At 34.8% G+C, this 72,089-nt stretch overlaps 1 protein-coding gene and 1 long non-coding RNA gene across 4 annotated transcripts; one reads left to right on the plus strand and one right to left on the minus strand.

The window, feature by feature from the left end:
- Nucleotides 1-23,281: 23,281 nt before the first annotated feature.
- LOC131644693 (uncharacterized) lies at nt 23,282-25,660 on the minus strand. 3 transcript variants are annotated; one of them, XR_009296607.1, is made up of 4 exons: nt 25,199-25,660; nt 24,094-24,564; nt 23,898-23,995; nt 23,282-23,794 (listed from the first exon to the last, which is right to left on the minus strand). It is a non-coding gene; the product is annotated as an uncharacterized LOC131644693 (long non-coding RNA). The 3 variants fall into 3 exon arrangements; XR_009296606.1 differs by having other exon boundaries at nt 24,156-24,564; nt 25,199-25,659; XR_009296605.1 differs by having other exon boundaries at nt 23,898-24,564.
- Nucleotides 25,661-41,816: 16,156 nt separating this feature from the next.
- Nucleotides 41,817-50,606, plus strand: LOC131644694 (uncharacterized). The gene is made up of 4 exons (XM_058915246.1): nt 41,817-42,260; nt 43,381-43,539; nt 43,810-44,294; nt 50,018-50,606. Exons 1-4 carry the CDS (start codon nt 42,011-42,013, stop codon nt 50,387-50,389), a joined length of 1,266 nt encoding a protein of 421 aa, XP_058771229.1. The 5' UTR covers nt 41,817-42,010; the 3' UTR covers nt 50,390-50,606.
- The last annotated feature ends 21,483 nt before the right edge of the window (nt 50,607-72,089 follow it).

Here is a 72,089-nt window from a genome sequence, read left to right on the forward strand (position 1 = left end):
AATGAATGTATGAATGCATGGATGCATGGATGCCACATATTCAAACATGGTGAAACAAACATGGTAACGCAAACAGGGTAACGCGAACATGGTAACGCATACATGGTAACACAAACATGGTAGCACAAACATGGTAACGCATAAGTTCAAAGGTCCAAAGTCACGAGCATGAGGTCAGAGAACCAAAAATGGGATAGATCTAGTTAATCACCTGCACAACATGTTCTACTGATACGTCAGAGTCTACATTTTTCTTTCGGATATTACCGGCCTTCCACAATTAAACTCATGAGCCAGTAATATTCTCAAGAAAAACTCGTCTGAGTGTGGTTCTCCGCATGACAACTAATCCAAGTCTTCACCTGAATAGTTTCTGCACCACAACCTAATAAGGCCAGGATGGGTTGGGGTTCTACGGTCTCTCAGCTTCTACAGTTCAATGAAAGTAATAATGTCTTCGCTACGAAACATGCTAAACATATATTACCAACAAGGAACCTCCACTGAGCGGAAGGATTCTCACGTGCGCCTGCACATGACTATACCCTCCACCTAATTTCTTATGTGTACTTAATCCGGGTTAGGATTTGTCCATAATGTATCACTTGTAACAGAACCACACAAGTAACAGAACAAGAACCACACATATAAAAATGAAATGAAAAAATAAAGAAAATAGAAATAACCCTTCCTTTGGAAACAATAAAAAGATGGTCCCCAGTGAAGTCGCCATTTTTCTGTCGCGGGCGAAAAACCGTTTTGTTCCTCTTTTTGGTGGGATGAGACACCTGATGCCTTCTTTGGGCTCGAGTGCTCATAAAAAATGATTTTTCTTTGTTTCGACCAAACTTTTTATTATTTCCAAAGAAGGAAAAGGAAAAAAGCTGCAATAACCTAAAAGTGGGGGAGAGATCTTGGGTAAGAGGGTTGGTTATACGAAGGGAAGGTATTAGCACCCAACGTATCTATAGTACTCTATAGGTTTCTTTGCTTTGTTTTTCATTCCATGTTGTTGAGAGGTTCTTGTGAAATAGGTGGGACCTAAGGTGTTTGTTTGATTATGCTCGCAAAGATCATCGCGATCCTCTGCATACATATCCCTTAGAGGGAATCAGAGCATCTGTAGCTCGGGGTCTACGGGTGCTAAGGTTTGAATGGTTTTTTTTGTTTTGTTTTGCTCGCCAAGGATCGACCTTGTGCCTACGTATTCTCAAAGGGATGTTGAGAAAGTCAGAGCAATCGTAGTTCCCACTTATGCTAGTGGAAGCAAAGGAAAATAGACAAATGTCGTCTAAATGCTAGATGTATCTAATCTATATCATCACATACATCTGTTTGATTTTTTGTTTGTTTAACCAGCCTTGTGGCAAAAACTTTCAATGAAGTCAGCCTTGTGACAAAAAGTTTTGATTAATCAGCCAGCCTCGTGGCAAAAGTTTCAATGAAGTCAGCCTTGTGACAAAAACTTTGATTAATCAGCCAGTATGGTGGCAAAACGGTTTGATTGATTAGCCAGCCTTGTGGCAAAAAGAAGTTTGATTGATTAGCCAGCCTTGTGGCAAAAAAAGTTTGATTTTGATTGATTGATTGTTTGTGATGATATAGAAGAGATACTCCTAGCATAGAGATGAAAAATGTCTAATCTCCTAGGGTATTTGATTTGGATATTGGGGATGCTTATAAGAAGCCCGTGGGTCCTTGTACGAAGCCCAAGAGGAGGCTATCCGAGGGTCCTTGCATTGTAAGCCCAAGAGGAGGCTATGGGAGGGACAATCCAGGGTCCTTGCATTGTAAGCCCAAGAGGAGGCTATGGGAGGGTCACTCGTTTGTACAAAGCCCAAGGGGAGGCATGGTATAGTTGGTTTGAGCTCTTAGAGCGATTTCACCGGGAAACCATACTCTATGTCCTAACCTAAACTAGTGGAGATTCTTTGCACGAAGCCCAATAGGAGGCTATGGGGAACCTAGTGTTGTACTAAGTTGAACAAGCATATAACACAATCACAAGTATGAACAAGTACGAACAAACATGAACAAGTACATGAACAAATATGAATAGTTATACATATATGACAAAGTGTGTGTATATAATGGAGTTTATGAAGGAAATATACCTGTAAGCATGATCCATTTGTATACACAGGGCTCGGGACTTATACTCGGGGAGAGGTCCACTTGAATTTATTCAAAGCTATGTAAACGGGTATTTACAAAGGGGCTTGGGACTTATACCTACATGGAGGCCCATGGTATATTTTTGGGAAGATTTAAAGAAAACCTTCATTTTTGGTTTGTTATTCAAAGTTAAAAATCAAACTGATCGAGATATGTACAAAAGGCGTACAATGAAATACCTAATTTCATGTACTTGAGTGGGTATGTACAAAAGAGGGGCTCGGGACTTATACCTACATGGAGGCCCATGGTATATTTTATAAAACATGGTTGATTGTTTTATTTACAGACGCGTTGTTTGAAAAACTGTTTGAAAGTTTTTGTTTTGAAAAAGTTTTCTGTACAAAGAAAAACTGTATAAAAGGAAAAAGGAGTGGGTCTTATACTCTCTAATATTCGAGAGGCCCCTGTTTTATTTTCATAAAACAGGGTGGATGGTTTGAAAAAGATGTGTGATTTGTTGTTAAAAAAACTGTTTGAAAGTTTTGGAAAAAAGTTTTCTGTACAAAGAAAGACGAAAGGGACTTATACTCTCTAATATTCGAGAGGCCCCACATCGTTTTGAAAATCAATTGATCAATTAAAAAGATTTAATCAAAAGTTTCCTTTGAAAATCAAAAAGAAATGGTTTATCGTTTTTGAAAAGAATCGCGATCGCTCGTCTTAAAACGATTTGAATTTGACAAAAGTCAACTTAATTAAGTTAAAACAAGTTTTAATGCTTAATTAAGACCTAAATGATTAGGGTTTGATCACAAAAAATATTTACAAGTGATTAAGTTTGAAAAATCAAATGAAAAATAATATTTAAAAGTATTAAAAATACTTAAAAACAAGTCATTTTAAACTTATTTAAAATTGTATCAAATAAATATTTTTTGATGATCTTTTTTGATATTCTTAAAATATATGTGTTAAACAAGAAGTGTGTAAAAAATGAATGAAAAATGAATTAATTTGATGTGTTAAATAATTAATTAAAGTTGTGTGAAAAAAGAAAGAAAAATAGTGTTAAAAAAAAATGGTTTGGTCCCTAGAGGACTTGAACTCGTGACCCTAAGGTCACCAACCAAAACAATAACCAGCTGAGCCACGCTTGTGGCTTGTTAGTAATACGCGCTTGGTAGAATATATTACTCAACTGAATTTCAAAACTTATGAACCAAAAAACGCGCCAAGAACACAATCCCAATTTGAATTTGAATTTTCTGAAAACTGAACCAAATTGATCAAGTGAAGGGTCTAACTCACTCGTTTTTTCATAAGGATCACGATGGTGGTCTTTAATTGCATTTATTTTCACTCTAAGGCTATCAATTTTCTGATGAACACGAAGAACCCTAATTCTATGATTCAATCTGAAATCGTGTATGTGCAAGTTATGATGCAATTGATTGAGGGTTAATGATCCTCATGTGTGCAGAAATGAGATGGTATGTTCATATTTCATTTATGATGCGTGGAGAGTAGAGTTTGAAGTTCAAGTGCACTTACCTCAAAAACGGCCAAACTGAGAATTGGATTTTGATCTGGAGGTGTTACAGATGCTTTGTATCAATCTGAATAGCTTCTATGATGATTATGGAAGGTGTCTGGATGCTTGGAACCATATGAATTCATCTGTGCTAAGCTGTGGTACCCGAACTGCATAACCTTGGAGTGTGAATCGAATCTGAAGATTATGAGGTTACAGATCATATGTAAGTGTTTGGATAGTTCATATGTGATATATGTGAGGTGTTAGAAGTGTTATTTTGGACAGAAATGATCTTGAATGGATTTTGGCATGATAAGGCTTAGATTATGCATATTTGAGAAGTGAGGTAGTGATTTTGAGTTTGAGATGTTTTTAGAGTGTGTGAGTGGATCAAACACATCCCATATGATGTTTGGGGTTTGTGGGAAGCATCACTTTGGTCAGAAATTCAAAGGTTTAGAGGTTGAGCATTTTACCTCTTTGAAACTTAAGAAACTTGCATTCTAAGAAAGAAAGAGAAAGCCTATAATTTGTGTGACTTTGGTGTGAATTTGGAAGTGATTTGAACCTCTATTTATAGGCCAAGGATTCTGAACTCAGAACTTTGCAACTTGCTTCAAGAAGTGATGATTTGGCTTAAGGGATAGAAAGGAATCTTTCACATTTAATGCAATGGTTAAAAGTAACTAAACCATGGTTATTTTGGCCAAGCTTCTTATCTCTTTCCTATCTGATCTTAAACCAGAAAATATCATTCAATCATTGCTTTGGTGTGTCATTACTTGCATTATTTGGCAAATTGGTTCATAACTTTGCAAAAATGGCTTGAAATTTCAAGTGAAATGGTCACTAATGTCAAAATTCAAAACCATAGCTACACTCCATATTTTTTCATGCTCTTGGACATTTTGGAAAGCTCATATTACATACTTCAAAACCCTAGTTGAAAGTTTCTTCAAGATCCTTAAGGAAGTGGGTGAAAAAGATCCATGAACTTTGAGAAAAATGAAGTTTTAAGTGAATTTTTCAAAAGATGCCAACTTTGAAACTCCATATCTCTTAAATGGTTGATCTTATGGAAAAAAATTATATGTGTCAAAGTTGTTTATTGGATCAAAATCTACAACTTTCATGTTGGAAGTTTTTTTCAGTTTGTAGGTGAAATTTTGAGTTATTCCCTTTCAAAGTTTGGAAAAAACCATGAAAAACACTTAGAAAAATTTTCTAAGTATGAAAGTCAAACTTTTGACTTTTTGATTCTTGATTGATTTTCTTGATTTTTCTTGATCAAATGACTTCATATATCATATATTGATGATTCAAAACTTCAAAAGTCATGGTTGACCAAAATTCCCCAAAAGTCAATGGTGATCTTGTACAGTTGACTTTTTCAGTCGAATCGCGTTTCTGGAGATTTCAAATGAAACAGGCTACCCTCACCAGATGAATGGTATGAATGGATCATATTGAAGCATTAGAGGATATTGAGCCATGGTTTGAGTTGTGGCACCATGTCCTGATTAAAAAGTCAGTTGTTCAGTGAATTAGGTCAAAAACCCTAATTGTCGACCAGATGAAATTGATGACTGTGGATCTTGAATTGAGATGTAATTTCCATTGGATGTTGTCATAGGGATTATTTGAAGATGATTGAAACCTTTGATTGACTCCCTGGGGATTTTTTGGGTTTCCCAAATGTGATCCCTGATTTTAGTCCCTGATAGTTCAAAACCCTGATCTAAGGATTTGTCTGATCAATCTTTGTGTAGGAGATGTTATGAGCCAATGGATTAGGTCAAAATGATGCACTTGAGGTCTTGATATCATGTCCCAAGCCATTAGGTCAAATTCTGAGCAAAAGTCAGGAGTGTGATGTCTTCAGTCAAAACCCTAATTCAGTCGATTCAAAGCTGTTGAGCTTGTTGAAATGAATCTCTGAGGACCAAATGTTGATTGTTGATGAAGATGGTTCTTTTGAGATGAAGGGAGAACAAAACCCTAGTTGATTGTTGCTTGTACTGATGAGTGATTTCTTGATTAAATCCTGCTGAGTCACAAGTAGCAAACACAAGCTATGCAATTTGTTAGAGATGCAAATGATGCATATGCAAATGATATGAGGTGGTATCTTAGGTCAAAAATTGGGGTATGACACTAACTTGCTAGGGAAAAGACCCAAAGGGTATGAATCTTTTGACATAAAAGAGGATGTTTATCTGCCTTGTACAAAGCCCAAGGTTGTGGCTGACTTAGTGGGGAAAAGATCCTAAAGGTTAGGAATCTTTTGACACAGGAAATGATGTTTATATGCCTTGTACAAAGCCCAAGGTTGTGGCTACTTGCTGGGGAAGGACTCACTGTGGAGACTCTATTATCTGCCTTGTACAAAGCCCAAGGTTGTGGCTGACTCTGGATAGGGGAATACCTATGAGTAGGATTTTTGACTCTAAAGGGAGTATCTGCCTTGTACAAAGCCCAAGGTTGAGGCTGACTTTTAATGGGAAAAGATCTACCAATATGGGATCTTTTGACTCTGAGGGGATCTTTGACTGTACTGATGATTACTCTATTGTTTAGAGACTAAAGGTTGACCCTTCTAGGGATTGTGCTCTTGTTAAGCAGGGATTGATGAATGAAAGACCCAGGTTTGAAGATTGACTCTACTGGGGAATTTGATTGAGTGATTGATGTTGACCCTAGAGTTGACTTTACTGAGGAGTTTTTGAAGGTTTGAAAGAAAGATGATTTGGAAGCTAACCCTTTCCAGGGAATTTGGATTTTGAAGGATTGTTTTTGGAGGTTGACCCTTTCCAGGGTTTTTGACTTAAATGAAGGTGTGTTTTTGGAGGCTAACCCTTTCCATGGGTTTTTGACTAAAATGAAGGAGTGTTTTTTGAGGCTAACCCTTTCCAGGGATTTTTGGCTTTAAAAGATTGATATGGAAGCTAACCCTTTCCAGGGAATTTGGATTTGAAGGATTGATTTTGGAGGCTGACCCTTTCCAGGGATTTTTGTGCTTAATGAATGACTGGGTAGCACTTCATTGATATGAAACGATGAAAGGATTGATTGAGACTTCTTGTTTAAAGCCCAAGATTAAGGTTGACTCTGACTGAGGAGATGTGGAACCTAGACTCTGCTAAGGAGGAAAATTATTGGAGATTGAGAATAAAGGTGACAGAGACTGTCCATGTCTCTCATTCCAAAAGGTGAAATCAATACTGAGATTGAGACATTCTTAGCTTGTTTAAAGTCTGGTTTGAAGAGTAGAAGAATCTCACCAGGGTAGGCTAAAAGGTGACTAAAGACCTGTTCCTATGTTTATAAGAAACCTGATAGGTCCTTGTATACAAGCTCAAGTGAAAGTTGTGAGTATGCTTTTAAGAAGCATGTGGGTTCTTGTATTGTAAGCCCAAGAGGAGGCTAATTGAGGGTCATCGAGGGTCCTTGTTATAGCACAAGAGAAAGCTATGTGGTTTTGAACTTAGTTTGGCTCTAAGCAGATGGGTAAGAGGTTTCACCGAGAATAATTCCTCTTGGGTGGATGTGCCCTATTTTTGTTCTAAGGCGTTTTTCAAGATGTTTCACCGGGAATAATTCATCTTGAGGTTTGAAATAAGGAAATCTAATTAGGAAAGATCCTTCACCGGGAAGACATTCTCAATCCTAGGCCATTGTCCTATAATATATATATAGTTTATTTGTCCTAAGGTTGTTCTCAGACGGAGTTCTAAACAATGTATATACAGTTTATTTTTGACAGAAATTTAAATGAAAGCTTGTAAATTGAAAGCTATAAAGCCTAACCTGGATGAAGAGGAGGCCTTTGAAAGATGTATGTTCAAAGCCTTACCATTAGCTTGGTTGTTTATTGGTAACAGTTTGAGAGTTTGATTGTGAACAGTTGAATGTTCATTGAAAACAGTTGAATATTTTATTGAAAACAGTTGAATATTTTTGTTTTGAAAATAGAAGAAGTGAATATGGACACTAGGTCACATAGGTATCTGAAGAGTTTCACCGGGAATAATGCCCTTCAAATACCAGATGAATGTTTTGAAAACAGGTGAGAAGTTTTCTGTTAAAGATGAGTTTGAAAACAAACTATGAAAAGAAAAAGGTGTTGGGTCTTACACTCTATTAGAGGCCCATTGAAAATGATTTACTGTTTATGAAAAACAGTTGAATTGTTTTGCAATTGAATTGATTACTGTTGAAAGATTTTGAAAGATACAAGGTTTTGTTGTTTGAAAGCCTAGATCGTTTGTTTAATCGGAGATTAGAAAACAGTTTGAAAATTGACAAAAGTTAACTTAATTAAGGTAAAGACAAAGTCTATACCTAATTAAGACCTAAATGATTAGGGTTTTATCACAAAAATATTTACAAGAGATTAGGTTTTGAAACTTAAAAGAAAAACTATATTTTAAAGTATTAAAACATACTTAAAACATATGATTTTAAACCTAATTAAAATATATTAAAATAATATATTTTTTGTGATTTTTTTGGATATTCTCAAAATAGATATATTAAATGAGAAGTGTGTGAAAAATCAAATGAAAATTATTTAATTTGATAGGTGAATTAATCAGTTAAAGTTGTGAAGAAAATTAAATGGGAAAAGTGGTAAAAAATTGGTTTTGTCTCCATCAAGGTTTGAACCCACGCCCTTGAAGTCATTAGTTCAAAATAACACCACTGGGCCAAGCGCCAGTTGGTGATTATAACACACACCCATTCAGTTATAATTTAAATCAAGTTGAAAATCATTGAAAAATAAAAGAATCAAAAAGTCTGGGGCGAGGGGGATTCGAACCCCAGACTTGTGGGCAAGAGAGTACTAAGAGCGCATGTGAGGCCACTAGGGCAAACGATGAATTCGTTTATAAAACGCATACCACTCAAAATAAAATAAACTTCAACCCAGGGATTTGAATTTTGCGTGACTTGGCCATTATCGTCTTCAACCTCAAGCTCTCAATTTTTGAATTTATGAACTTGCTCATTTCTCAACCAAACAGGATGATGTAAACATGAATTTCACTCTAAATTTCCTCACGAATCCAGATATGTAACTAACATAAATTTATATTAACTACATCTACTGAATTAACTGAAATACGTGGAGAACCCTAGAATTTAAAAACAAAATTAAATGATGATGCTGAAGAATAAATGAATGATGATAGAGGGTTTTTAATCCTCTGATGATGCTGAATGAACTGGTATCGAGATATATTGCAAAGAGTACTTAAATAAGAGTGTTAGAGTTTGAAAAAATACCTCTGAAAATGGAAGTCGATGGCTATGGTGGAGAGCTTCTGGCTATGGATGAATGATCACAAAAGCTTCCTGGTGACTCAGTGATGCTAACTGAATGCTTATTTCTACTTGAATGCTTTAGAATTTCCCTACTCGACACCTTCTATTTGAGCTTCAAGTGAACATGGAGGTTGGTGATTCTGTGGTTACAGGTGTGTTGTGTAACACCCTTCTAAACCCCGCGACAATTTAAACAAATGTATCAGAGTAAAACATAAACACAAGGGTGCCACAATTATTTAAAATAAATAAACCAATCATGATCAAGTCATGCTTCATTAGGAAACGATTTACCAAAAACACAATTGTTTATCACAGAGGAATTAAGAAACATCATCAACATAACCAAATGGAAACATAATCCAACACCAAATAAAATAGAGAATTCTCATAAATCTCTATAACTATCGTTCCCCGGTGTTACAAGATCAGAGCATGACCGACACGACCCAACATAAACGGATAAACTCTACGAGTCATCCTCACCGAGCACTAATGTCGCTACTCCTCAATCTGAAAATGACAACATGTAAGGGTGAGTCTCATTCTCAATTAGTAAATATTATGCAATTCATAAGCAACAAGCATCATAATATACCATTCACCCAATCATACATATTCAGATTCACATCTATTATTCATCAAATCACACAATAATAGATTACAACACAAAACACAGAAATCCATACAATCATGTTATGACAAAATGCATATGACACAACTGACACTATGCATGTGGTACCAAAATTCGTGAATCACATTCACAGGACTTCTCTCTATGATACTGCCCTTCAAATCGCTCACACCCCACATGGGCACACGATTAACCTCATAGCTTACACCCCCATGGGCACACGATGACTGCTTACTAATCTCCGCACAATGGGAATTAGCCACCAACGATCCACTCATCAACGGGATCCATCATCAAATGCATATGAATGAATCAAACACACATAACATACTTAAAACATCACTGAATCACGATGAACAACTCATCTCAACACCACATCACCGAATAAGTATGTACATGTTTTCAACATCATTCAAATAGCCATGCATTCATCACAATTACAATATTAATCACAACCAATTCATCATCACATCAAACACATTCTCACACCTATCTCATATGCACACAATGTTCAATTCTCATCAAGTAATTAAATCGAGTTTTAAAGAAATAAAGTCGGACACCGCCCATATTCATCATTCATCATATAAAACATTCAATTACTTGCACAACGCCCAAAACGGCACTAAGAAATGATTCACGGATCAAAAGATACGTCATTTTAAAGTTTTAGAAAATTCACACCCAGCAAGGTTCGCTCAGCGACGCAAGGCAGAAGCGAATCCTTCAGACCTCCGCTCAGCGGATCTCTAGCGACGTCCAACAGAAGCGAACTACGTTGGGACCTCCGCTCAGCGGACCTGCGATTTCAGCAATTCTCAAGTCTGCGACAGACCCTGCGATTTCACCCAATTCCAGTCCAAAATCGACCCCAGACATTACATACAGGCATATAATCATCATACATTCAATTATACACCACAAAGCATCATTTAAACTCATTATTAACCAAAAGTTCACTCAATCATCATCAATTCAATCCAAATTAGAACAACCTAACCTAACAACCCCAATGTCTAATTGAATCAACCATACATCAATCTACCTATTACCTAAGACCACATAAGAGATACTAAAAGGAAGAGTCCCCCCTTACCTCGATGAATCTCTTGAATGCTCTCCTTCCGGTTTCACGTTCTTGCCTCTTTCTCTTGTCTTGCCCTTTTTACGTGTTCTTCCTTTCCCCCCAAATGGTTCCTTTTCTTATATTATGAAAATAAAATAAAATAAAATATCACAACTTAGTAAAAGGCCTAACCAATTAGCACCCCTCTTTTACTAACATCACATCATAAGCCCAATAGCTCTTACTCCATCATTTTCCAATTAAATCCAAATAAAATACTAAAATTCCATTATTTAATTTAAATTCAAATTAAATTAATAAACTAAAATTATGGGGTGTTACATGCTGCAGGCATCTGAATAGCTTCACTACACCCCTAGGAACATGTTGATGTGCTTAGATTTGTTTGACACCCTCTGAATTGTTCTACAGACCTCCAACTGCTTGAGATACAAAATGATAGTGAAGATGGTGTTCTTGCACTTCCAAAAGTGTTCCAGGTGCTTGGATCAATTCTAATGAACCTCCTTGAGATGTTAGAAGTCTTACTTTCAAAAGAAAAGCTCTGGTTTGAAGAATTCGATTCTTCTCGCCAAAGAACTCTTGAAAACCATAAGCATGAAGGAGAGAAAGAGAAATCAAGAATTGGAGTTGCTTTGGTGTGAATTATACGGATGAGAGAACTTATATTTATAGGCAAAGAGCTTTGTACAGATTGAAGAGAGTGAGCTTGCTTAGTGAAGTAGTTTTGGTTTCTTGGCCATGAAGAAATTTCAAAGAATCTCAAAATGCAATGATGGCATTTTCGAGCTAGCTCCCCATCCATTGATCTCTTCTGATATTAGGGGACAATTTGATGTGTAGATCTCCCTAATTGGCTTAGAAAATATTCCAATTGATGAATCATCATTCTCCATAAATTCCTAAATGTAATGATTACATAATCACATGGCATTAATTTTTGGATGTTTTGGAATCTTCATGCAAATGATGCAACTGATTCTCTCCAATCTCTTCTGATATATTTGAAGTGTAAATGTACCAATTAGTGTATGCCTTTACACAAAAATGACCAAAACCAAAGTTGGTCATGACTTGTAATTTCACTCCATGGGCCTAACTTTGAACAATCATAACTCTTAGCTCAAAATGAATTTGGAGAAGTTTGAACATAATTTGGAAAGCCCTTAACATGTACTTCAATTCATTAGTTTGGATTTTCTTTAAAATCATTTGGGAAATTTGTGTAAAATGGGCTCAACGTTTGAAGAAAACTAGGGTTTCTTTGCTAGTTTTATGAAAGCAGCAACTTTGAAGCTCCATATCTCTTCAATGGTTGATTTATAGCCAAACAATCATATGTGACAAAGTTGTTCATTGGATCAAAATCTACAACTTTTATATTGGAAGTTTTTTTCAGTTTGTACTTGAAAGTTTGAGATATTCCCTTCCAAAGTTTTGAAAAAAAGACCTTTAAACACTTGGAAATATTTCTAAGTATGAAAAGTCAATCTTTGACTTTTTGATTCTTGATTTATTTTCTTGATTTATCTTGGTCAAATGACTTCAATAATCATATATTGATTATTTTGATCCTTAAAAGTCATGGTTTGATCCAAAACCCTAAAAGTCAAAGGTGATCTTGTATAGTTGACTTTTTCCAGATGAAGTGAAATCTTGGACTTTTGTGATGAATCAAGTTCTCCTCCTCAAATGAATGATATGAATGGAACATATTTAGGTAATAGAAGTTCTTGAACCATTTTTTGAGTTGTAGAGCCATGTCCTGATTAAAAGTCAACTGTCTAGGTGAATTAGGTCAAAAACCCTAATTTGTAGGTCAAATGAAATTGATGACTATGGACCTTGAATTGAAGTATAATTCCCATTGGATATTGTCATAGGGTTCATTTGAGGATGATTGAACACTTTGAGTGATGCCCTGGAGCTTTTTAGGTTTTCCCAGATGTGGTCCCTGATTTTAGTCCTTGATGGGCTCAAAACCCTAGTCTGTGACCTGAGCAAACCTGAGTCCTGATGACTAGTGTCTTATCAACATAGGTGGATAAATGAATCATTTGAGTCCTATAATTGTATTAGAGGTCATTTTCTTATTGATTGATCCTTTGCCTGAGCTTCTTTGTTCTTGAACACCCTCGATTGAGTACTAGGTAAACAAGTGACTGTTCTGGGTACTTGTCTTGAGTTGATGAAATGTCTAGAGGTGTGACATATTAGGGGGGTCAAAATTAGGGTATGAAAATATGATAATGTTAGGTGGCTACCATGCTAGGTCACCCGGTCATTAGATTTAAGATCATAAGACATTCAGAGACAAAAGCTCAAAGATCTCATTGATTGCAGAGCAATCACATTCACTCCAAGAGGTTTTTGCACAAACTGAAGTCTCGAAAGGGTATCAAAACTGCGGAAATTATTCAAGAGCAATAAGTCCAGACGGAGTCAAGTCTCCTCAATAATGGCGGCCATTCAGTTCTTTATTGCATTCTTATTTGTAACATTTCATTTTTTGTTTAAGCATTGCTCGCATGTAAAAACTTGTTAATTTCTGAATGAAAATCAAAATACATTTTATGTTTGTCTTGAAGTAATCCATTCGTTGTCACTCATATAATGATTTTCTTGTATACGATACCAACTTTGTTAATCCCTTGTTTAGGTAAAGAGCGGTGGGAGGATGATGAGAAAAAAAAGCAAAAATCTCTAGTTGTGTGCTTTTGAATAAAACCCTACTGATGATGTACATGCATTGTTTCAAATCTCCAAACACTGGAGATATAAGGGAGTGCAACCCTCATTAACCCCTTTGAGCCTTGAAGTAGGAGTTTCTTTTCTGTTCAGAAAAAACCCTTAATTTTAACCCTGCGGCAGGGTAGTGTTCATTTAACTTGATCGAGCGTTCAAAACTCATCAAGGGTAGGATACAACAATGGTTATCCTTCAAAAGGTTGAGGAATGTCAAAACTGCAATGGCTATCCTTATTCCGTCAAGAGGTCAAACGATGACGATGCCACAACGGTTATCCCTCATCAATCAAATAATGAGGCAGTCACAATCTTTCAAACAAATCAAAAGCAACGCAAGATCACACGACTTGTTCACAAAAAAATAAAAATAAAATATATGGCAAAAAAATAAAAAGAAAAAGAAAGAAAAATAGTGCAAAAAAATAGAAAATGATACTGAAAAGTGCCAAGCAAAAAACAAAGTCGTGTGATAATGAATCAGAAGAATAAGAAAGCGAGTGACTGCCATGTCCTAAAAACCTCATTGATTCTTCAACCATTTCAAATTCCTTGTGAGGGACGAACACTCATGTCGAGTTAACTGAACATAGGACTGGAGAACATCACGAAGGGGGTGGGCAACAAATAATTTTGAGCCTAAAAATCCTTTGTTGCTGAAATCGTGAACCCGACCAAGTTACAACCCCTAAAAGTCCTAATTGAAGCAAGGTTTATTTTGAAAGCACACTCCGATGAGATAGTGTTTAGGCAAAATATCCTATTTGGTCCCTTATGTTAACCTCATGGTTCATTTTGCTCCCTTAACTTCAAAAAGTGTCATATTGGTCCCTTAACTCTTCAAAAGGTGTCATTTTAGTCCTTTTTGTCACATTAGAGACGGAAAAAACTCAAAAATCGGTCGCTAAATCAGTTGTTAATATGACAAAAAGACCTAAAATGACACCTTTTGAAGAGTTAAGGGACCAATATAAAACTTTTTTGAAGTTAAGGGACCAAAATGAACCAATAGATTAACATAAGGGACCAAAAAGAGTATTTTGCCTAGTGTTTAACTAACTCCCAATGAAGTATGACATGTATCTATGTTGGTATCGTATGCTTGCTTTATCTTTCATATGTGAAAATCGAGGTTGTATCAACTAGTGATCCATTCACAATAGGTCACAACCTCAATTCAATAAAAAGTTTCTTTAAACTTCAAGACTAACATAGGCTTTGCATTAAAATTATCATTCTTAGAATTAACATTTTTTCTGCATGCAAAACATTTGCTTAACATCAAGAAAATTTTCAAGGATTAGAATCAGTGAAGAGCTTGATCATGTCAAAGTAAAGAGACTTGAGAACTCCGTCGAGTAAAAAGCCAATCATTTCAGAGACTGATTATCAAGGGGCATGTTGCCTGAAGGCTCCGTTGAGCATGAGCAGTTGATACTTCCGTTAATTGACTACCCTGAGGAGAAAAGCCTGAATATTCTGTTGAGTAAATGCATTTTAATTGATTATTATGAGGGAAAAGGTTGAATGCTCAATTGAGCGTGATAAAGTTTCTTCCACTTATTGCTTAATCGTAGTGGAACTTGAGGATTCTGATAAGATGTGTAATCTAGGGCAATCACGTCGATAAATCTCTTCAATCTTCCATCAATCTGGGGCAGTTACGTCGAGATTCGACAAATTTCTTCAAGCATCCGTTAATCAGGAAGGACCATTTGACACGTTTGATCAATCTATGGCAATCACGTCGATAAATCAATTCAAGCTTTGATCAATCTGGGGCAATCACGTCGAGATTCTTCAAATCTCTCCAAGGATCCTTTGGGGTAAATTCCTTTGTATTTCATGAAGATTAGGGCACAATCTTCTGAGTTGTATTGTCGCTCCCTGATCATAGGAGTTTATTTCTCCTAGGAGTTGCTTCATTTCCCCAACCAAAGTCTCCTCGTCTAGATATCTCATCCTCGATATGGTGAATCGAGGGAATCTCCTCAAGCTCACAATCCCCAAGCAGTTCAGGTGTAAGGAAAGTCAGACGGAGTCACTACCTCCCCAACAAAGCTACATTTCAACCCTCAGCGCAGTTGCCAATGATCTTTGGTACTATTGGGTTTCCAACACCAATTCGTATTGGTAGCTCAAGATAGCAAGCAACGGACCCCAATGATCCTGCTTCTCTATCACACCAAGGCCTTTATTTGGCTCCTTGCATATAGTATTCATTGCATATCGCATTGCATCCTCAAAAGCGTAGCATATCGTTCAAAGCGGATCATTACGCCATGGAAAAATTCAAACATGCGCATGAAGCATAAGCCAGATAATCAGAATCAGCGCTCAATCAAGACAGTTATACATCCCCACAGAGAATGTCATCCTTATAAACCCTAATTGATATCTGTTTACAAACCTTCTCAAGCCATGGTGCCGATACCTGGTATTCTCAATCCCCAGTGATGTTTGTCTTTTTACTATTCTCCAACCTCAGTGTTGATGCCTATCATTTTATTTCCAACCTCAATGTTGATGTCTATTATTTCTTCCCCAACCCCAGTGTTGATGCTTATCATTTTTCTCCAACCTCAGTGTTGATGTCCTCCAACCTCAGTGTTGATGTCCTCTAACCTCAGTGTTGATGTCCTCAAACCTCAGTGTTGTTGGCAATTGTTTATATCCAACCTCAATGTTGATGTCTGTTATTTCTTTCCCAACCTCGGTGTTGATGTCTACCATCTTTCTCCAACCTCAGTGTTGATGTCTGACAAATCTATCCTCCAACCTCAGTGTTGATGTCGATTATTTGTTTCTCCAACCTCAGTGTTGATGCCTATCATTTTATTTCCAACCTCAGTATTGATGTCTATCGTTTCTTGCTCCAACCTCAGTGTTGATGTCTTCCAACCTCAGTGTTGATGTTCTCTAACCTCAGTGGTTGATGTCTGTCAAATCCATTCTCCAACCTCAGTGTTGAAGTCGACCACTTCTTTTTCCCAGCCTCAGTGTTGAAGTGGACCACTTCTTTTTCCCAGCCTCAGTGTTGATGTTAATCCTTTCCTTCTCCAACCTCAGTGTTGATGTTTATCCTTTCTTTCAATCTTTAGGGTCGTAGATACGTAGATCTTACCCTCGTCATTTCTTTCTTTTGGGGATCGTAGGTCCGTTGATCTTATCCTCGTTTCTTTCAATCTTGTAGGTCGTAGATCTGTTGATCTTACCCTTGTTTTTTTCATTCGTGGATCGTAGTTCCGTTGATCTTATCCTCGCCTCTTTCAATTTAGGGTCGTAGGTCCGTTGATCTTACCCTTGATTTTTCAGTCTTGGATCGTAGGTCCGTTGATCTCATCCTCGTCTCTTTCAATTTAGGGTCGTAGATCCGTTGATCTTACCATTGTTTATTTTTCAGTCGTGGATCGTAGGTCCGTTGATCTTATCCTCGTCTCTTTCAATTTAAGGTCGTAGGTCCGTTGATCTTACCCTTGCTTTTTCAGTCTTGGATCGTAGGTCCGTTAATCTTATCCTCGTCTCTTTCAATTTAGGGTCGTAGATCCGTTGATCTTACCCTTGTTTGTTTTTTAGTTGTGGGTCGTAGGTTCGTTGATCTTACCATTTTTTGTTTTTCAATCGTGGATCGTAGGTCCGTTGATTTGATCCTCGTATATTTCTTGTGGGTTGTAGATCCGTTGATCTTACCCTTGTTGTTTTTAATCGTGGATCGTAGGTCTGTTGATCTTATCCTCGTATCAATCTTGTGGGTCGTAGATCCGTTGATCTTACCCTTGTTTTTTTAAGCTGGGGGTCTTAGGTCCGTTGATCTTACCCTAGTTTCTATCAACCTTGTGGGTCGTAGATCCATTGATCTTACCCTTGTTTCTTCAACTGTAAATCTTACCTTTCCGTTAGACATACTTGCAACTGCTTCATGAAACAATCACTCCCTTTGAGAACCTTGTATTGGCACCGTTACCACGTTACAGGTTATCACTTTTCAACCACAATTATTCACTGTAAACTTTTCCACCAGAAAAACAAAATTCTCTTTCCCCAGCAGATATCAAAACAAAAATGAAAAAAATAAGGATAGCACTTACACCATTTTGTCTACAGGACAAATTTCATGTCTTGATATTTAATCTTCATCTACCTTGAATGTACGAAAGGCTTACGCCAATCTCAACTTCAGGTTTAAGACGATTAAATAGGGGCAGTTGCATACCTCCATTAGATCATCTAACGCATCATGCATCATTAATCATTAAATTTAGCTTGGGATCGAGGAACTTGGAAATTAGGCATTATACTTCACTCAAGTTTGGTTCATCTGATTCTTCTTTGAGTATTGGGCTGTGGAATTAAGGTTTTGAAGTGGGCACTGTGGATCCTTTCTTTACTAAGCTACATGACTATTCTCTCAAAGTACTTGCTTATTGTAAAACAACTTGCTGGTAATTTGAGCATTTGAATTAAAGGTTCAGTGAGATTGATTTGAAGTGGATACTAGTAGAGACTATGCAAGGTTTGTCCTAAGTCCATAAAAGGATTAAATGTTTTTGAATGCTTGGTTGGATTTCTTAGTACATAGGCTAACATGGTTTCGAAGCATCCAAGCAAGTATTTTAAGTTCTTTTCAAGGCATAGTGTGATTCGTTCAAAAATCGAGCAAGTTTCGTCAAGCCACGTGTATGAATACATAATTTCACCCAAAGCTTCCCATTGAGTTCTATTCAAAATCCATTCAAAGTTTCAAGGGCTATCATCCAAGTTCAATCAATTTCATCCCTGTTCAAAATTACATCATTCCATTAAAAGCAAAGTCTATTCAGGAAATCGCAAATGTCATTCACAGATCCACTTCCAAAAGGTGCATTGATAGCCATTACAGGAGGGAACATTACAATAAAATAAAATTACAAGACATGTCCCTAGATTATAAATTTCTAAGGCCAAGTTTCTATGAGCCAGAGTTTGTCCCTGAGTCATGCTTCATCCTTGTCACCTATTCAAAATCAGATCTACTTCTTTGTACAAAAAGCCTTACATCATCACCAATAACCTGCACAAACCAAATTAACTCTTAAGCCACACCAATTAAGTTCAGTCCATAACAGTTGGTTTCAAACCATATTCATACACAAACAACATGGTCATAAAGGCATATACACATGGCTACACTATCCAAAATAACCTAACAGATTTTTTCCTAAGACATTACACATTTCACAACATAACTTACCATTGATGAACCATACATAAGCGATACATACACACATTAGCATTCAAAAAAAGAAAATACAAATTACAGTGTGTCAAGTTATGCATTCAGTCCATCTAACAATCACCACACATGGTACCGTGACGGTGCAATCATCGAGTTCTACCTCATCCACAGGTTTCAGCTCATGCATACCTTGGTCGTTGACATACTCATAAATAAAATCCAATGCAATAAAATAGTCTGCTTTAGTTCAATACCTGCAATTTCATCCAAAGACCAAACCGGGATGCAACCTCTAAATAAACTGACCCTGCAGCAAACTTGCCAATGCAAACCATCTGCAACATCCTTCAAGACATCCCATACAATAACAATCCCTGCACAAGAAAGGGTGTATCAGTTCAGAAGTTTAGCCTCATAACAGCCCCAGTTCAAACCATTCCCTAACTACCAACTATACTAACTAACCTCTCATTTTAACAGAAAAACTACCATAAATAATCAATAGCTCACTAACAAATAATGCCAGCTCAGCAAGTACACATTTAACAGGAAAAACAGAATATCAACTTTCATAACCAACTTTCCCAATTGATTCTAATCTCAAAACCTCAATGAGTTAACTGAGTCAACAAACTGAGTCCACTTCAACTAACTATAACTGATTCTCTCACAGCCTAACAGAATTATCTAATTGAATATAACTAACTTCTAACAGCTCCAACTGATTAAAATCCTCACCCTACAATCTCTCTAACTAAATCATCTCCATCCTCATCACCTATATAAACAGGACCTCTCCACCATTTTGTTCACACACACACCATAATCATGACAACGCCATTTCCACCCTTCACCATCTTCTTCAGTCTCCACCATTTTCAGACTTCACGCACCATCCTCCATTTCCATCACTTCACCATGCTTCATCCTCATTCTCTCATCTCAGAATTCTTTCAATCTTCTCTCAATATTCATCTTCCTCACCCCACATTAAAGCTCTCAATTGTCAGTGTTGTTAGAGTTTCAACCTCTGAAACTCTAAACGACTGAGCTCAGCCACCAATCACTGTCATGACTCCTTCGCACGCCCTCAATCTCACGCAACAACAACGACACGTAACAACTCAAAGAAATCCAAAAGAAATAGCACAGAGGAAGAAGAAGAGCAGAGAAAAAAGAGCATAAAGCAAACAAAAAAGAGAAGAATAGAGTCATTACCTGAGTTTCGCGGTGGTCGGGAATCTCCGCCACCGCACCGGAAGCTCAGGCCGCCCTGAACAGGTTCTTTTATACGCTTTTAACTTGTATCCGTGCTGCTATGATTTATATAGGATCTTGCTTGCTTCAACTTCGTATAATCACGCTTGAATCCGGGAGTACCAATACCTAGGGTTTCCGATTTTAACCTTCCGATCCCGACGCCTGAAGGAGAATCCCATAAATTTGAGTTCGTATTCGCGTTTAGGCTTAGAATTGAAGTAGGGTTCTTGTCTAGGTTTCAGTGATTAGATGGGTAGAGGCGGTGGTCCACGGCGTAGAGGTTCGCCGCAAATCGCATACGGGAGAGCCTCGGATGGCAATTTGGCCCATCCCCAGTGGGTACCCACAAAAATACCCATAATAGGTAGGGTAAAAACCCGCATAAATGGGTACGGGCAGGGACTCGGGTAATTACCCACTTAAATAAGCGGGTATGGGTGCGGGTATGGGCAACTTAGTACCCAGCCCGCCCCATACCCGCACAACATATATATTTATATATTTTGAATTATATTATTATATTCAAATAAATGTCTATCAATTTTCAAAAATACATCGATGTTAAACCATTACATATGTAACATAAGTGTTCATTTATTTCATAATTTAACAATAAGTTTTTTGAAAACATTTAAATGTTACTAAAAACTTAAAATGATATGATATTTTATAGTTGATATATTTATTTTTTATTAGAAATGCGGGTAACGGGTACGGGCGTGGGTACTTACATACCTAGAGGGCACGGGTACGGGTGCTAAAGTTGCTACCCAAACGGGTATGGGCTCGGGTACGGGGATTTTTTCTAACCGTGGATATGGGGATGGGTACTAAAGTACCCTACATATACCCTGCCCATTGCCATCCCAAGGGAGAGGGAAGGAGAAATGAGTCTGAGGAAAGAAGTTGAATCGTCACCAATAATAAACCCTAACCCCTTTTTTCTTCTTTTTCTAATTTTTGTTATATTTTTTTTATTTTTGTTAAAATTCTGAAAACTGAAACATGAAGTAGATTTGGATCAAGACCCTTGGACCTCCACGAAATTACAGGCTCATACACCCAAGGCCCAACATCACCAATTTTTTGTTGACAGAAAAAACAAAGCTTTTGGGCCTTCACTGAATTGCTGCTGCACCCCCTTAGGCCCACGCACCTCCTTCATAAAAAATTTATGATACAAAAAACACATTGGGCTCAATTGCTATGGTAAACCCCCAGTGGCCCATTACACCATTTTTGGACATAGGAATTCTGAACAAAATTGGGTCTGATTTCAACCTCTGGGCCATACGGATTACTGTTACACCCTCAGCTCATGTTTTACTTAGTTTTTGACATAAGAAATGCTGAACAAAAATATCACTGATGGGCAAATTCAATGGGCCCTGTGCCCTCATTGCTCCCTGCACCATAAATAGTAGTATTTTTTAGACTAATTTTGTACTAATGCTTAAATTGCTTCTTTTATTCTTTTGTATCATTTCCGTTATTTTTTGGTATAACTGTTGTGTGATTTTGTTACTTGTTTTTGGCCACATTTTAGGCCTATGTTGTTAATATCATATGTGTGCTCCTTTTAAAATCTATCCCATTACCATGTTAACTTTAGGTAGATTTTCCTTTGTACATAACAATAACAATTAGGTTAATGGATTAGACTAGTCTCCCCTCTTTCATTTTTCCTTTTACAACTTCAAAAATACTTAACAAATATTCAAACTAATTCCCTCTAAAAAGTACCAAGAAAACACCTAAAACATTAATAAAGGTTGAAAACAATAAAAAGGGAATGAAAGCTCTCGTCTCCTTGCTTTAGGGAGTCACTTAAGCGGAAGTTCCAAATCATAAAAACACCAACCAAAGAGTAACTCGAGTCTCCCTTGCTTAAGGGTTCCACTTGAAACACTCAAACTCTCTATTCTCCTTGCCTTCCTGGCTTTCTTAAGGGCTTTGTTATTTCCGCTCGATCGCATCGTAGATCGTCCCCTTATGCAAGAGCGCGAACGTTAACTTTGCCCAACTAAAACACACAAAAATAAACAAAAACATGTGAGCCGAACTATGGCGCTCTGATTCTTGAAAGGGATACGTAGGCATCAAGTCGCGGGGCTTGAACGGGCACAATTGTAAATAATTCCTTCTTTTCCCCGTATTTCTATTGCATGCATTCACATTTTGGCTTTAGATATAGCATACACCCTCTAGATAGAAACAAACATAGGTGGACACCATCGAGTACGACGGACGTGAGGGGTGCTAACACCTTCCCCTTGCGTAACCGACTCCTGTACCTAGTTCTTTGGTCGTAAGACCTTGTTCTTATTTTTTGCTAGGTGTTCTGATATTCTTTTCCCCGATGGGATAAATATATTAGTGGTGACTCTGTTCATTTTTCGCGAACGTGCAACAGCTCGCGAAAGCGTCCAGCTCAGCGCCCGCTGTAGGGAGCACGGTGACGTGTCCCGCTCTGCCCAGAGGGGTAGCTGCCATGTGTTGCACCCCAAAATTTGCCCACATTTTATTTCTAACTAGCTTATGCTTTTCATTTCATATGCATCGTATTTCTATCAGGGCATTAACATAACACATGCATCATTAATCAATAATCGAACATGGGATCAAGGGTTTATAGTGATAAGGTTTCTCTATATCTTTGAGGTTCCTACTTCAGATAAGCTTATTTCAACGGGTTCTTCTGTGTGCATTGAAGTGTGGGATAAGGGTTTATTTCTCTATGGCTGGCCAAAGCTAAGGTTTTCCAGCTGTTGTGCTCTAATGGAGGCCTTTCTGTAAGGATTATTGGCCACAAGTTGAGATTTCCATCTTTATGTTTGAGGCTACTTCAACCAAGGTGCAAGGTTTATTTTCATGACCATGTCGTTCATCTCATCTTCATCTGAGGGTTTCTTTGAAGCTTGTGGAACAAAGGGTTCTATCCGTCAGATTAGGGTGATTTGGATTAATGCTTTGTTAGGATTACTTGTGTTGCTAGCCATCTGGGTCCAAGTAATGGGTGCTTAGATTTCCTAATAAAGGATTTGGGAAGGAGGTATTACAAAAGTGGCTGAATTTGATTAATGGTTGACTTTAGTTTGACCATGTCATATGGGTTCATTAATATCTAACCATAGCTACCCTATTGGATGCATACTTTGATTCATTAAACATGAAGAAGATTTGGATCTCAAGAAAGGAGAAGTTCAAGATCAAAGACCTGGAAGATAATTCAAATGCTGTCATCACAATGTTAGACGAGCATTACTTTAGTCCATTATAAATGTGGATTCATTGCAAAACTACAAAATCCAGATTATATCCACATTCAATATTCAAGTCTAGTCATTCAAGCTTCCAAGTCCATTCAAAAGAAAAGATATAATTACATCCATTACAAATTACAATCAAACATTCATTTAAAAGTCCAATTATTCATTACAGTTACACCAAAAAAATCACGCCATTGAACCTCTTTCCAAAATTATATTTATTACTGTTGTTGGTAAGGCAAGGAACACGCTACTGGTTATGTAAACCATTATGGTAGTGATAGTATCACAAGACTGAGGGAGACTTTCAAATGGATAGTTTTTCCATGCAAAGTAAAGTGAAGGACTCATAAGAACTTCATAGCAATGACAGTACTATTTTGAAGGCAGTGAAAAGCTTAAAGTTCCTATGTATTTGTCAGCTCCTGCGGATCCTCAAAGTGTTCCGGCTGAAAAGTCTACTATTGTTGTGTCGGATTGTCGACCATGAACGCGGTACCACCTGAAGTTAGCTGACAAGGCTCATGAAGATTCCATTGTGGAAGAGACTCAATTTACCGAGGTCATGCGGAAGAGAATTATGGAAATTTGCTTCACAAAACAAATCCTGCATACGCATTAAACAAGAAACAAAATCAGTCCACCTACAACAACTAGCAGGTCATGGATAGAGGAATTCAAAGGCAAACCAAAAAGACAAGTTTGTTTACGATTTGAATCCGAAAGCCAACCCTGCTGAATCGAATCTTTCCAACAAAAAGCAATGAAACAAGTTCAAGCCCCTATATATCACTATACCAAAACAGTCCTGTACATCACACACATTCAAACAAAAAACCATATCAGCATCAATTGTTCCTATCCTAACATTCATTCAAAATTAAATGAACCTATCAAACATCATACATGCTCAAGCTTCACAACACCAATTCATCCTAAACTAACATTCAGATCAACCCACACCATACCTGTTAACAAAATTATCAATTCAGAACCTGCAACCCTTCATCTAAATTACAACTGACAGCAAATAAAAAAGAGCTGAACAGAACCGGTTCATACATCAAGAAACTGAACCTGCTGGATTCCAATAGAACCGGAGGCCTTAGCATCAAAACAATCACAATTCCAAACTGGTGCCCTAATTCAAAGTTGATTCAAGACGGCCACGTGTACGTTTCAATTCAAATTAACCACATATCCAATTGTCAACTAGCCTGCCAGCAACAATATTCGGCCAAGCCTTCTACAAGCCGACGCCTCGACTGAAAATTCTCCTGACTTCCTCCAACAGTCATGAACCATCTTCTTCAAACCATGTCTCAGTCACGATCCGAACCTACAAAACCAAAGCAAAAGAAAATGGCATAGCCAATCCTGCAACAAAATGGAAACCGATTCAGGAATAAACAAAATACATACCAATCACAGTACCACACACACACTCAGTTACTTTTAAAAACCATAACAATATAAAGCTAACAGTTTTTAACTAACTCAGTTTCACATGTAACAAATTCCTAACCAACCTAACGGAATTTCCAGCTCATAACATAACAGAAAAAACTAACTCTCTAACCCCTCAATCACCACCCTCCAATCCCTATAACAAACTTCAGCATCTAGTGGCTCTAATATTCTCCCTCTAACTAACTCTTCAGCCTTCAAACCTCTATATAACAGATTCTCCCTCCACAATTCAAAACTCCACGCCATTTCCCTCCTTCATTCAACCATTTTCTATTCACTCCACCAATTCCAAGCCATTTTATCATCTTCATCCACCAACCTTCACCTCTGCGATTCGCTCTTTTCCCTCACCCTCACCACACGCTAAATCTACCATTGAAGGAGCTTCAACCTCTGAAGCTTCATTAAATTGAGCTTAACCTCACTCTCTCTCAACGCAAAAACATCAACAATGAATCTCAGAATTGCAGAAAAATAAAGAAGAAGGGGAAGAAGGAGTATACGCAGAAAGAAGTCGAAAATAAGTGAGAATCAGAGCTACCTGAAATTGAAGTCTTCTTTTCCCTCCTCGCGTTTATTTCGCGTTTCCGCCACTTGGAGCCTCCCTCTGGTGTTCTCAATCTTCGCTCTCCTTCTGCACTCAGGTAAATTTGAAATTCCATCCATCTCTCTCTTTTTATACCGTCGGCGTTCTGAACGATTCCCCTAAGGTCTCATGGTCTGTATCTTCATCTTTATCGATTAATTTCGCTTTGGAAGTTTTTTAGGGTTTTGCTATTAGGCTAGATTTAGGGAAGTGAAGGAGGAATTGAAGGAAGCTAATAGCGGATTCAAGGTTGTAAGGTCAAGTCGAGAAGAATGAGGGATGATTGACCAAGCTCCGCCGCCTCCGGCGCGGCGGAGGCGATTTTCGGTGGAGAAAGAGGTTGAGAGATAAGAACGAGAGAGTGAGGTCTGAGGTGGATTTGGAGGGTCACTGGGCGCGAACCAAACGACGCCGTTTCCATTTTCTTTTAGTTTGTGTGTGTTTGTTAGATTGAATGGGTGATGGATCATGGACCGAAAATCACTGGGCCTGGCGCTGAGATTCTGATATACCCCCTCTTTTCTGAACCCAATATTTTTTTGGCCATAAAAAAAATCGAATTGCACAAAACGCCACAAATGGGACAACTATGGCTGGGCTTGCGCTTCTACTTCCTACATCATTATTGTCACCAATTCACCTTCCTGATCACATATTTTCTTGTTAAAATTTAGGATTTTTGACATAGTTTTTTTATTTAGATAATAAAAATCATAAAATCATAATTTTCTCATTAGATTTTTAGATAATAACTAGTAAAAGTATACAAAATATAAATATATAATATAAATATATGGTTAATAAAAGTATACAAAATATATATAAATTAAGTAGTCTCGTTCAGTAAAAAATGAATGTTTTAGTAAAAAGAATAAATGAAATAATTAATTAGTCATTTATCTGTGCGTTTACATGGACCGCACAATGTCGTTATAAATAATAAATAAATATAGTATAGTGATGGTTAAGAAACGTATAAAAAATATATAAATTAAGTAATCTCGACCCGTAGGAAATGTATAGTTTAGTAGAAAAATTAATAAAATAATTAAGTTGTCATCCATGCGTGTGTTCGTATGGGTCGCACAATGTTTGATGGTTAAAAAAATATAATATTTGAAATTCTGAATGTCATATAAACATTAATTTAATATACCCGTGCGTTTGTTGGGGCTATAAATGAAATAATTAAGTTGTCATCCACCCGTGCATTAACACGTGTTGTACAATATCGTTATAAATAGTAAATAAATATAGTACAGTGAAGGTTAAGAAATATATATAAAATATATACAAATTAAATAGTCTCGGCCTGTTGGAAATGTATATTTTAGTAAAAAAATAAATGAAACAATTAAGTTTTCATCTACTCGTGTGTTCGCACGATTCACACATTGTCGTTATAAATAGTAAATAAATATATTATAGTGATGAAATAAATAAAATGAAATAAATTAAATCAAAAGAATGACAACTTTGCATATGTATATAATTGTGTGTAATTCAAATTACAATCATTCATAACCTCATAGTAAAAAAGACAACATTGATTAGTAATTTTCCTTAATAAACTCGAATAGGCACAAAAAGCATAAAGTGACTATATTCTGCACAATAAAAAAACATAAGGTGTAGAATTTAATTTACAGTATAATCAAAAGACATAAAATGATTTAACTTCCAATTAAATAAGGGTTTTTCTATTAATTGGGTAGGAGAGAGAAAATATAAAATATTATTTTTCAAAAGAAAAATAATTAATATGATAATTTATATGGAAGGAAATAATATATTAGTTGTCCTTATCTTATGCAATGTTGCATAGGTTAGAAAAACCCATTAAATAATAATCAAATATCATGAAGTGTGATTTGTGTTATAATAATCAGTAATGTTTCAATTTTCAAAACTAAAACAATAGTTAATATTTTTTTAATAGTAATTTATTAGATAATTATTGTCTATTTAAATTTGAAACTTAAATTTGATTTTAAAATATCAGAATAGTGAGAGATAGTCATTTTAAAAAAAAAAAAACATAAAAATAATGTATCAAACTCTTGGAATACAATGATTTTGTTTCTAGATTTTGTTCTTGTTTTAAATAAATTTATAAAAACAATTTTATTTTATTTTTTTTATGGAAAAAACAATTTTATTTATATTACTGAAACATCAACTTCTTTTTGAAAAGAAAATACTCATAAAAATAAAAGTCAAATCTTAAGTACTTTTGTAGGAGCAATTAAAAAATGGGTTAATAGTAGTTTAACCCCATGTAATATGAGCGTGTTTCGGTTTACCCCCTACCGTTGCTAAAGACAGGTTTTGGCAACGATTTTTTTTTGAAAAAACCGTTGCCAAAAGGTAGGGAGGGGGGAAAAGCAAAATTCGCTAACATTACAGGGGTGTGAATTACTATTAACCCTTAAAAAATATAATGGGAATAAAATATTAAAGTAGGTTTTAGGTTATCTTTGAAAATAAAAAATAAGTTATAATTATTTGAAATAGTCACATTTTTTTTACTATTTTTTAAATCTTATGATTTCATGAATTGGAGTGGTAAAAAATCTTATGATTTTTTAAGCTATGGTGGGATCTCAGTGGTAAAAAATTGGGGTGCAACAGATCCAATAGTGGGAGTTGATAAAAAAGTCGGCAGTTTTTGGTTAAGAATCATCGCCAATTATAACCAATACCGTGGGCAGTCGCGAGAAAAGCAACACGACCAATTAAAATGTCGATGGCATCGAATAAACAGTCTTGTTCAAAAAAAAATAGGGTGTTACAAACAAGATGTTAATGGAAAGAAAAGTGGAGCATCGGAGAAAGATGTCTTAGACATCGTACATGCTTTTTTTGCTTATGATGAAGGTGCACCATTCAATCTTGAGTATGTATGGCGGATTTTAAAAGATGAACCTAAATGGATGGGGGCAGCCACCAAAAATTCTACAAAGAGAACAATTTTTTAGCTAGTGGTGTATATACATCATCACCTAACTCAGAGACACCTTCAAGTTATGAGTTTAACTCATCATCTCCAATGGAGCGTCCAATGGGACAAAAGGCAACAAAAAGAAAGGGTAAGACAAATGAAAATGCAAATGCAACTGAACCACCTTCTAGTGTTATGCATGATGCACATATAAAAAATTTGGAGTAATGGAAAATCTAGCACAACTTAAGGAGGAAGAAAACAAATTAGTCAAGGAAAAGATGGATTTTGAAGCAATGTAATTTATCATGTGAGACACTTCTAAGATCAATGATAGTCAATGTGAATTTCATAAAAAGCATGGTAACAAGCTAAAAGAAAAATATGGATGGTAATAAGATGCAATGTCCTAGTATTATTATATTTAAATATTATGTAGTACTTGTTATGTATTAACACCTATTGTAATAAGATGCAATGTTCTAGTATTATTATATTCAAACTAGCTGTTATTCAAACTAGTCTTATATATACTTTCATTCTTCTCACTTTTCTATCACCATTCTCTCATTCTTCTATCATATTTCTATCACCCTTATTTCACTTTAATGGATTCAAACAATTCAATAAACTTTTTTGGGACGTGATTGAAGAAGAAATAATGGACAACACAAATGAAGAACTAGTATTGTCAATGCTAGAGAAGGAGCGTCAATCCGGAAGTTCCGCTAGGCCAAAAAGAAGATCAGTGATTGATCGTAGTCGTGAAGAAGGGCATAGACAATTATTCAATGACTACTTCTCAGAAAATCCAATATACACGGGTGCCCAATTTCGTAGAAGGTTCAGAATGCATAGGCATGTGTTTCTTTGAATTGTAGAACCCTTGGAAATCATGATGAATATTTTCAAATGAGGGTCAATGCAACTGGTAAAATGGGTATTTCACCATTGTAGAAATGCACCTCTGCTATTTGTATGTTGGCATATGGATCTTCCGACGACATTGTAGATGAATATGTTTGAATTGGTGAAAGCAGTGTAGTTGAGTGCTTAGAGAGATTCATAAGGGGCGTGAATGAGGTATTTGGGGTTGAGTATTTGAGAAGGCCTAATACAAATGATTATGAACATCTTATACAAACGGGGGAGTCACGTGGATTTCCAGGCATGCTAGGTTCTATTGATTGTATGCATTGGGAATGGAAAAATTGTCCTGTTGCATTGAAATAACAGTTTTGTCGAGGTGATCATGGTAAACCCACAATCATGCTTGAAGCAGTGGCAATCACAAGACTTATGGATTTGGCATGCATTTTTTGGTATTGCGGGTTCAAACAATGACATTAATGTGTTAAACCAATCCAATGTGTTTGATGATATTTTGGAAGAATGAAAATGAAGAAAACACGCTACCAACAATAATTATCCCTAAAGATAAGATTTGCCTTGGAAATATGTATTTCATGATTCAATCGAGGCAAAGCATTAAATGCTATTTATCAAATATGCTTCAACGGATATGCTCCAACGGTATTATACCAAGCCTATATAAAGAGCAAACTTTGAACTTGAAAGTATGCTGCAGAGCTGCATAAAGAGCACAAAAAATACATATGAGAGGCTAATCATATATGAAATATGTGATGATCTAATATGAGTGTAAAAATTCACTACTATGTGTCTATGTGAAGAAAAACTGAAGGATAGAAAAACACTTAGAAAGGGGGGGTTTGAATAAGTGTAGCTTTAAAAACTTGACAGATAAAAATAAATTGCACAGTTATTTTTATCCTGGTTCGTTGTTAACTAAACTACTCCAGTCCACCCCCGCAGAGATGATTTACCTCAACTGAGGATTTAATCCACTAATCGCACGGATTACAATGGTTCTCCACTTAGTCAGCAACTAAGTCTTCCAGAGTCTTCTAATCACACACTGATCACTCCAGGAACAACTGCTTAGATACCCTCTAAGACTTTTCTAGAGTATACTGATCCACACGATCACTCTAGTTACAACCTGCTTAGATAACCTCTAAGACTTCCTAGAGTATTCTGATCCACACGATCACTCTAGTTCCTTACAACTTAATGTAATCAATTCTAAGAGTATTACAATTGCTTCTTAAAAGCGATAATCACAAACTGTGATATTTCTCTTAACATTTAAGCTTAATCTCACTAATATATTACAACAGCAATGTAGTGAGCTTTGATGAAGATGAAGATTCTGAGCTTTGAATTGAACAGCGTTTCAGCAAGTTAATTTGAGTTGTTTTGGTGCAGGATCGTTAACCTTGCTTCTCATCAGAACTTCATATTTATAGGCGTTGGAGAAGATGACCGTTGAGTGCATTTAATGCTTTGCGTGTTCCGTACAGCATCGCATTTAATGTTATACGCTTTTGTCAACTACCTCGAGCCTTGTTCACGCTGTGTCTACTGACGTAGCCTTTAATAGCTTTTAACGTTCCTTTTGTCAGTCAGCGTAGCTTGCCACTTGTACTTCCTTCTGATCTGATGTTTGTGAATACAACGTTTGAATATCATCAGAGTCAAACAGCTTGGTGCAAAGCATCTTCTGATCTTCTGACCTTGAAGTGCTTCTGAGCGTGATACCATCAGAACTTCAGTGCTTCTGTTCTCTTGTTCTTCTGATGCTTCCATAGACCCATGTTCTGATTCTGCTTCGACCATCTTCTGATGTCTTGCCAGACCATGTTCTGATGTTGCATGTTGAACCCTTGAGACAAAGCTTCTGAGCGCTGAATTATGCATACTCTTTATATATTTCCTGAAAAGGAAATTGCATTGGATTAGAGTACCATATTATCTTAAGCAAAATTCATATTATTGTTATCATCAAAACTAAGATAATTGATCAGAACAAATCTTGTTCTAACAATCTCCCCCTTTTTGATGATGACAAAAACATATATAAATGATATGATTTTGCGATCAGAAAGAACAGACGGCAAAAGACAAATTACACAGCTATAGCATAAGCATATGAATATGTCTCCCCCTGAGATTAACAATCTCCCCCTGAGATAAATAATCTCCCCCTGAAATAAATACTCGAAGAACTTTAATAAAAGACTTCCCTGATTATTTCGGTAGAGACGATCACATAAGCTTCTGTCTTTAGAGAATTCATAGCTTCTGACTTCTGCTTCCATTGGACAGCTTCAGAACTAGAATTTCTTTAGATCCCTAGAACACTCACAGCTTCTGATTCCTGCTTCCATCTAGGACAGCTTCAGAACTTGAATTTCTTTGATCTTCTGAACATTCACAGCTTCTGACTTCTGCTTCCATCTAGGACAGCTTCAGAACTTGAATTTCTTTGATCTTCTGAACATTCACAGCTTCTGATTTCTGCTTCCATTTAGGACAGCTTCAGAACTTGAGTTTTCTGGATCTTTAGAACATTCACAGCTTCTGATTTCTGCTTCCCTCTGATAGCTTCAGAGCTTTGAATTTCTACCAACATCACTTCATGCTAGATTTGTATCAGAACATTGTTGAATGTACCAGAGCATCATCAGAGCATCTCTACATCCTGAAATGTTACAGAACAAAAACTAAACGACAAAAGTCAGCATGAACGAGTCAGAACATAAAATGTATATTAGAACACATGATATGTATCAGAGCCATATAGGCTAAAATAATGTATCAGAGCAAATAGAATTTTGTCAAAGCAAATAGACAAATATGGATCAAATTCTATTATCAGTGCTTCTGATTCATTCTTCTTTCTTGCTTCTGATTTCTGAAGCTTGACAGCACTCAGCTTGCTTCAGTTTCCATGAGTTTATTCTTTTTACAGAATAACACTTCTTATGGTTTTGCTTCTTGTGTTTGCTTTGAAGATTCTCTTCACTTCTTTATACCTGCAAAACACTTAAACCATATAGAACTTGCAGTTCTTGTTAGTAAATGTGTGGGAGCTTTGCCCAGCAACTGATAGATTAATCAAATCATTTATCATTTATCTTCTCCCCCTTTTTGTCATAACATCAAAAAGAATATATCAAAAGATTCAGATGAATAAAACGACAAATAAAATCACTGGAATGTAAAAACAAAGAAACTTTTTATTGATAATCAAAAGATATTACAAAAGGTTCCTATGTTTAACAAGATGAGAAACATTCCTAGCAAATACATAAAAAGTCATCCCAAGAGGAAATGACTACAAAAATTAAAAACAGCACCCTAGCAAGACACACTCTGTGTCAACCCATCAAGAATCCCTGTGGACTCTTGTCTTCCAGACTAGAACCTCCACTGTAGGAGAGATCCAAGAGACCAAAGAGGAAGAGAGGGACAGTTCACAGACAGAGAGCTAATGTTGCAAACGGGGCTTTCCCTTAACATAGAAGTTAAGAATATCATTCTTAACCTCTTCCCATAACTCAAGAAAGTCTTCTGTCTTTGGGTGAAAGTTGATAACAACATCAAAGAAGAGGTCTGACTTGAGAGGTATTAGGAGAGCCATCCCGAGATATGCAGAGATCTGTCGCCTTTGAGTCATAGATCTTCAACAGGCTTAGGATGAACGCTAGGTTTGAGCTAGGATTTTTAAAAGAAAGAAAAACTTGTTTGAGCAAGAGAAGAAAACGGAAGAGAGAGAGAAATAACTTGATGAGGAATGCAAAGTGAGAGAGATATAAGAGGGAAAAGAATCGTTTGAAGAATATAAAAAGAAAAAACTGAAAGAGAGTAAATGATGAAAAGCATTTAATGTTACGTGACGTGAGGAGAGATAATAAAGACAAATGAGGTGACTAGCACAGTTACCTATGGTCGGCGTCCCTTCAACTGCACGCGCGCTTATCCATGAACAGTAACGACAGGTTTACCATCCCGAGATAAAACGTTACAGCTGTTTGCTTTAAAAGAGGTTCTGAATCAACTTAGACAATGAAACGTTAGTAATAACCGAATCATAATTTCTAAAAGATTTCAATCAGAACTTCTGATTAGAAAGTAATCCATTTTCATTTCAGAAGATACTCATACATAAGAACTTCTCATCTTCTCATTCTGGGCATAAATCCATACTGATGTTCTTCAGAATGAACTTAAACCTATCTTCAGCCAGGGGTTTTGTAAAGATATCAGCCCATTGATGGTCTGTATCCACAAAGTTTAAAGATATAACACCCTTCTGAACATAGTCCCTTATGAAATGATGTTTAATCTCAATATGTTTAGCTTTTGAATGAAGAATAGGATTCTTAGATAAACATATAGCAGAAGTATTATCACAGAATATAGGAATGTTACTCTCAAATATCTGATAATCTTCTAACTGACTCTTCATCCAGAGCATCTGTGTACTGCAACCAGTAGCAGCGACATATTCTGCTTCTGTTGTTGATAGAGCAATAGTTGCTTGCTTCTTGCTGTACCAGGAGATCAAATGACTTCCAAGAAATTGGCAACTTCCTGAAGTACTCTTTCTTTCAATTCTGTCTCCAGCATAGTCAGCATCGCAGAATCCTACTAAGTTGTATTCTTTAGATTTTCTGTAAACTAAGCCAACATTAGTAGTACCTTTCAGATACCTTAGAATTCTCTTAACAGCAGTTAAATGAGATTCTCTAGGATCTGATTGGAATCTAGCACACAAACAAACACTGAACAGAATGTCAGGTCTAGAAGCAGTCAGATATAGAAGAGATTCAATCATACCTCTGTATAACTTCTGATCTACCTTCTTACTTACCTCATCCTTACCTAGGATGCATGTTGGATGCATAGGAGTTTTGGCTTCTTTGCAGTCTAGAAGATTAAACTTCTTCAGAAGTTCCTTTACATACTTGGTTTGGTGAACATACGTTCCTTCTGATGTTTGATTTATTTGTATTCCAAGGAAATACTTGAGTTCTCCCATCATGCTCATTTCAAACTCAGCCTGCATAGACTCAGCAAACTCCTTTCCAAGTGTAGCATTAGATGTTCCAAAAATAATATCATCTACATATATTTGACAAATTAAAATATCCCTTTTAAAGGTTTTACAAAAGAGAGTAGTGTCCACTTTTCCTCTAGTGAAACCATTATCCAGAAGGAAAGAACTTAAGCGTTCATACCAAGCTCTGGGAGCTTGTTTCAATCCATATAACGATTTCTTTAATTTAAAAACATGATTAGGAGACATAGAGTCTTCAAAACCAGGAGGTTGATGGACATAAACTTCTTCATCTATATAACCATTTAAGAAGGCACTCTTAACATCCATCTGATAAAGAGTGATGTTATGTTGAGAGGCAAATGAAATTAATAGACGAATAGATTCTAACCTGGCCACTGGTGCAAAGGTTTCTGTATAGTCAATCCCTTCTTGCTGACTATAACCCTGAGCCACCAGTCTGGCTTTGTTCCTTACCACTTCACCTTTCTCACTGAGCTTGTTTCTGAAGACCCATTTTGTACCGATTATATTGAATCCATCTGGTCTAGGAACAAGATCCCAAACATCATTCCTTGTAAACTGATTCAGTTCTTCTTGCATAGCAATTATCCAGTCTGGATCTTCTAGAGCATGATCAACAGAAGTTGGCTCGATCAAAGATACAAGACCTAATTGACAATCTGCATTGTTCTTAAGGAATGCTCTTGTTCTGATAGGATCATCCTTCTTTCCAAGAATGACATCTTCTGAATGACCAGAGATGAGTCTGGATGATCTTCTGACAGATGGTTCTTCAGAAATGCTTAGATCCTCCAGAGAAGCTGATACTTGATCTTCAGATTCTTTGCTTCTGAGAGGTTCTGCTTCTGATGCGTTGCTTCTTGGCTCAACAACTTCTGATATATCAATATCACAATCTGCAAAATTATCAAACTGCTTTGGTTTTTCAGAACCAAGCTTATCATCAAATCTGATATTGATTGATTCTTCTACAATCAATGTTTCAGTATTGTATACTCTGTAGCCTTTTGAGCGTTCAGAATATCCAAGAAGGAAACATTTTTGTGCTTTGGAATCAAACTTACCAAGATGATCTTTAGTGTTCAGAGTAAAGCATACACATCCAAAAGGATGGAAATATGAAATGTTGGGCTTTCTATTCTTCCACAATTCATAAGGAGTCTTATTTAGAATAGGTCTGATAGAGATTCTATTCTGAATATAGCATGCAGTGTTTATTGCTTCTGCCCAGAAATGCTTAGCCATATTGGTTTCATTGATCATGGTTCTGGCCATTTCTTGCAGAGTCCTATTCTTTCGTTCTACAACTCCATTTTGCTGTGGAGTTCTAGGACAAGAGAAATCATGGGCAATACCATTTTCTTTGAAGAATTCTTCAAAGGATTTGTTCTCAAATTCACCACCATGATCACTTCTGACCTTTATGATTTTACACTCTTTTTCAGATTGAATCTGAATGCAGAAATCAAAGAACACTGAATGAGACTCATCCTTGTGTTTCAAGAATTTTACCCATGTCCAGCGGCTATAATCATCTACGATGACTAATCCATATTTCTTCCCTCTGACAGATGCTGTTTTGACTGGGCCAAACAGATCAATGTGCAAGAGTTCTAATGGCCTTGAGGTAGAAACAACATTCTTGGACTTGAATGCAGGTTTGGAGAACTTGCCCTTCTGACATGCTTCACAAAGAGCATCTGATTTGAATTTCAGATTAGGGAGTCCTCTGACAAGATCCAGTTTGTTAATCTGAGAAATCTTTCTCAAACTAGCATGACCTAATCTTCTGTGCCAGACCCACTGCTCTTCAGAAACAGACATAAGACAAGTCACCTTCTGACTCATAAGATCTTGCAGATCTGTCTTATAAATGTTGTTCTTCCTCTTGCCTGTAAATAGGATTGAGCCATCCTTCTGATTTACAGCCTTGCAAGACTCTTGATTAAAGATTATATCATAACCATTGTCACTCAATTGACTGATAGATAAGAGGTTATGTGTTAATCCTTCTACAAGAAGTACATTAGAAATGGAAGGAGAGTTACCAGACTTTATAGTTCCAGAGCCAATTATCTTGCCCTTCTGATCTCCTCCAAACTTGACTTCTCCTCCAGACTTAAGCACCAGGTCTTGGAACATAGACCTTCTTCCTGTCATGTGTCGTGAGCATCCAGAGTCCAGGTACCATGACATGTTGTGCTTTGTCCTTTTTGCAGTCAAGGATATCTGCAATAGGAATAATCTTATCCTTAGGTACCCACATCTTTTTGGGTCCTTTCTTGTTAGATTTTCTCAAGTTCTGATTGAACTCGGGTTTAACATTGTAAGCAATAGGAGGAGCAGCATGATAATTCTTAATGCGAGTTTCATGATATTTCCTAGGTTGTGTCACATGCTTTTTGGTGTGTGTTATGTGAAAACTTTGAGCATGTGAAGTGTGCCTAATATCATGGGAGTGGCCATACTTGAACTGATCATACAATGGCTTGTATGTGAATTTCATTTCATCAACAGGTTCAAGTTTGTATGGGGTTTCACCCTCAAAACCAATGCCGACTCTTTTGTTTCCAGACACAGCATATATCATAGAAGCTAGCTGACTTCTGCCAATACTTCTAGATAAGAACTTCCTGAAACTTAAATCATATTCTTTCAGAATATGGTTTAGACTAGGAGTGGATTTTTCTGAATCAGAAGGAGATCCAACATTATTGGATAATTTTAAAAGTTTTTCTTTTAATTCAGAATTCTCCAACTCAAGCTTCTTTGTTTCAAATTCAAATAGCTTTTTCAGCTTTTTGTATTTGAGACTGATCTGAGACTTGAGTTCCAGAAGTTCAGTTAGACCGGAAACTAACTCATCTCTAGTAAGTTCAGAAAATACCTCTTCAGAATCTGATTCTGATGTAGATTCTGATCCGTCATCTTCTGTCGCCATCAGCGCACAGTTAGCCTGCTCATCTTCAGAGTCTGAATCATCTTCTGACTCATCCCAGGTTGCCATAAGACCTTTCTTCTTATGAAACTTCTTCTTGGGATTTTCCTTCTGAAGATTTGGACATTCATTCTTGAAGTGTCCAGGCTCATTGCATTCATAGCACATGACCTTCTTCTTGTCAAATCTTCTGTCATCAGAAGATTCTCCACGTTCAAATTTCTTTGAACTTCTGAAGCCTCTAAACTTCCTTTGCTTGGTCTTCCAGAGTTGATTTAGCCTTCTGGAGATCAAGGACAGTTCATCTTCTTCTTCAGATTCTGATTCTTCAGGATCTTCTTCTCTAGCCTGAAAAGCGTTAGTGCATTTCTTGATATTGGATTTTAATGCAATAGACTTACCTTTCTTTTGAGGCTCATTTGCGTCCAGCTCTGTTTCATGACTTCTCAAGGCACTGATAAGCTCTTCCAGAGAAACTTCATTCAGATTCTTTGCAATCTTGAATGCAGTCACCATAGGACCCCATCTTCTGGGTAAGCTTCTGATGATCTTCTTTACATGATCAGCCTTGGTGTATCCCTTGTCAAGAACTCTCAATCCAGCAGTAAGAGTTTGAAATCTTGAAAACATCTTTTCAATGTCTTCATCATCCTCCATCTTGAAGGCTTCATACTTCTGAATTAAAGCGAGAGCTTTAGTCTCCTTGACTTGAGCATTTCCTTCATGAGTCATTTTCAAGGACTCATATATGTCATAGGCCGTTTCCCTGTTAGATATCTTCTCATACTCAGCATGAGAGATAGCATTCAGCAAAACAGTTCTGCATTTATGATGATTCCTGAAAAGCTTTTTCTGATCATCATTCATTTCTTGCCTTGTCAGCTTTACGCCACTGGCATTTACTGGATGTTTGTAACCATCCATCAGAAGATCCCATAGATCACCATCTAGACCAAGAAAGTAACTTTCCAGTTTATCTTTCCAGTATTCAAAGTTTTCACCATCAAATACCGGCGGTCTAGTATAACCATTGTTACCGTTGTATTGCTCAGCAGAGCCAGATGTAGATGCAGGTGTAGATTTTTCAGATTCACCAGCCATCTTTTACTGAAGCGTTTTTCTCTTCCTGAATCTTTTCTAAACACGGTTAAGTGCTTGCACCTTAGAACCGGCGCTCTGATGCCAATTGAAGGATAGAAAAACACTTAGAAAGGGGGGGTTTGAATAAGTGTAGCTTTAAAAACTTGACAGATAAAAATAAATTGCACAGTTATTTTTATCCTGGTTCGTTGTTAACTAAACTACTCCAGTCCACCCCCGCAGAGATGATTTACCTCAACTGAGGATTTAATCCACTAATCGCACGGATTACAATGGTTCTCCACTTAGTCAGCAACTAAGTCTTCCAGAGTCTTCTGATCACACACTGATCACTCCAGGAACAACTGCTTAGATACCCTCTAAGATTTTTCTAGAGTATACTGATCCACACGATCACTCTAGTTACAACCTGCTTAGATAACCTCTAAGACTTCCTAGAGTATTCTGATCCACACGATCACTCTAGTTCCTTACAACTTAATGTAATCAATTCTAAGAGTATTACAATTGCTTCTTAAAAGCGATAATCACAAACTGTGATATTTCTCTTAACGTTTAAGCTTAATCTCACTAATATATTACAACAACAATGTAGTGAGCTTTGATGAAGATGAAGATTCTGAGCTTTGAATTGAACAGCGTTTCAGCAAGTTAATTTGAGTTGTTTTGGTGCAGGATCGTTAACCTTGCTTCTCATCAGAACTTCATATTTATAGGCGTTGGAGAAGATGACCGTTGAGTGCATTTAATGCTTTGCGTGTTCCGTACAGCATCGCATTTAATGTTATACGCTTTTGTCAACTACCTCGAGCCTTGTTCACGCTGTGTCTACTGACGTAGCCTTTAATAGCTTTTAACGTTCCTTTTGTCAGTCAGCGTAGCTTGCCACTTGTACTTCCTTCTGATCTGATGTTTGTGAATACAACGTTTGAATATCATCAGAGTCAAACAGCTTGGTGCAAAGCATCTTCTGATCTTCTGACCTTGAAGTGCTTCTGAGCGTGATACCATCAGAACTTCAGTGCTTCTGTTCTCTTGTTCTTCTGATGCTTCCATAGACCCATGTTCTGATTCTGCTTCGACCATCTTCTGATGTCTTGTCAGACCATGTTCTGATGTTGCATGCTGAACCCTTGAGACAAAGCTTCTGAGCGCTGAATTATGCATACTCTTTATATATTTCCTGAAAAGGAAATTGCATTGGATTAGAGTACCATATTATCTTAAGCAAAATTCATATTATTGTTATCATCAAAACTAAGATAATTGATCAGAACAAATCTTGTTCTAACAAAAACTAAAATTGAGAAAGAGAAAATCTGCTTGATTAAGATGTACTCCTGCAATTCTCCAGAAACTTAATTCACGATAGAATTGGTATCCTTAAGTATCCTACTGATATGGATACTTGAGAGGGCCAAGAGTTCCTGCTAGACTCTTGGAGGTTTCTAGGTAAATAAACGTTATATCTCGTGGAGATCCCTGAACGGTTTATTATCTAAGTGTTAGTCACTTGCAGTTGGCTTGTGCATTGTATTGTTAGTCACGATAGTTGGTTGTGCATTTGAGTGCTTAGAGAGATTCGTAAGGGGCGTGAATGAGGTATTTGGGGTTCAGTATTTGAGAAGGCCTAATACCAATGATGTTGAACATCTTTTACAAATGGGGGAGTCACGTGGATTTCCAGGCATGCTCGGTTCTATTGATTGTATCCATTGGGAATGGAAAAATTGTCCTGTTACATTGAAATAAAAATTTTGTCGAGGTGATCATGGTAAACCCACAATCATGCTTGAAGCAGTGGCTATCACAAGACTTATGGATTTGGCATGCATTTTTTGGTATTGCAGGTTCAAATAATGATATTAATGTGTTAAACCAATCCAATGTGTTTGATGATATTTTGGAAGGAAATGTTGCCACTGTGCAATATACAATCAATGAGACTCCAAATAATATGAGGTATAATTTAGCGGATGGTATATATTATGAGTGAGCTACATTTGTCTAGACCATTTCAATTCCACAAGGAGAAAAGAGAAAACTATTTGCACAACACCAAAAATTAATTAGAAAGGACGTGGAACGGGCATTTGGAGTGCTTCAATCTCAGTTTGCAATTATATGTGGTCCAACGCGTGCTTGGCACATGAAAACTTTGAAGCAAACCATATATGCTTGCATCATATTGCACAACATGATTGTTGAAGAAGAACGACACACATATGTAGGTGATTTTGATTACTCCTATTATAACGTAGATAACAACAATTCAACGACTGAAACATTTAATGGTCCTCATCCGAACCGTCCAACAAGAAGTCTTCGTGAAAAACAAGTTCATCGTCAACTTCAAGGAGATCTAGTCGAATATATTTGAAAACATTTTGGACACGAGGATGACGAAATTTAAATTTGAATAATTATGTAATGTTAGTTCCTTTTATTATTTTTAATTATATGTTAGGTGAGATTAATTGTAATTATTATTTTAAATTTTAAGTTTAATTGATTTTTACTTATTTTTTATTAATATTAGTCTAATTAATTTAAATTATTATTTTAAATTAAAATAAAATTAATATGAATAAAATACTAATATATGAGATAAAGTTGTGGGATCTAATATAGATTATTTATAATATAGGTTCTTTGGGAATTCTACGGTGAAGTCGCACAATTGACTTCTTTGGTGAAGTCACTTTAATTAAATTGTATATCAACTCTCCATTAAGTTAATAATAACTTATAAGTTAAAAATAATTTTTGATTGAATTTAAATAAGATAATAATTTATAATGATTTTTATTTGACAAAATTAATTTTGCAATTTAAATGATAATTTTACTTAACTAATTTATTTTTAATTGTAACTATATAAATTTAATAATTTATCAACCAAAAAAAAGAGTATATGGATATGATTTTGATTTATATGTGAGAGTTTACTTTGTATGTTAATCAAACACACATGTTTTAATTTATGGGAGAGAAAAATTCTCATTCATATTCACGGCGATGATGTTGTTTTAATAGATTTTCACAATAATAGTTAAAATTTAAATACAATATAAAACTTGAGATAATTTTTTTACTTTTAATTTGTAGAGATTTAATTGTAATATTAATAGATATCAGGGTACATAGTAAGTGTTATATATCAATTCTAATAAGTGTTATTGTTTAATCCTAATAAATGTTATGTACCATATAATTCTATGTGGCAGTGACTAATTCAGTCAACATTATTTTTTTATTGGTCAAATTATTGACTTCACCAAAGAAGTTAATTGTATGGCTTCACAAGAATTTTCCTCTTTAAAATTGCATCATTGAAATACAAAAATTGAATGAGTTGCTTCAAGCTAAGTTGATACGGCAATATGAATTCCAAAAAAACCTAAAAGTGGGTAGCCCATGCTTTAAATTAGAGTCATTTTAATAAATTTAATAGAAAAAAAAATAACATGTGTCTCAAAGACAAAAATTAATAAATAATTTATAAAAATATATTTTTAAAATATGTGCTTTCAATGTGTTAACACTTTAAATATAATTTTATTATATTTAATTTTTTTCTTTTAATTATGACATTCTTAAGATGGCCTTAGCATGACCCAATCAAATAAGAGATACTAATTTTCCTTCTATCTTTTATTTATTTTTTTAATTTTTGATTTTCTTCCTTCCACAGCGCACGACTGAACCAAAAACGCCGTAGTGTTAACGTCTCCAATCGCATAACCGCGGCTGAGAAAACCAAAAACTACAACGGGCACGAAGTAAACGGCGAGGTTAGCCGAGGAAGAAAAAGGTGGTGTGGCCGATTCAAGAAGGATGGATCTTCTATGTGCCGCATATTCAAATACTGAAGAAGAAGAAGAAGAACCCAAACGAATGAAATTATCCCACCATACTCCCACACCGAAACCCTATATCCCTTCTTCTACTACTGTTTCCAACCCCCATTCACAAATTCTCATTCCAGGTAGCTACGTTTCCAAACGACAACGCGCTTCTATGCCTTCCATCACTTCTGCTACATCTATTCCTCACCTTTCATCATCTCCGTCTTTCACATTATCCGGTACTCTTCTTTTACTCCCTTGTTCAATTCAATTGGAAAACAATTAGGTTTTCATGCTAAGAATTAGGTCCTGTTATAATATGTCCTTGAATATGATTTTTACTTGGTGGGATCAAAGACCAAAATGCAAAACAATTAGGTTTTGATGCTAATTTCGTGTTCATTTTTTATATTGTTATCCACTCATTGATTCTACATTAGGAGGGAATGAAACATTAGTTCTACTTTCTTATTATTTCGGTATTTGTGAGTGTTGATGCATTATCCCAACAATATTAGGAAAGGCCATATTGTTTTCTCTGAAATCTCAGATTCTGTTTGTCACAGTTTCTTCAAAAAAACTTGGCAGTGATTGAGAGAGTTAAGTCTTAGACTTAGGTGGGAGAGGAGAAGAGCAAGTTTAGTACACGTTATGCCTTTTTTACTACACTTGGGTTAATTAAGCAGAAGTACATATCAAAAGTACAAAGAAAAAGAGAGATATATGCCCTGTTTGGGTTAGCTTCTAGTTTAAGCCTTAAGGGAGAATCTCAATTATATTAATTGTATGGTTCTGTAAAACATATAAGCTACAAACTTTGGGTTGTAAACACAGTTTATTTCATGATTTTTATTTATATTCATTGATATGAATTCCAAATCAGTGTAAGTGAATTGAATAAACAGAGAAACAGGCATATAATAGCTTGCTTTATATGTAGCTTCCTTTTGGCATGGCTTTATATTGGCCCGAAATCTAGTTCCTAATTTAGGGACCTCCACTTGTATTTAGTGAGGAACGTCAAAATAGAAAAGTAGCAGAAGAAGGAGCAGCGGCATAACTTTGAAGCATGCAGCAACATCATTTTTGTATCTTATCATCTGATGCTCAGGCTGAGTAATGATTGTATAGTTATCACTTTTGTATCTTATTATTTGAGGCTCGGGCTGAGTGATGATTGTATAATTACAATTTCTTTATTTCCTCACACAGAGCTTGACCTTTTCTTGATTATACTTTTCTTAGATATAGATATGCTTGATATTTTAATGCCTCTATCTATTACCTCACCTCTATATTGAACTTTAAAATCATTGACAGACACTACTAATCTGACCTTTTTCTTTCTCGTAAACATAGGCAGTATCTCGGAGGTTGATATACACCATAACATTTTAGCATTGTTGAGAAGTGAAGCAAAGGATCATAAAAACCTAAACTCGGTATCTGAAAAGCTATCTGCATCTTTATCTGGACATACAAGAGCTGTCAATGCTATACATTGGTCATCAACGCACGGTAAATTCTCTTCTTTGACAGATTGTTGTTCCCTTGTTTATGATATAACTTTCTGATAGGAAATAATAGTGTTTTTTACACTGTTTCTCAAAGGTGAAAGTATTGTATCATATATTTTCATTTAAAGCGTATATTTATTCCAAATATAATATCAAAATATTTAAAAGTATCACTCAGCTACACATGGAGGAGAGGATAGACCAGAGCAAGAGAGATATCCGTGCTGTATCTTTTATTAGTAATGATCTGTTCATTGTAGTTACCTCGCAGCTCACCTCCTCGCATCTGCTGGGATGGACAATTTGGTATGCATATGGAACGTATGGAGCAGAGATAAGAAGAAAGCATGTGCGCTAAACTTCCACAACGCTGCTGTGAAAGATGTGAAATGGTCTCAACAAGGGCACTTCTTACTTTCTTGTGGATATGATTACACATCAAGGTTGGTTGATGTTGTAAAGGGGATGGAAACTCAGGTTTTCAGAGAAGATCAAATGGTTGGAGTTATAAAGTTCCACCCAGACAATTCAAATCTCTTCCTTTCTGGGGGATCTAAAGGGCATATCAAACTATGGGATATCAGAACTGACAAAGTTGTGCATAACTATAATCGAAATTTAGGTTCCATTCTAGATGTTGAGTTTGCAACGAACGGGAAACAATTCATTTCTTCTAGTGATGTATCTGGGAGCAATATCAGTGAGAATTCTATTATCGTTTGGGATGTGTCGAGACAGGTGCCGTTGTCTAATCAGGTGAGATAACTCTAATACTGTTTATGTTTCGTTATATAGTTTACTTATTTTCTGCCAAATTGTTCTGATGGTTGGTTATCATTATTTTAAGCCACATTGTGAATATTGATTAGTATTAACAGCTTTTTTTATAACCAAAAAAAGTTCCAGAGTGGATTAAATAATGCAAATAGCCTAGTAAGAATCATCATAGCTTCCAAGTTCTAGTCATGGTTTTAGAAGTTAAAATTAAAACCAGAAAGTTAACTCATTAAAGATTTAGTGGCCCAACTATGACTGGATTGTGGTTAGATCAGAATTAATGTTTAATATATGATAATACGAATTAGTTTATTATGTTGTTTTTAATATTGTTAATATCTTATTTGTTAAAATTCTAGTCTATCTCTTTTTAATTGATTCTGACCCCTAATCTAAGGGATTGAGTAGCTTAAGCCTTGTGTGTGTCTATATATTATATTATTCTAATATCTTCTACATAGTTTAAAGTTTAAACATGTATATGTTAAGATTTCCCACACACCTAGGATATTGTTCCTTTACCTATGTCCCCTACCCATGTATATCTTTAGGAAGTATATCGAGTGATAGAGCACTTGGGCCCAGTGACAAAGAGGCTGCTGGAGCAAGGCCCAACGTGCTGTTTGGAGGGTTTACACCCGTAGAGGAAGAAGGATCAAGTAGGGGAAGTGAAAGTTTGTGACATGGAGAGTTGGTTAGAAATGAGAATATATTGTGACTGGAGAGAGAGAGAGTAAGAGGGGAGTCATTCATGTCACGTTTATTGTTAGTTAGTTCAAAAAAGTATTTCTATGGGAGGAGCTTCTAGATCGAGTTATTATTGTAACAACCTTTGTACTCCCTTATTCCATCAAAAAAACTATTCTACTATCAACATTTTCTGTAAGTTCTGCCGGTACCCAAGAGGAAATTAATCTTTGACCATATACATATACATAGAATCATCTTGGGCTGCATGCTCCAGATACACACCATTTTCCAGTGTCCTTGCTGCATGTTATCCAAGTACCTGATCAACTGTGTGAAACTTGTGTAGTGGGAAAGAAGGATTGAGATCCTTTTCCTAAAGGGAATGCATGGAGAACTACAAAACCACTCGAGCTTGTACGCTTTGATTTATGCTATGTGGAAGTTCCATCCAGTGGAGGAAAGAAATATTTTATTACTTTCATTGATGACTTTAGTAGGAAATGTTTTGAAAAATAAATCGGATGCTTGTGATGCACTCAAATTTTTTTTGGCGTAGGTTGAAAGGCGAAGTGGTTATACTCTATAAACCTTAAAAACTGACAGGCAAACAAAGTGTATTGTTTGTGATGATTTCTTGAGAAAGCATGGAGTTACGCATCAAATGATTGCAAGATACACTCTTCAACAAAATGGAGTGGCAGAAAGGAAGAATAGAACCATCATGGATAATGTGAAAAATATGCTGCATTGCAAGAATTTGCCCAAGAGTTTTTTGGCCGAAGCAGTGACTTGTGCAATATAACTTTTAAATAGGTGTCCAGGGAAAAGTATATGTGATAAAATTCCACAAGAAGCTTAGAGTGGGAAAAAGCCAAATTTGAGTAACTTGAAAGTTTTTGGTTGTATTACTTATGCACATGTTTCAGATCAACTGAGGAAGAAACTTGATGACAAGACAGGAGTGCATCTTTGTAGGATATAGTGAAGAAACAAAAGCCTACAAATTGTACCATCTAGAAAGTAAAAAGGTAGTCATCAGCAATGATGTTACCTATGATGAAGATGGATTGTAGGTCTGATTAGAAAAGGAAAAAAAAGTTGTTGCCTGTACCTTGTACCTGTTACTATAAATGAAGAAGTAGATGATAAAGTTGATGAACAATCCACTGAACCAACACAAAACTCACCACCTCATAAATATCCACAAAGGGAACAACATTGTCCACCTCTTCATTGGAAGATTACGAAGTTGGTCGAGATGATAATCCTAATGATATGGAGGAAGAAATTACTTATTATGCCTTATTTGCTGATTGCTGCGTTGCATAGGTACAGGTCGTACCCAGTACCTGGTATGGGTACCGGTACAAAGTACAACATTTTTAGAAAAACTAAGGTACAGGTCGTACCCAGTACCTGGTATGGGTACCGGTACAAAGTACAACATTTTTAGAAAAACTAAGGTACGGGTACGTTTCTATTTTGTTTTAAAATATAATTATAAAAATAACAAAAGAATTATATTATTTAAATAACAATAAAACATTAAAATTAAAAAACAATTTGCTTAAAAAAATGTTAATATTTGCGCAACAATATAAATAGATCACACTTAAAAGGTATAAATAAATCATGAAATCATGACTGAATATTAATATTTTTCTCTCCAATATCATTAAAAAGAGCGGCTTCTAGTACAGGTTCATCGAGAGAAAGACTAGCAACTTCAAGAATACCAGTTCTATCAAATAGGTCACATTCATCTCCCACCAAGATCCCACATTTTTATTGCTCCTTCATTATAAACCTTACTCTTTCTCCGAGAGAAGACGAATATTCGTATGAACAAAAACTAAATCCTCAGCCCTCTTTCCCTCTTTGGATTGAGTCTATTTCTTTTCAATCAGTGAATAAATTCATATGTGCTTCAATTTCTCTCAAAAGAAAATGAAGAACTTGGGTGTGAAAGAAGTTTCAACTTTCAATGCAATAGATTGATTTTTCTTTCACTTTTTTATTTATTAATAGAATAAATAGCCTAATTTTTACCCATTAAAAAAAGTCTAAATTATACCATCCGAAAAAAATTAAAAAAGTTGGGTACGCGTACGAAATGTGTACCGGTTGGTGTACCAACTTAAAAATAATTAAATAACAATTGGTACGTCTTCGGTACGTTACGCGTACCGGTACTCGGTACCCGGTACTGGTACTTTACCTAAAATGAAGTATCCGTGCTTCACATGTTGATTGTAATCTTGTGACATATGAGGAAACAACCAATAAAGATTGTTGGATGGAAGCAATGGATGAAGAAATTCATGCAATTAAGAAGAATGATACATGGGAGTTAACAACACTTCCATAAGGAAAGAAGCCAATCGGAGTCAAGTGGGTGTACAAACCAAAGTACAATCCTACAGGAGAGATAGATCGCTTCAAAGCACGATTAGTAGCAAAAGGTTACAAACAAAAACTTGGCATTTATTATTTTGAAGTTTTCGCTCCAGTTGCGAGAATGGACACGATACACATGATTCTTTTCCTTGCCACCCAAAATCAATGGAAGATCTTTTAAATGGATGTTAAGTCCGCCTTCTTGAATGGCGTACTTGAAGAAGAAGTTTACGTAGAACTAGCACCAGTTTATTTACGACAAGGAGATGAAAGTAAGTGTACAAGTTGAAGAAAGCACTATATTGATTGATGCCAAGAGCTTGGTACCCACATATTGACACATACTTCATAAACAATGGATTTCATAGAAGTCCATATCTGCATGCTTTATACGTCAAAGCAAACAGGGATGGAGATGTTGTTATTGTTTGCCTGCACGTGGATGATCGAATCTTCATCGGAAACAATCCTAAATTGTTAGTAGAATTCAAGGAGAGTATGTTCTCACAATTTGAGATAACAGATATGGGCCTACTGCCGTATTTCCTAGGCATTGAAGTGAAGCAGACCAATGAGAGGATTTTAATTTCATAGAAGAAATATGTAGCTAATATTCCTTAGAAATTTAAGAAGGAATCATGCAAACCAATGTCGACTCCGATGGAAGAAAGATTGAAACTAGAAAGAGAAAGTGGTGGTGATCTTGTAAAATCAACAAATTTCAGAAGATTAGTTGGAAGCCTCAGGTACTTGACAGCAAGGCCTGATATAGTTTATGGGGTTGGACATATAAGTAGATTCATGAATTCGCCAAGACAAATCACATTGGCCAGCCGCAAAGAAAATTTTAAGGTATATAAAAGGAACAATTGATGAAGGAATCTTCTACTCAAGTTCTAGCAAACCTGAGTTGATTGGATACACAGACAATGATTAGGCAGGTGAAACTGAAACTCAAAAAAGCATTTTGGGTTATGTCTATGTGGAACAAATGTGTTTTCTTGGTCCTTTAAGAAACAAGTAGTTGCTAAGAAACAAATAGTTGCTGTGTCAACAACAGAGGCAGAGTGGTGGTGGCAAAGAAATTTTGCTACTCAAGCAGTTTGGTGGCAAAGAATATTAAGTGAATTGCAACATTATCAAGATGGTCCAATGTGATTCAGGCTAACGCCGAAATTTAAGAAGGAATCATGCAAAAGAGGTGGCAAAAGAGTTGGGGCTCAAGGAGTTCGTTCTTCAATCGGATGCTATGGCCGTAGTGGACTGCATTAACAGTTTTATTACAAATGCGGAGTTGAGTCCTATTATTCTTGATTGTAAATCTTTATTGTCTAGCTTTAGTAATGTGTCTGTTTTGTTCATCAGTAGGGCAGCTAACACTGATGCGCATCAGTTAGTTGGTGTTGGCAGAAACTTAGGATCCAGGACTTGGACAGGCTTTATACCCAGTATTGATCCTTCTGTTTGTAATTCCTCTTTCCTTTCAGTTTAATGGAATTACTTTTGTCTTCAAAAAAAAAAAAAGATGGTCCAATGAAGGTATTATGCGACAACGAATCAACAATTACTCTAACAAATAATCCAGTGTTTTATGGGTCTAGCAAACATATTGACATTAAACATCACTACATTTGAGACTTAATAAGAGATAGAGAAATTATGGTGGAGTATTGCACTTCGGATGATCAAATTGATGACATTTTTACAAAGCCATTAAAAACCAATTTGTTCTTGAAGATGAAGAGTTTGCTGGGATTGATGAAGCCAAATTTAAGAGAGGATGTTTTAGATAATATAAACTTGACATATATCGTGGGCACTAATTAACATCAAAGGGAAATAGATTTTCTAAATCTTATTAGTGGATAATTAACTTCCTAAAATAGAATAAAATGATTTATTATTTTTTCTATAGGAGAAACGAAAAACAAACAAATATGCCATTAATTGAGGTAATGTACTGCTAACATATTTAGATATTGGAAACTTGTAGCTTTTGCAATTTAGGTTTTCACTTTACTCCTTCCTTTAGTCAAAGTTTTTCACTCCCCTCTTAAAATCTCAAACAGTGACTGCTGTCTTGCTGTTGCTTATGCTTCTTTAATTTCATCACTTTTGCAGTTCAAGAAGTAATTGGGTTTAAACTATTACTCATGTACTTTGTTCTAATGTGTGAAAGGCCCGTGCTTATTTTGCACACTACTGCAATTTTTACACTGCCATTGCCTACATATATGAGATTAATCTAGTAATCTACCATATTTATTCATCTAAACTTGTTTTTTCTTAAGGGACTTTGTCTTCTGGCGAAATATTGAGATTTGTTGATGAGTGCGAGGTAAAAATATTAATGCAGAATTCACCTTTTAAAGATTAGTTATAAGTTTGTGAAATACAAACATATAACAAATATTATAAAAGATCATTTTCACCTTTTCTAAAGACTATCAAACAATAATGTTGAGATAAAACTCAATCCACAAGTGCGCAAGTGCTATACTCATTTTTAAACTTGTCGAACGATTTAATCTCTGAATATCAAAATGACCCTAATATACTGTGTTAAGAGTTTAAGTTTAAATCTTAATTAACATGTTCTTCTGCTTTTGAATCAGGTTTATGTGGAAGCTTATACTTGTCCTTGCGTTAGGTCCCACCCCTTTGATCCAGTTTTTGTTGCTCAATCAAACGGTAATTATGTCGCACTCTTTAGTTCAACCCCTCCATACAGACTCAACAAATATAAGAGATATGAAAACCATGGGGTTTCTGGGTTCCATATTAAGTGCAACTTCAGCTTGGATGGAAAAAAGCTTGCATCTGGCTCTTCAGATGGATCTATTTACATATATGATTATCACTCATCCAAAGTAATTAAGAAAATAAAGGCCTTTGGTCAAGCATGCATGGACATTGCCTTCCATCCAGTTATGCCTGATGTTTTTGCTTCGTGCTCATGGGATGGAAGTATTTCGGTATTCGAGTAGAGTTTCTTATCATCATCCCAATTCCATGGTAGCTTAAAGGAACATGCATTTGGTTATTACAACAAGTAAATGATTTTCTTCTGTTAATGTTTATTCACTTGAGGTTTATAATTGTAGTGAATATTAGTGTTCTTTGTTTTGAAAACAGTTTAAAGTGTATTCATTATCAGTGAGATTCTAAGCAACTATAATGATATGACCCTTTCTTGTTTCTAAATAGTGTTCAAAGTTACTAACGATGGATGAAAATTAAAGTGTTTCATTATGTTTCTCATAATGCCTTGTATTTTTTCCTCAGTGAAGATCTGTTTCTGATAATGTACTCATTTGTAGTAACAATTTGTAAAGATGGACAACGATGTTGTTTGCCATTAGCATCCAAATAGTATGTGATAGTGAACCTGCTTCCACACCCACTATAGCAAAGACATAAATATGGTGTTCATCACTATAGAGATTTCCTTGACCTTGTAGCTTTCTAAAAGATTTTATGATCATAGGATCCTTGTAATAAAATGTAGTAGTTCTGTAGCAACAAATATCACCTTCAAAATGTGAGAAACACAACATAGTGGATATTCTTTACAGCCACCATACTTTGAAACCGGAAATGGTCTCATTTATTTGCATGTCCTACACACTCAAACTCAGGACTTTATTTTTCCCTCTAAATAGAGAAAGAAAGACAAAATATAGCAGGAGACATTGAGGCAGATTACAACTCATCACAGACAATGTCAACCTAGGTTGGCCCGGTTGGTACAAATTTAACCTAAATTTCACAAAGATTCGAGTTTAAATTTTGATGTTTTGCTGATGATGAAAGAATCTAGTTGATAAATAATCTATACATATTTTTTCGTTTGCGTGTTTTGAATTTGACTTATGACTTGTTTGTTTTAGCGTCGAAGAGGAAAAAAAATACGTGTTTTCAGTCTCGGAATATGGAATTGTCATTCCAAATACATATGTTTAACGAAATTTTGATACTTAGACTCGCGTAAACTTTTTTATATCTAAAAATAGTCATGAAAGACAATGTCTAGGTACTTGTAACTAATACCCACCATTATGGAAGGAACATAAAATTAAATGAGTTCAAATAAGAGGAAATAGTGGGGGCAAACTCAGCTGTTCTTAGTTCATGCACTTCTTGCAATTAGGATGAGAGATAGAAGGGGGCCAAACAAACAAACTGGTAAACAAGACATAATTATGTAATTCCCTTTCCACTCTTCATGGGGGGTCAATTGTAGGGGGACAAGACACACCACCATTCTCTCTTTTTAGATGAATTTGTTAATGGGACCAATTTCAACACAAATTAGAGAACACAAGTCAATTTTCAATTCTGCAAGAAAAAATTGTTATATCTGCACATCATACACCACTATCTAAGAGAAAAAAAAACCAGCATCACTCTCAACCAATGATGGTCCACACAATTTACAGCTAGCCTTCAATTAGTACTGTTTATATTGGAAAATTTTGTGATTTCTAATCCCATTTAAAGGAATTTAAAGGAAGGAACACTCTTATGAAACCTACTAACCTATGAAAATAATTTAATTTTCAACATCTATATGAATATGTTCCCCACCTTGCATGGTCTTAACCTCTCCCTCTCTCTTTATTATCCTTATATTAATTTTATTTTTATGTTTTTTGCCCCACTAGTCTTTTCTCAAAAAACAAACTTAAAAGGCAAAAAGGTTAGAAGAAAGATGGAATTAAGAGAGAGTGATGAAATCAAATCAAAGCATGCCCCTATTCAACACTCCATATGGCTGCAATCATCATCTAAAAGATATATACTTTTCTAGTGTACTTGAGGTCAAGAGTGCATTTGCATTTCAAGGTCCCACAAGTTTGCCTATGGGGTGACATGAAGCGATGGAATGAAAGTTTTTCTAAGCTAATTAAGCCAGTTGAACTCTAGGATTTGACATGAACTTCATAGTCTTAATCACTATACCATATTACTACTATCATCATCATTCTAAATTACAATCTCCAACCGCAATCATGATTTCCAATATAAAGATTTAGAAGTCTTTGCAACATGGTTTTAAATTACAGTTAACAGTCATAATTACTACTGCAATATTAATATTGATATGGTAGTAATTTTCACAACCGTATCAAACCGTAATTACGGTATAAATTTTAAACCACGCCTATGAAGATAATAGGAACAACATTTGACATTTTCGTCCAATATTTATCAATTATTTTAAGTGTTTCTAAAATGTATATTTCAAACATCTATCAATAAAAATGCACGCTGAACGACCATAATCCGCGTCGCAGCATCTACATTGACCGTAATCACAACACTCGCAAGTGCAATTTAAAACTTTACTATACAATTACAATTATCATCGCAACGGTAACTATAAATGCGACTGTAATTTAACTATGATAATTTGAGTGTGCCAATGAAAATAACAATAATTACTCTACAAAAGTTTGTGCTTTGCACCAAACATAATTGTTTTGGAATTAGAAAACCACCTACTAATTAAGCTATTGTCACTAAAAACCTGCGTTGCATAGGTACTGGTACGTACCCAGTACCCGGTACGGGTACTGGTACGTGGTACGGTATTTTTAGAAAAACTAAGGTACGGGTAGTTAGTATAATGCTTTAAAAATACAATTATAAAAATAACAAAACAATTATATTATTTAAATAACGATAAAATAATAAAACTAAAAAATATTTTGCTTAAATAAATCACACTTAAAAGTATTAAATTATTAATAAATCATAAAATTATGGTTGAATATCAATATTTTCTTCTCCAATGAATGCAGCTTCTAGTTCACGTTCATTGAGAGAAAGAGTAGCAACTTCAAGAATAACAGCTCAATCAAATAGATCCAATTCATCTCCACCAATATCCCATATTTTTGTTACTCCTTCATTATAAATCTTACTCTTTATTGAAAGAAGACGAAGATTTGTATGAACAAAAACTATATACTTAGCTCTTTTTGGATTGAGCCTATTCCTTTTCAACGAGTGAATAAATCCATATGTGCTCCAATTTCTTTTCAATGAGCCTATTTCTTAACTTTTCTTTCAGTTTTTTATTTATAAATAGAATAAATAAATAACCTAATTTTTACTTAAGACCAAATTATGTTATTCAAAAAAATTTAAAACCAAAAATAAATAAAATTTGGATACGTGTATCAAATGTGTACCGGTTGGTGTACCAAAGTAAAAATAAAAAATAAAAAAATTGGTACGGCTTCGGTGCGTACCGTACGAGTACCGTACGCGTACTGGTACCCGGTACGTACCCGGTACCGGTACTTTACCTAAAACGGAGTACCCGTGCTTCACAGCTAAAAACACTTTACTAATCTAACTGTCTCTTTCTTTTTAATTAATCTTCTTGTCAATGACATGTATATGCTTTCAACTTTTGGATTAATGTTTATCCTTTGCTACATACTAGACCATAATCAAAATGTTTGTGCCTTGTTCACTAGCCATCCAATTCTTGCCTTCAAAAGTAGCCGACAAACTCATTTTATTACCTCTGCCATGTGATTTGTGGCCTCATTTTATTTGTTTGGTTCATCTTTATTGCTACCTCCAAAGGGCCAAAGAATTTAAAATAACATAAATATAAACAAACAACCATAATTTTTCTTAAATACCCTTTGCTCTAAATTTCCCTAATTAGCAAACATGCCTAATAAGACCAATACTCACTAATCAACCTCTTACTTGCATGTTATGTTTATTATTAATGTTATCAATGTGTCATGGAATAGTATGCTTTTAAGACCTGACAGGAATGATTATAATCTAAGCTTACATGGTTTGGAAAATCTTGGAGGGAATAAGTTTGATACCTGTCGTTTGTTGACACTAAATTCTAGAAAAGCTGAGGCCAGCTAGGAGATCAATTAGATTCTTCATGCTAAATCTTTTCATATAATAAGTTGTTTTGTATAATATTTAATTTTACCTTTAACAGAGTTTGGTCTCACTTTCACTAGCCATGTTTGCATACTAGTGAATTTTTATTCAACTTGCAATAACTGTTATGTTCATGTTGGGTAGATATTTTGGATGTCATATCATCGGTTTGTTTCTTAGTATAAAATTTTGTCTTTGTAAAATACCCAAAAATATAATCATAAACAATACTGATCGGTTCGTTGGACTGGACATAGCAACGAGGCGGGACATAGACACATTTAAGTATTTTCAGTTCCGCACCACCTCCGTCATTTAGTATCAACCCGACTCCCTCCTTCAAACTCAGTCGAAATTATTGATCATCTACCTCATCTCTAACGAAAAACGGATTTCTCCACTTCACCCTACACCCACCCACAAAAACTGGATTTTTTTTATAAAAATTACATTTTTTTTATAACAACAAAAATCAATAAATAAACTAAATTTTTATTCATTTTAATAATAATTAAATATTTAACTATTTTAGTTAATCTCTATTTTCAAAAATATAAATATTAATTATAATAAAATTTCTATCCTAAAGTTAAAAAAGATAAATGACTAGGTTCGTGGCGGCCGGATCCGATTGAGTTTGATTTTTTTTTTTCCATGTCTGCACTAAACATGCTTATTTTGCCTGTTTTTTATGGTGTGGGAGGACAGACCATGATTTTAGCAACTATTTTTTATGGATGAAAGACTTGTATGTGTAACCGCTCTATTTTTTTTTTTTTTTTTTAAACGGATCAAATTTTTAGACTCACACTCCCAACAACATACATATCTATTCCACTTCATTTTTTTACACACTTATACGGCGAACCTTATTGTTATATTACAATTACTTTTATTTTTAAAAATTATTATCGATATCAATGCGTCATTGTCAATACCGGTGTTTAACTTGTTTGTTACGTTTTGTAAAAAAAACTTGTTTGTTACGTCTATGTTTTATAGATTACAAGCAGGGCCGACCCTGGACCAGAGCGCTCACAGTCTAGAACCTAAAAAAACCAGGGCCCTCATATTATTGAACTATGGATTTTATAATTTAAGTATAAAATTATTATATATATTTAACATAGTGGAGAAAATATATGAATTGTAACTTCAGTGTAGCGGCAATGAATATAGAAGTTAGTTTATGATGATGCATGCATCAAATATTTTATTCATATATAATATATTCTTAACCTATATTCAACTTTATTTTCTTTTTTTAATAAATTTTAAAAATATTAAATTTATAATTAAATATTTAAAAAATTTATGATAAAATATAATACTTTATTATATATGAGTTTATCTATTATTTTTATATAAAAATATATTGTTTAATTTTATTATAATAATATTAAAATTTTAACAATATAGTGTTTATTTTAATAAAATATTTATGATTAAATATATAATAAATAAAATTAACACAATATTATTTATACATGTTTTATAATTTTTTCATTAATTCAACTTCCTAATTAAATTTTAAGTATATTTGTAGAATATAGTGTTAATATTATTCTATCACTATAAATTGACACACATTTATAATTACACTAATAATTTGTGAGATTAATAAAAACAAAGGGTTGTGAGATATTTTATTATTTTACGATTTCAATTTTTTTAATTAATTACAACATTTCGTTTTTGTCATTGTAGAAAATATTTAAATACTGATTTTTTTTATAAATGATATGGATTTCTCCATATGCGCTTTTATTTTTATATATAATAATTTCTTAATTATTAACCTTGTAAAATTTAAATAATATTTATTTTTATATTAAATAATAAAAAATTATTATATGATTAAAATTTAAGGTTAATTATTCAAGATTTATTTTTATTATTAGTTCTGGACCTCTAAAAATCAGGACCAGCCCTGATTACTATCAATTAGTTTTTCCTTAATATGGATAAGTTGGACTATGTCCTGTCATAACTTAACAGTTAAGATTACTGATTAGAGAAAGAAAAAAAGATAAAAAAAATGAGGGAATCCATAGTTTGAATTTCTGTCATTTTTAGTACAAATTAGTGTTTTCTTGTCATGTTAGTAATGTGATAATACATGTATGTCTTTTTCTCAAAAACACATGTGCAGATAACTCACAAGAGTCAAAAGTAAGAAAGTGAAAGGATGTGGTTTGTATCATTTTAAACAAGTACAATTTTGTCAAGTGATGTGAGACTTATAAATAATAATACATAAAGCAAATAAAAAAAATTATGCATATTTTGAAAGTATGCATATGCATGCATATAATGCTATTTTAAAACTTCCAATATTACTAAAACCATAGATACTTTTTTTATTGTTAGATGAAAATTGGGTGACTCCTATTTAAAGTTAATTTAGTGAAGTTAAAATTCAAGATGTCTAATCTTGATAGATTCTTTGATTTTGCATGCTTGTTCTAAGTGCAGTGAATCTAAAAAAGTAAAAGCATGAAGGGGTGAATAAAGTGTTTTAAAAGTACAAAATTATTGGCATACATTGATAACAATAATAATAATGGTCATGCATGAAGTAAGAAGAAGAAACTAATGAGATAAAGGGTTGATAATCAGGAATCTCTTGAAATTCTATAAATACTTTTGTCTTTGACAGTTCAATGCAGAAATCAGAATTTGACAGCAAATTTAGCTTTTGTAATATAATGGTGTACTGTGTTATCTATTTGTTGCATGAAGTGGTAGACAAAGTATATATGATAATACTCATTAACCATTCATATCTATAGGTATAGGAAATAGGTATGTAGCTATAGGTTAACTTTGCCTTTATACATGTTTTCTTTTTTTCTTTATATTCTTTTTTTCAACTTTTTTTCCACTTAGCCATTTAAATTTTGTTTGAATTTGAAGCATGTAAGGACACGTCCTGTTAGAGGTACAAGCATAGTACATACAAAGTGACATTACTTTCATATCCCTCTCAACATATTTGTGATAATCCTTTTGTCGGTAAAGTGTGGCCTAACCACTTCCCCTTGTGTGTCGGTGAAAAAGGTTTTCCACATTACAAAAGTAAAAGAAAAAAAATACATTATGGAAAATATAAGAGAGAAAAGGAATGATGCTAGTAAGTTAATTATTTTTTGGTTTCAATCAATAACAATCATGTATTTTATAAATTTATATTGAAAATTTTAAATTATTTGCATGACAGATAGAATAATATATTTTTATTCACCTGTAAAACTTTTTTATACAGTTAGTGCATATCTATTAAACACAATATACAACATGCACCTCAACTTAATACATTTTTATCACTGCATCAGCTCACATTTTTTTTCACTGTATTGACTCATTTTTTTAAGTAGTGCAAAAAAAAACCGGTCGGTATTATCGGTTTTTCACAAATGTATTTTGAAATTTGATGATTTGCAAAATAATTATTAGAGATCATCCAAAGAAAGTAAAATTCAAGTGGGAGTAATAGCCATAGACGAAAAAAAGGTGAAAACTCGACGGTGCGGACTTTGGCTTTAGTAAGATGCAGAAAGAAGATTTTTATATCGGAAAAAACAACATCAACCTCTTAGAAAAAAGAAATCAAATTCGATGAAGGAAGATGAGTGAAACTTTCTTGATAGACAAACACCTGTCGTTATTCAATTGTCATTATTTCAAAATATTAGTTTTAACATTGCAAAGGAAATCACCACCACTAATTTTATAAAATTCTAGCACGTACGAAAAGGCCATCAGCTTCAAATATAGTTCATTCGATAAAGTAGTTGTTTACACTTCAGATGACAGAAGGCACGTCAGTTGCACAATATATCGATGAACTCAATATTGTTACAACCCAATTGAATTTAGTTGGAATCGAAATTGATAATGAAGTACAGACATTAATACTTGTATCTTCCCTACTAGATAGATGAAGTGCTATTGTTACGACTGTTAGTAGTTTGTTGGGAAATCAAAAGATACAATTTGATAATGTTCATGATCAGGTTCTCAGTGAAGATGTTTGACAGAGAAAGTTGGGTGAATCTTCATCCTCTTTATTATTACATACATATCGATCCAAAAGGAAAAATTCAATCAGAGGATATGTATGTGGTCAATTAAAGAAAATATGATCCACATCCAGAAAATGAATGATTTGACTACACCTAAATTTTTGCTCTGGTTATGAAGTACTATACTATCAAGCATGTGTTAAGCAATGTTTCTAGTAAATTTCTCTATCTTGAGCAATTGGATGTGAAAAATTAATTTCTTCATGGAGAGTTAGTCGAGGAGATATAGATGCACAAACCTAAAGGATTCTTAGAAGAAGGGAACGAGAATACGGTATGTAAACTAAAGAATAACTTATATGACTTGAAAAAATATCCAAGATAATTATATATGAAGTTTAAAATCTTTATGAAAAATGAAGGTTTCAAGAAGTGTCATGTCAACCAATGATGTTTCTTCAAGAGATAAAAGTCTAGTTATATCATTTTTATTTTATGTTGATGACATGTTGGTAGTATGCTCAAATAAGGACAGGATCAGAAACTTAAAGATGCAGTTGTAAAAGGAGCTTGACATGAAGGACTTAGGTCTTGCAAAAAGTATCTTTGGTATGCAAATCACGAGAGATCAGCAAAAAAGAGTTTTGCAATCATCTCAATAGACTACATTAAACATGTTTTGCAAATTGTCGTCCTCGGTTTTTTTGTGGGATGCGAACTGACTCTTCTTTTTATTTTTTGAATTGTGAAAATCAAAGAGTCGCCACCGAATTTTATTTTATCCAATTAAGGAAAGGTTTATAAAAGAAACAGAAAAAGACCTTAAAGAGATTTTGGGTTCGGGGGTAGGTTATACAAAGGGAAGGTGTTAGCACCCTTTGTATCCATGGTTATCCATGGGCTCTTAATTGCTTAGCTCACTTGTTTGAATCGTTTGTCTTGCTTTGAAATGCTTGTATGTGGTTTTAAATATTTTGTAGAGAGTTAACTTTGTAATGATCCTTGTGCGGATGTATACAAAGTGTTTATCTTTCTAAAGATATTTTGATGGTTTGAAAAAGATTTTTAACTTCGTAATGATCCTTGTTTGGATATATACAAAATGTAGTCTTTTGAAAGTTTGTTTTGAAAAACCGTGATGTGGAAAAGCTTTTGTTATTTTTGATTGAGCAAGCAATTAGGAGGTATACCCTAAGTTTATAAGGTTCTATCCCATTTCTTTTAGAAAACTTTCCTTGACTGGGTACAGAAGAAATTTGAATTGTATTGGAAACAATAAGTTTTGATTTTGAAAAGAGTAACAGAGGGATTACCCTAAGAGGTGCAAGTGTGATTGTGATTTATTTTCAGATATGTTATCTTTGAAATTAGTGATCTAGCGCTTCAGTTATTATTCTTGCCATACACGCAGTTTTATATGTACAGAAATTAAAGTGCGGAAATGTAAAATGCGGAAAGTAAATCTACGCTATTACATCGATTGTGCGAGAAATGTAAACTACGCTATTTACATGAATTTGACAACCTATACACTTATCTATGAATTTAAATGGCAATAAGATAAAGGGAAAATATTTTTGGATTTTTGGATGGTTGATTTTAATTAAGATTAAGGCATAATTAATTTAATTAAAAAGTAAAAAAATTTAGAAATAAAATTTAAACCTAAAAATATTAAGTCTAAAATATGTCCAAGTTGTTTGTTAATTAATTTTAAAATAAAATTAATTTTTTTGTGATTTTTGAAATTTGTTTTGGAGATTATTAAGTTAATTAACATATAACTATACAAATAATTATACACATAAATTAAACTTAAAGAGAAAAATATTCTAAATATGTATAAAATTAGTTTATAATGTATAAACCTAATTTAATAAAAAGAAAATTTTTTTTTTTTATTTTTGATAGGTTAAAAAATAATTAAAAGGGAAATATATGAATATATATATTGATTAATTAAACAAAATATTTTAATTATTAAAAAAAATAAAATATTTTTGTGTCAAAAATTAATACAATATTTTATTACCCTAAAAATATTTTTTGTGTATTTTTCTGATTTTTTAAACTATTTAAATAATTTTTGCAAAGAAAATCAAATAAAATAGTTAATATATTAAATATGGATCATGTGTGGTTGAAGGGAAGGTCTATGGTATGGTCAAACAAAGCGTGCGCGTTGGATGAAGTGATCAGATTGATCTGATGGCTCAAATGTGGAGGGTGCGTGGTAGGGCGTAGACTGCAAAACACCAGAGTAGTTAGTTTTTAAAAAAACAAAACGCGCGTTGGGCAGCCAATGAGGGGCTGCCACGACTTCGTCTTCAACCTTTCATCCGTAGCCAAAAGCCTGCAAGCGTAGCTAAAGGCTTTAGTGACGGTTTCCAAGCGTAGCCATAGCTCCTGCAAATTCAAAAATCTCATACAAACATGATAAATCTAATATGAGACCATGGTTGAACTCGTATGGACCTCACAAACCCAATAGAACCATTAATTTCCTGAAATTTTGCCTAAAAACGAAGACCCCTCTCTTTTAACTCGAAAACCCTAAAATGGTATATGCTTCGTTTTGCACTCAAACTTTAATTAAACAACCCAGAAAGCATCTATACTTCATCATAAACACAAATACAAGGTTAAATTCAATTAAATAAGCATGTAAATATGTGTTAGAACTTGGTTTAATTCTTGACAAACCGTGACTTCTGGGTACTGATTCGTGAGGCTTTGAGGCTTGAAATTGATTTGGATAGGTTCAATGATGTTCAAGGATCACGTTTGAGTGTTTAGTTTGGATTAAAATTAGCTTAAACTCAGAATTCGAAATTTAAATTTCTTTGAAAATTTCAAGTTGATACAAGTGTGATATCTTATATGTTTGGTTCTGAATTCGTGTCCCCCTTGTTGCTGAAGTGTTCTAAGCATTTTATAGGCAATAGAGGTGCTGCAAACTTAAGCTAACAAGCATTGATTGTTTTTGAACTTTTGAATTTTAAATAATAAAAACTTTGAATAATTTGGCCATGGCTTCAATTTTCTTCACCCCTCTTGCTATAGGCCTGCTGTACATCTCTATGCTGCATAGTTTGGATCAAATTTGATGGCTCATGCTAAGGACAAAAGCCTTGAATCATTATCTTGAACCATTTCTTTTTTAATTTAACTTTAAATGGAATAAAATTAAATTAAAAAAGAAATAAAAATGTCATGGGCCTTATGTTGGTCGTGGGAGCCCTTTAACATCATTGGAAACATGTTTGGATCATGAATGCTTGGCCTCTTATGGAAAAAAACAATTTTGATCAATGCTAGTTTCATGCATTTTCCCAAAAAATAGCCAACTTCAACAAGGCATAAATCCTTCAATTTTGATCATATGAAGGAGTTATTGTACTTTTTAGAAACCTCAAGATGTCCTCTACAAGCTACTTTGGAAGCTTTTTTGCATTTGGAGAAGTTATCTTGATGTTATGGGCTTTGACAAAAAACCACTTTTTGTGGACTTTGAAAATGACCTGTAATGTCTGAGCTCATATTTTCCAAATGGTAAATCCAATGACCGTGGAACCAATTTCATTTGAAAGATAGTTGAATTTCCTTCAAAATAAGCTTTGGTTGGGATTTTTTGGATGAACGAAGAAAGAGTTATGGCCGGTCAAAGTTCAGTTGACTTTTTAGGAGAAAACCCTAATTTTGAAACTTAGGGTTTTGTTGATTTCTGAACTTTTCTTGATGAATTATGATCAACCATTGATCAAATGATGAATCTTTTGACAAAATATGGATGTTGACAAAAAATTGCATTTTTGACTGTCTGTTGACTTTTCGGTCAAACTGGTCGTCTGTTGACTGTTTGAGCTGCTGACTGTGCGTCCGAGCGAATCGAAGTTTGAAAATTTCTCTGGTGGTAATTTGAGACATATGGAGATCCATGAAATCCATTTGAGGTCTCAAAAAACTTGTTCTCCTGGAAAAAAAACAAAAACCCTAGTTAGGGACTGTTTGTGTAGGAGACAATTAAGCGTACCTGATTTTTGTGCAGTGTTGAGTCTCTGCTGATCATGTGATTATCAAAAGACTTCTAGAACAAAAATCTTGGAATTTTGAAATGTGAAAGATTGATTTGAATGATGATACAAAACACGTAGAATCGTGCTGTCAGCGGGTTTGACTGTTAACTGGCTGTCCGGGCATTAACGTAACAGTTAAAGGGAAAACTTAACAGTTAAAGTTAATTTTTTCCTTTTGTTTTTGTTGTGTTAATGGTAAAAAATTATTTTCATGATTTTTTAGAAAAACACAAACATAATAAATAATTAAAATATACTGTACGCGAACGAAATTACTGATAATAAAATTGAAAAAAGATTTAATGCACAGAAATGAGTATTTAACTAGCAATAAACACACATAATATTCTCTCGATAATTAAACGGCGGTATAACAAATAGTATAATATTTAATACTGACAGTACAAATATTTCATAAAAATATAGCGAACAGTACGACAAATATAATGAACGGTACATTATTTGAAAGCGAAAGATACGACAAATTCTAAATATGACAATTAAAGACCCATGTTATAAACAACAGAAAATAGATGCACGGAAGTGTAAGCATCCCAGGTCCGCATTTCTCAGGACTATGCAGACAGAAGAAAGACATGATCACCGTAAAAACAGTGATGACCATATGAAAAAACGTATCCACCCACTTTGCCATTTTTTTGTCGGGGAAGAAGAGAAAACAATTATGAGATAATATGATAGAAATTTGGGGGATGAGTGAAATTTGATGTGAGATTTTATGGAAAAAATGAGGGGTATTTATAGAGAGAAAAGAAGGATGGAGACGTTGGGGAATGAAGTGATACCGTACAAAAAAGGAAAGTTTGAATGATAGTAGGTTTTGAAAGAAAGTGTATGGTAGGGTTTGAAAAGAAAGATGTATGGAATAAAGTTAGGATTTGATTTGAAAGAAAGAGATTTGAAAACAATAATATAGTACAAAAATTAGTGGGAAACAAAAAACAATAATAATTTAATTGTTACCAGTACAGTCTGAATCCCCGGACTCTGTGGCTGCAAAATTTAATTCTGTACCAATTGCGTCAGTACTATTTATCTGCAAATAAATCTCAAATAAACAGCGTGTGTGAAGTGATAAACAGTACTTGGCGTTTGTGTAAGAATAAATTCAACAGCGAACCAAAATACCGTATAAGAATATTCTAAAAAACTGAGTATTCATAAAATCAGGATATTTATGAAATAAAATCCAAGATTATATGAAACTCCAAATTTTAGACAGAAGTCCGTTACCTTCTCTTTGAAAAAAGATGCGGGCAAATTTTGGGGTACAACACAAATATTTAATATGAACAATTCCAAACCACTAAGCATACCTTTCACAAGTTATTTTTGCCTATATAAGAATTCATCACCTAAGACAAAGGAATAAAGAAAACCCATGGCTAAGATTTCTTATTCTTTAGCCATTTGAAGTTTGATGTACATAATGGTTTGTATGAGGCCAAACATTGGTCATGTAGTTGGAGTTATTTTAAGGTTTATGTTGAATTCAGGTAAAACTCATTAGAAAACATTTAAGTGGATTTTGAGTTATCTATGAGGCACCACTATTTTTTTTGTACTATGACGAAGAAGAAATAAAAGTACAATACTATGTTGACACACACTTTGTTGTTTATATTCGCTAAAAGTACAAATGCTTGATAACCACCAATGAATAAGGGCTGTCAAAAGTTTTAGGGTTGTTAGGGTATTGAGAGCTAGCTCATATGAGGTGAGAAGCTACTGTATCTGCATATTTCTATGTGTTACCTCCATCGGCATTATGACACTGATGTATTTATAGCTATAAGGGTCTAAACTGAGTTCCCTATAATATAGCCACCACCCCAAGAATGGGTGGTCGATTTCCTGAAATCCAGGAGGTGTAGTTAAGTCCCACGACTTACTATTTAACGTTTGTTGACTCGATATATGTAATGTGCCCGATCCCATTTTATAGACCGAGAAATTGGAGGTCCGAAAGACGTATCCAAAAATGGGAAATCAATCCTAAACGGGGGGCACTTAAACCCATGAAAGGGAGACTTGGGAAGGAAGAAGGACTATTCCGTTCGCCTTAAAACCTAGATCTTTTCAAGTTATACCACTTCATAATCCCTCAAGCATTAGGGCTCGTGAAGGACGAAATGTTTTAATCCCCGACTCATATTTAGACCTTCCTAAGGAGCCTCATGTAGGCTTTATTCTTGCCTTTAGGTATCAAAGTTTCAGATAATCCTTTTGGTTAAGGTTTAACGAGACTTAGTCGAGCCCCTCAGATGATACTTAGTTGATTCCCTCAAGTGAGAATTAGTTGAGTCCCTCGGGCGAGACTTTGTTGAATCCCTCAGAGTTTTAAGAGATCATCATAGTGCAGTTGTGATCCTGAGAGCTCAATTTTTCGGCCCACAGACCTTTGGTCTCATCTAGCTTCTTCTTGATCCCTTTCATTATTACTTCATCACTTGACTCTGCTTTCGCGTTTACTTGTGGGTAAACGAAGGATATGAATTTGGTTTGTTCTCCTATGTCCTTGTAGAAATCGATTACAGTGGCATTGAAGAACTGAGTTCCATTGTTTGAGACAATGATTCCTAGTAAACTGAACCTACACAATCTTCCGCCAATAAAAGCTGCGGACTTTCTCCGCCGTTATCTTAGACACAACGTTTGCTACTATCCACTTTGTGACTCAATCAACTCCTATGATCAAGAACTTTAGTTTTCTAGGTGCTATAGGAAATGGACGTAGAATGTCAATGCACCACTGATAAAATGGCCAAGGCGTTGATACAAAGTAGAGGAGTTCGGCTGGCACATGGTGTAGATTGACATGTCTATGGTATTTTCCATAGTTCTTGATGAAATTTATATTGTCTCTCATTAACAAGGGCTAATAATTACCTTCTCTTAACAACTTGTGGGACAAAGCTCGCCTACCAATATGGTTGTTGTTGTTAGACATATGACTCCATATACAAGAGAGGGGGGGGGGTGAATTGTATGTTTCAGAAAAATTTGAGTTTGAAAAAATTTTAGGATTAATTTCTTAGTGTGAAAACATTTTAGAAAGGTTTTAGAAGTAAGCCGCATAAAATTAAATGCAGAAAATAAAAAGTTAAGGAATAGGGAGATAACTCTAGAAGTTATAGAGGTTTGGTGAAAAGAAAAAGACCTAATCCTCACCCTAAGATTTTTCTTGAGATTATCCAATAATTTTAAGAGTTTTTAGTAGGTTCAACTCTCGAATACGCTTATTCTAGGAAAATGAAGTTTGTGACTAACTTCCAACCAAACAGAAGACACGGAGAAAAGCGGCGAGTCTTCCATTCAAAGGATTTATCGGTTAGTATTCTTCCAAACAGAAACTTGGAGCAACTAGTCTTGAAGCTTCAAACCAAGATTTTACACTGGCTGATCTTGAACCAGGATGAGATTTTAATTTGGGCTTAAGTCACGGACCTATGAGATTTTATTTCGGGATTATTGATCGTAAAAATAGAAAGTGTTACTATTCTCACCGATGTAGTGTTAATAGGGGTTTATCCCCAGAATCGATCTCGAGGACTGTGTAGGATATACAAGTCCTTATAATGATTCAATTGAACAAAATAACATCAGGGTTTTGTGATTGTTTGGAAATAATAATTAACAGCAAGAAAGTAAAGCAAAAGAATAAAATTGTGGTTCGAAAGATATGAGAAAGCATGCTAGGGAAAGGTGTGTGAATTGCCTTGAAACAACCGTTAACCCTTATGTACGAAATATGTATCAGAGTGATCTATTACCGAATCTCAAGAATAACTTTCCCTAATTCCTTAGCAGAACATCTTTGATGTTCATCTTGTATCCTAATTCCTTAGCTATCCAAGATAATATCAAGCAATTTATATTTTACCAAGAATGTTACGGTTATTACGGTGAATCCTTATTCCTAAGCAATATCTACCGTAATATTATTGTGCAAACAACGATAAGGTGGCTTATCCGACATAAAACTTAACCATAAATCGAATTCTATTTGTCCGATAGAGAAGAAGCATTAAGAACTTTTCACAATGAAATAGATTCACACAAATACTTATATCATAAAATAAAGAAAATTAGGTTCATCATAATAGCAATTTAGGGACACCCCTAGCATTGGAGGGTTTAGCCGCTCATAATGTTTAAAGAAATTACAATAAGAATGTTAGACATTACAAGGAAAGGGAATAGATTTGATCTTCAATCCTGATTGCTCTTTAAAATCTCTGTACTCTGAAACCCTCGAAAACCATATTCTCTCTTGTGAACTTCTTTCGTACGATCAAAAGTGTGTTTTCTCTCTCTGAAAGTAGTCTAATTAGTCACAAATCACTTCACAGCTGTAGAAAATACCAAAATCGTCCTTCGGGATCACAAACACAACAATTTAGGAAAACGTAGCAAAAACAGCGCACTGGCTAACACGGGTCGTGTCAGGTGACACGGGCAGCCGTGTTGGCTCCCCAACTTGAGAAAACAAACTGTTTAGTCCAAGACTTGCTAACACGGGTTGTGTCGGCCATCTGCCAAGCCTTCAAAGTTCCTCTTCAATTCTCCTCCTAACATGGTTCGTGTCAGGTGACATGGGCACCCGTGTCAGACCTCTGTGATACTCAAAATTCGTTTGACACAACTCCAGACTCCAATTTTTACTTGCAAAATTCCTTCGGGCTTTTAGCTGGATCTGAAAACATATCAAACTACCACAAAAACTTATAAAATGCAACAAAAAGAGATAAACCACTAAAACACTAATACACAAACTGAAATACGAAAAAGAAATAATAACTTGAAAACAATAAAGAAAGACAAAGTGTTACCGATTTTTGCAAATTCATGCTGAATAGATGACAAAAACTAATTGAATTGGTGACCGATCACTTATCTCCAACCTTAGCAATATTTTAACATCAGAATGAGCTTACAAACCAAAAAGAGGTTTTACACATGATAACCACCAACCAAGTTGAGATTTTAGTACTAGGCTAATCTCGGACCATTGAAGACTTTTGAACGGGATGAGCCTACGAACCGAACCATTGACTTAGTAAATAAATCCCCTAAATCAAAGTTTTTAATAGGTTTACCTTAGAACCCAAGTAAACATTCCATAACTGGATGAATCATTCAACCAAGGTAAAAACAAAACTTGCTTGGTGAATTTACAATAATATCCTTCCAGAATTACAAAAGTCTCACTTGCAAAAACAACTTTCTCGAAAGCGTTGTGACTAAGTTTAAGTGAGAGAAAGCAAAGAAAAATATTTTAGAGAGAGAGTAAGGAGTGAGTTATGAGAGTTCTTGTTTCTGGATATGAAAATAGGAGGGAAGAGACCTCCATTTATAGGCTAGAGGTTGGCACAAAAAAGAAAAATTTTTGGGCCCTGAATTTTTAAGTCAATCGACTAGCATATGTATCCATCGATTGATTGGCCAAAAAATAATCCATTAGAAAGTTTTAAAAGGAAATAAAATTTATATATATATATATATATATATATATATATATATATATATATATATATATATATATATATATATATATATATATATATATATATATATATATCCATTTTTAATCATTAGGATGTTGTCCTAAAAATTCATGAAATATTTTTTCACTAACTCAATCGATTGGGCAAAGTGCCAATCAATTGGCAAGGACAAAAAAATTGCCTAGAATATTTCTAACGATTCCAAAATCATCTGGCATAACTTCAAGACATTTTTATAAATATATTTTTAGAAAAATAAATTTAAAAACTCTTTTTAGCATGTTTGTGTTATTAGTTATATGACTTTATGAGAAAGCCCTTATGCTTATATAATATTATTCACTGAGACGTGTTAGAGCAAGCTTTCACACAAGACTTGTGAGATACTTCAATCTTGTAGACACTTGCTTGATATTTACTTTTAAAGGAGGCTTAAATTATATTCCATTTAGATGCTAACATCATAGAGTCTTTGTAATGATCTTTAAACCCTAGCTTTTTTTGCTTGGTATAATTGTATTTTCTACTGCTTGTTATGCTTGTACTTATGTTATTAAGTTGTCATCATCCAAAGCATACTCAAGGGTAAATATATTCCTTCAAGTGAATATTGATGATGAAGACAAGACTTTACTCTTGTTGAGTTCATTACCCAAATCCTTTGAGCACTTTAAGGATGCCCTTATATAGTAAGGAAGGTACTATCACTTTGGATAAAGTCTAGACGATAGTAAAATCCAAAGAATTTTCAAAAGCGAAAGATTTGAAGATTGATGATAATGGTGAATGGTTAAGTGTCTCAAGAGGAGGAACTAAGCATAGAGGGATGTCCAAATATAAGAAGTTTGACAAGTTAAAGGTTAAATGTTTTAATTGTCAGAAAATCGATCACTTTAAGAAGGGTTGTCCTGAGAGAAAGGTCAATGATGATTCTATTTAAGTTGCGGTTGCCTTGGATGAGTATGGTTATAAGAATGCTGGTGCAATAGTGGTATAGAGTTTGGAGTCTGAAGATGGTTGGGTCCTAGACTCAAGTTGGTCTTATCACATGCGTCTAAGAACAAAATACTTTGAGACTTTGAAGCTGGTGTAAGGTGGAGTTGTTCTCCTTGGTGATAATAAGGCTTGCAAGGTTCATGGTATTGGTAAGGTTAGACTTAAAATTTTTGATGATCGTGAATTTCTTCTTTACAAAGTGAGTTATGTTCCAAAACTCAAGCAAAATTTGTTATCTATAAGCATGTTTGACGATCTAGGCTATTGCACTAGAGTTGAATATGGAGTGTTGAAGACTTCGCATGATGAAGTGATTATTGCTAAAGGGTCTAAAATATGTGGTCTATATATTTTATAAGGTTCATATGTTGTTATTCATTCATCATTGACTAATAGAGGATTTGATGACAAGAAAGAGCTACAGGATTTAAGGTCAAGGTGTTATGAATGTCTTGAGGCTTTTTCAGAAGTGTATAATGAATTTTGCAGAAAACAAGGGATAAAATGCACGCTACCACTGATTTGTTATTGAGTTTTTGGGGAAGGGACGATGTCAAAGAAACCTACTTGGTTGGTAGAGAGTTTATTTAGAGAAATAATAGTAAAAACTAAGGGATAAACCTGTTAGAAATTATAATGGATAAAACTCAATTTCAGGTAGAGATTCCTACTAAGGATACTGGTAGTAGTGAGGGAACAAATATAGAGATCTCTGATTACCACTTGACTCGTAATAAGATAAGGAGGTGGATTGTAACATCTCAAAGGAACAATTATGCTAACCTTGAGTATTATGCTTTGAATGTGGTTGAAGGGTTACAAAATACAGAAACAGAGACCTTCAGAGATGCGTTGGAAGGCATGTTGAGTCAACGATGGTTGAAGAATCATACCTATGGACTTGTTAGATTACATAGGCAAAAAAGGATAATTAGAAACAAGTGGATGCAAGTGGCAAGATCAAGATTCAAGGGTGCATTGAATTTAATCAAAATTATTGATTAGAGTTTCAATATGGTAGAGAGAAGTAAGGTGGTTGATGGTTAAATTAGCATCACCATGGTTTAAAGTCAAGGTGGATATTGTTGAATTATGCCTTAAAATCTTTGTTGATGAAGAGAAAGAAAACATATTTTGAGATTTCCAAATATGAAAAGCAGCAAGAATGTCTGGTTATTTAATGTTAGAATATCGGATATATATTAATTTATAAATAGTCTAAATTAGTATAAAATATACTATAAGATATTTATAATATTTTATTCTAATAATTAGTGAATTGTATTTTGGGCTTTGTATGTTGGGTTTTAGTAATTATAAATATGTATCTCTTCAGTGTTTTATAGGGTGAAAATCTTAGAGTTTATACCAAAAAGGTAGATCAAAAGGTTTAGGGTCTTCTCAAGGGAAAACATAGAAAGACAAAGATTTTGGAAAACCTTTGGAGTTATCTAAGGGGATTTGGAAATACTTCTAAGATTTTGAGTTCGAGTGATTTATATATTGAGAGTTGGAGAGGTTGAAAAACACTTGGGTAGAAAATAATGTTTTTTTCTTGGGCGCCTCCAAGGTTTGTTTGTTCTTGGGAACTCTGAAGGCGAATACTATTTTCTTGTAACTCACTTGTAATCTCTTGTAACAATTTTCTAACTATAGTGAATTGGAGAGCTACTCTCCACCCAGAGTAAATCTTTTGATCGAACTGAGTAAACAAATCTTTTGCTTTTTCCCGCCTTATTTTCTTTAGATATATTTTCTACTTATTGATTATTATTGCTAAAGACCATTTATTTTGGTTGCTACGGTTCTTTGCCTCACATACTAAAGTGTTGATAGAAATATAACCTTATCATTATCACAACATATTTATATATTATTTTGATGCTTTAATAGAAAAAAAATGTATTTTTACAAAAATAAATAAAACAAAATTTGGTATACATGATTTATCTTGGTAATAAGGAAAATAATATTTCTAGGTAGAAGTCATATTTCAAAGAAACATTAAATTAATATATTTAATGTTTAATTATACTAGATTTTTGTTCCTCTTGACATCTTTGAATGTGAGAATAGATCGACATTTGTTTTTTTCTCGTATATGATTTTTTAAATGCTATAACTAATGGAATTTAAATTTTAGAAAAAAATAATAATCTTTTTTACTTGTTGATTTTGGATTTTTTTTTCTCAACTTATTTAAAAATTTCCCTTTAATTTTATGAAATAAATGATGGAGGTTAATTTTGGATATTTCAATTTTATTGAAAATATGTGATTTTAGTCATGTATGTGTTATTGTTTGGACTTTGTTATTGTTTGGATTGGGTTTTACTTTGTGAAATAGAAATTATATTAAATAAGTATCTAGTAATGTTCTGATGATGTATTGTTCTGCAAAACTTATAATTGCCTAAGTGGCGGGATGTGTCTTTGTGGTGTGTTTGCATTTTTCATCATCATGATTAGGGGTGGCAAAACGGGCCGGGGCCCGCCCGCGCATCCGCCAAAAATTGGCGGGTTGGGTTGGGATTTTAGGCTCGCCGCTCGCCAAAGCCCGCCCCGCCAAAACCCGCCGCCCGCCATACCCGCCCCGCCAAAGCCCGCCGCTCGCCAAAACCCGCTCCTCCTCCAAAACTCACTCTTTTTTTAGTTAATTCTAGTAATTGCAATTTTTGATGGTTTATTTTATACATTTATTTATAAATATATGTAATATTTTTTAGAGTAAATTTGTTAAAAAATTACTTTTATAAAAAATTATTTTAAAAAATAAGTGAAAAGTTTAATTAAAAGGCAAAAAAAGCATATTAATCTATTAAAAAAATAAAAATAAAAAATAGGCGGGTAAGCCCGCCGCCCGCCAATCCGCCATCTTGGCGGGGCGGGCATGATTTTGATGCCCATTTTACTTGGCGGGCATGCCCGCCCCGCTCGTTTTTTGGCGGGCATAAGACGGAGCGGGCGGCGGGCGGGGCGGGCGGCCCGTTTTGCCACCTCTAATCATGATGTGATATATGCATTTCTATTTGGTGCCTTAGTGGCGAGTTATTTTCCCTCTTGATATGTGATGAATTTTGTGTGGTGCTTTAGAGGTGAATTGATTATATCTTGATCATATAGTACTAAGAGCATGCA

The sequence above is a fragment of the Vicia villosa genome, linkage group LG1 (genome assembly GCF_029867415.1).
Source record: "Vicia villosa cultivar HV-30 ecotype Madison, WI linkage group LG1, Vvil1.0, whole genome shotgun sequence".
NCBI classification, from domain to species: Eukaryota; Viridiplantae; Streptophyta; class Magnoliopsida; order Fabales; family Fabaceae; genus Vicia; species Vicia villosa.

Excerpts from the sequence above, each read along its gene's own strand:
- LOC131644694 (XM_058915246.1), top strand. The coding sequence starts at position 42,011 with ATGGATCTTCTATGTGCCGCATATTCAAATACTGAAGAAGAAGAAGAA. Across the intron at positions 42,261-43,380 it reads TCCGTCTTTCACATTATCCG|GCAGTATCTCGGAGGTTGAT; the intron begins GTACTCTTCTTT and ends TCGTAAACATAG. Across the intron at positions 44,295-50,017 it reads AGGTGCCGTTGTCTAATCAG|GTTTATGTGGAAGCTTATAC; the intron begins GTGAGATAACTC and ends CTTTTGAATCAG.